Here is a 72089-nt window from a genome sequence, read left to right as displayed (position 1 = left end):
GGGCCGCTGAGAGGATACGCTCCATCGCACCGCTGTGACTAGCCTGCTAATGAATACAGAGAGGACGTCCAGACGCCCACAAAACGGCTGGGAAGACTCCTCTGGCTGCTCAGATCATTCTCTGGCTGGATGTCGGCTCAAATGAAGCGGAACATGGCTGCTAGACTGAGAGAGCAGAGAGAAATGCCACTCACCATGGGCAGTGATTGCTTTGATGTTTGAGATTCATTCAATGAACCCCAATAGATCCCTAAGGGTGAGTGAATAGATTGCCGTTTATGGTAGATCTGATAGACAGGTTTAATATGTATGAAGATTATGCTGTAAGAAAGGTAATACAACAAAACTACTTCTAATGGATGGATGGTAACATGGCCAGGTTTAATGCCAATCCAAATGAACACATTTTGTATGGTACATTTAAAGTTCCTAGGGTTTAGAAACTGGAAAGGATATTAAGACAGATAGAAAGACATTTACAGTAGTGCCTGACTTCACAAAGTAAAGCAGGTAGCATTTGAACATTGTCTCAGGCTATTGAGTCAGCCATGTTGGGTGCCTTTAGCAAAGCTTGCATGCGCACAGAAAACAAAAGCTGCTGATAATGGAATTCCTGTCAAACTGCTCCATTGGAGTTGAGTGTCTCTCAAGAGTACGTAGTGATGAGTTTAGAGCAATAATGTTGAGAGCTGAATATAATATACCAAACATCAATAAATTAATGTATACAAATTGCAAGGATCCTGTTAGATGACTTACACTTTATTCAAAAGCATGCCTGTCTGGGTCAGAGTGCAATGTCACAGCTTAATTTATTGTCCCTGCTGACATTCACGGCAAGCCATTAGAGAGCGTGCTGTGCTCATCCTTTTATTAGCAAACTAAGTAATACCAGAGTTCAAATATTAACTGTGCCATCGACACAGTAAGAGGATGGAAAGTGAAGGGTGCTGGAAGCCTATAACACAACACAACATAATTTAGTTGTCTGGTACTTTACAGCCTCCCACTACATATTTCAAAACATGCGGTTCAGTTATTCATTTTCCTCACAACGCTGTAATTCTATATTCTAATAGCACAATATAAAATTATACAAAAAAACTCAGTTGTTCATGTAACCTCCAGGCCAGTATTTAATGCTCGCACTGGTGCTGTATTTACATCCATTTTTAAAGGTCCCATATTATGCTCATTTTCAGGTTCATACTTGTATTTTGGGATTTTACTAGAACGTGTTTACATGCTTTAATGTTAAAAAAACAACTTTGTTTTCCTCAAACTGTCTGTCTGAATATACCTGTATCCACACTCTGAAACGCTCAGTTTTAGCGCCTGTCTCTTTAAGTGCCCCTTCCAACAAAGTCCAGTCTGCTTAGATTGGTCAGCGTTTCCGGGTCTTTTGCATCGTGCTCTCTGATGCTTTTGCTACAGTGAACATGTAACGTATGCAGACTGTCGCATATTTGCTGCGGAATGTATCTTTTAACCGGCTACACCCGCACACGGCGTAGGATTGTGTGAGCACAGGCATCTCTGCGGAGCATACGCACCACTACGTGCTGCTCTCGTGTCCGGTGTAGCCAGTTTCATTGATTATAGTGGAAGCGTAGTTTTGGAACGTCCGCTCTGCATACGTTACACATGCAATGTAGCCAGCCCGTAAGTCTTTGGACCGTCATTGCAGCCGGGGAACGACTGGAGTGACTGTAACGGCACTGTAGCAGCACTTTCTACCTATTGTTATGACATCACAACCGTACGGTACAAGTCCTGTCGGCTCGTTTAAAGGCCCAGTTTCTGAATACAGGCCTTGTGCATTTCTCTATGGATTGAGCTTTTTGATACTTTCACAGTATTTATAAAGCACCCCGACCTGCTTTATAATCAAAAAATAATCTCACTTCTGAAAATATGGGACTTTTAATGTTAGCACTGACCATCTTCATTCAATCTCATCTACTCAACACCAAAATGTTAATTGGACGCCTACAGTTTAGTACTAAACTAAAACCAGTTTTCACCAAAATTGAGGCTGATTTACAGAAAATCTAAAGTGCCGCAGTTAGTCAAGATTTATCAGCAGATCTCATTACGAATCCAAGTGAGACCTGAATCCCTGGGGATGAGGCCATATGTTTGCAGAGCCAGTCAGTGAAGTGACTGGGAGCCGACCACGGGGAGCCTTTTCCTGCAGGTGCTACAGGTACACTGCTGGCTGTCACAGCACAGACACACACAAACGCACAGACACACTCATGGCCAATACTTGCTTTTTATTAAATATAAAACAGTGTCATCTGGCTCTGATATGATGGATGTGACACAGATTTGTTTGATTACGAACATTGTAAAATTGTTCAAAACTGCATCAGTTGTCTATGGAAAACCCTTCACCTGTTTTTTTTCGATTCTGATCAGCAGTACACATACACTGTCTGTTTCTTATTATTTTTCTTGTTGGCATCATCCAGAGATGAAATGCTCTCTTTCAGATTTTAGTTTCCCACAAAAGACTACTTCATTCTGGAAGAAACACTGAATACTACTAATAAATACTATTCATTTTCTCATATCAATGTGGTGTAGGTCAAATACACTGAATAATATCAGTTCAAAAATATGCTAGTGAAATTCTAGTCATGTGTGAATAGCTTCTTATAGTACATACATGCTTGCTGTATGCTGCTTTTTAGCATTATATTTTTCATTTGAGTCAATTAATTACAACAATTAGAAGCTGAAACTTTGTTAATAAATACAACACATAGAAGGAGGATAGTGACACTCTGAAGTAACTTACATTTACAATGGCTGCTGCTAAGTAGGTCAAATAAGGTTGATTGACAGTTAGCCAAATTTGTCAGCTAAAAGCAAGCAGCAATTTGACATGAGTTTTTTAAAGCAATGGGAGACATATTGAAAGAGCCCAAATCATTGGTGCTCATACTGCTGCAACATTAGTCAGAAACACTGCACATTTATTTGAAGGGAACAGTCATCAAATGCCATGCACAGACCAATTGCATTGGCAAAGGCAGCAGTTACAAGTTGAAACTAAGGAACAGGGATATGACAAATATATCTGCAAAGTTTGTAATGGTCTAGAAGAATTCTTTATGTCCTTTAACAATAAGCTTTTGCTGTTTTGTCTTTAAACTTGTTATGATACTACAACCTGTAACAAGTAGAACAATCTGTGTAAATATAAGTAAAACATACATAAATGTTGATATACAGTAATTTCTTGAAATTAACTTTATTAGGAAATCAGCTTACAACAGCTTTCCAAAGCTGTTTTGGCCATCTTCTCAGATGCCTTCTGGGCTCTGAGCTGCAGTAAACAACTTACAAACAGCACAACCTACAAACTTTGAACAGTGCATACAGTAAGTACATGTGTAATATCAGCAGAGTTGGAGTCGTAAACTGACCCTGGAAGACCATAATCATTGTCCTATGAGTGATAACAGCTACTTCATTTAGTTCTACATTGACTATGATAGGGCTCATTCGCTGTGATCCTCAAACGACATTATATTATGAGGAACACGGGCATGTCTGTGGTGTGACGGCACGGGGGTGTGAAATCATGTTCCCTTTCATCGAAAGAGTTACGATCAGTCAAGTTGGGCACATAACAAATAGCAGGCTTTGCGCTTTTATCAGCAATGCCGTGACCCTCAACGCTGTGACCTCATCATTAATATGGGAAGGCCGGATGATAGATCAAAGCATGGTTCAGTGGAGCATCCCTGGGCCAGAGCTGGCCTTGAATCGTTCATCACACCATCCCTGTGGGGACTTTACGATGGTCCAGGGAGAAAGGATGCTCTCGACGCTGTCACATTTGTTTTACCGCTTTTGATAATGGCTCCCTTTTAAAAGATGATACACGCAGAAATTTCTCATTAACACATTGCTGTGATTTTAGCTGTGATGACATCCTCTCATGTTAATACAACTGGACTGTAACAGAGTAGTTTTGACAATCTGTTTCATGCTTTTGTTGGTTCAATGTGGTTTAAATAAAAAAATGAAATAGAAAACATAGACTGCTTAGTCATATAAAAATACTGAATGAGCCAATAATGAGCTAATACAGGCTGATCCTGTTGTTTATTTCACAAAGACATGTCAATAGTAGCAGAATGCTTTGCACTCTCATATTTTGTTTTCAATGTCAATTAAATTGTATTTAATTGTGGGGTGAAAAAGCTTGAGCTTGAAAGCAAACCCAGCATATTTGAGTGTGTGTGTCCAGTCACTCCTGCTATACAACAATGATAGTCAAATTTGCCACTCCTGAATCTATACAGTTTTCCTTATCTACTAACTGTAGATACAAGTGTGTGTTTGTTTGTGTGTGTGTGTGTGAGTGATAATACCACTAAGAGCAAAAACAGGCAGAGTGAGAAGGCTGATAAGGTTTAATGGCACTCATGTGTACTAAGATGATTTGACAAACATTCCCCAGAAAATGTTGCCTCTTTAGTCATGGGAATCGATCAAATCGGAAACAGGCATGGCTCCAGTCACAAGGGTGGTTATAGGTCATGCGTTGAAGCAGGAAAATCACCAAGGAAACTAACCCTCTATCTTAATCTGGTGAATTTGCCAAAATAAGTGTCCTCGTGAACCAGTTAGGGACTGAGTGGATTATTAAATCCTCCAAAACCAATAATAAACATGGCTTTTCCTGGTTATGACGGTGGGAGCAAGTGTTGTATGGCTGAGAGAATAATTAGATTTTCCTTGTATTTGAGTTAGTGTTGAATGACCTGATTTCAGTTTCAGTTTAGTTTTGCACAAAGGTTTCAGCTTTGTTTTTATGCTAAAAAAAACATTACATTTTAACCAAAGTAGCTAAAGCTGGCATTATCAATGAGTCATTCATGCTACTTTATGTTGAACCAGGAGCTGCATATTTTTATATCAGTATAGATAGTTTATAAGGTTGGATCAGTTGCCTCAGTTTCATTGATATTGAAAAGACTGATCTTAGCCCAAGGCATAAATTGATTTATCAATTGCTGAAGAGATTTAGTTTAGAATTTTTATTTTGAAAACCATAGTACACAACTGAAGAAAACATGTTTCACTATTTTCATAATATATAGTGGCATACTGTAGCTTACCTTTTCTTCATCTTAAAGACTGCATTATTATTCCGTGTTACATTTTCTGATCAAATTCAGCGGTTATAGTTAAGTGAAAATGAACTGCGAATGCATTTACCAGCTTGTCTTATCTGATTACTTTTTCTCAGAGACCAATATCACTCACATTTGGACTGAATACTGTTTAAGAGCAACAATAGTCACATGCCAAATCTTGTCACGTTATTGATCCTGAGGTTCTGAGTCTGCAGGGTCAGCTGCAACAACAATAGTTCCTCTCACAACCTTTTTAGTATCTCATTTTAGATTAGACTACCTGAGGTAAGTTTTGACACTACTCGCTACTCAGTATGACCCTTGGAAGTGAAGACCTTATCTAACTTTAGTAATTGCTGCCTTCATATGTATTATTGTTATACTGCATTATATTGATTATTACACTGACCTTTGTAACCACTACTAACCTTTTTTGCATTGTTATAAACTGTTACAGTTACAGTTTAACCACGTCATATCTGTTATTAAAATGTCTATCTATTATTTCTCTACATCTATTTATCTTTTGACTCATATATGTGCAAGTAGTTTTAGTTTAGTATTTTAAATTGAACAATCTTGCAAAGCAGCGCAGTTTAGGCAATTATAGTATTAACATCCAAATATAGTACTAACATCACACTGTAAACATACTCTGTTACAAGTAAAAGTCCTGCATTGAAAATGTTACTTAAGTAAAAGTATGTAAGTATCATCAGGAAAATGTACTTAAAGTATTAAAAGTTTTTTTTTAAATGCAGAAAAATCCTCACATTTTAGAAACTGGAAACGATCATCTCAGCTGGACTTGTAGGCCGTTATATTGTTAGGTAGTTTAATTTCTAATAAAACATTGCATTTTATTAACCACATGGGTTTTATGTGCACAAATCTTAATTTGTAAAGTACCTAATAACTAAAGCTGTCAGAATAATGTAGTGGAGTAAATCATACAATATTGCTCTCTGAAATGTAGTGGAGTAGAACTAGAAAGTAGTATGAAAAGAAAAGATTCAAGTACCTCAAATTTGTACTGAAGTACAGTACTTGAGTAAAGGTACTTTGTTATATTCCACCACTGCTCTCAACACATCACTGAATCTGTGTGATGCTTACACTGACTAAAACATTACAACCTAAGATTCCACAACATTTAAGTAGTGCACATATGGTGAATTTACAGAGCCGGGTCTCAGATTCAAGATTTATTGTCATCTATATTGCTGCCAAATGTTGTGTTATAATGCTGATAAGTAATAATAATAATAAAAAAAAAAACAATTGCCCCATGGAGCATACATGACACAAATACTTAAAACAAGTTTAGAAATCTGTTATAAAGTCACCCAACATTTTTTCTCATTGGCCTACATGACTTAATGTTTTGTTAAAGTCCAGCCAGCCATATCCCTCAGGCTGCTTTTCACCTACAATCAGAGCGAGAGTTTCTTTCAGCACAGACAGACATAGCTCAACTCCTACAGGTAGCAGCTGACATGACTATTAGTCTTTCTTCTGGTACTTGCAGGTGTCAGACTCGCCGGTGCTCACTTGTCAGAGCTGCTCTGTGTGCTGTCTGAGGTGATTCATCTTCTTGCCAGCATCATTAACTTCCTTGTGAAAGGACTGGTAGAAGGAGACTACAAGCAGAGCTCCAAAGAGTTTATGTGCCTTGTCAGGAGCTACTTTCCCTCCTCTGTAATCAGATCGAAACTTCTCCATCTGCTATGTACTTTTTTTTTGCTTTTAATTGTTATTCTTGGTCTTCTCTATCTCAGGATGAAATAAAGGGTCCTGAAAGCCCTTTCCTGAAAGCTAGAAATGCAATATTTAGTTAATTGTTTAAAATGTTTCATGAATGAATTAATCTCATCCAGACACCATTCAATAATAGAACAAATGTTGTAATTATGATTACAGAGTTAAGGAACTTGCAAAAAATACAAAGAAGACATATGGTCATGTTATTAATGCAGCCACGTTTATCATCAGTAAAAACAAATAAACGGACAATGGCATAAAAAAAACACCCTAGGCACTACTCTATTTTGTAATTTCCCCATTAAATTAATGAGTTTCTGTCTTTCACCATTAATTGCTTCATTTCAGTTGCAGCTGCAGATGTTTCTTTCTGCAATAGTATATTCACTGATTGTTTGCTTTATTTAGGCTCCTAAATGAAAGCACTTAATTAGTGATTGGAATGTAAAGACCTGTCAAATTAACCCTTTTTCCAGTACATTACATTTCTGCATTAGACCAAAATGAATTCTAACATTGGCACAACATACAGGTCACACTTGAAACAAATGATAAATCTTGGCTTGATGAAACTCAAAGATGTCATCGTGTCCTCCTGAGACTGCAGAAACTACAGCATAACAGTTCATGAAAATTATTGAACCCTGAATCTACTATGTATAATTTTTTCAAATGTTTTGTTTTTTAGAAATTCAGCGTCTCTTAAAACCTCTATTACATTTTTTTTTGAATTAACGGCAAAATGAGATGTGTTAGACCTCCGAGATTGTTTTCTTCAGGAAGAAAATCAAAGGGAGCTCACCCCCTGACCTTTTTCTACAAAATATACCTCTTGTTCAGCTGCTTGATAACAAGTTATTATCCAATATGGCAGCCTTTTGAAAGCTAGTGAAAAGTGGCAGAGAGTCTGTGCCGGGGTGTTATTAAGCTGGAGTATGGACTCTTAAGGACTGCTATAGACTGTCCTTCAACCTCAAAGCATTTTATTATGAGACCACACAGCTTCAAATTCTTTTTGGGTCTCGTCTGTTTTACAGTAGGTTATTTTAGAGGGAATATTTTACCATGCTACTTCTTAAGCTTTCTGTCTGCAAGGAGATATAGATCAGAATTCTATGAATATATTACTGTCAGATATGTTCATTTCAGTTAGCCCATTATTGCCTATGGCTTTATTTGTGTCATTAGAATTTAATAATACTTGAAAGTACATGCATTCTTTGAACTGATGCAACTGTGAATGTAACTACTGTTTGTTGCAGAACTAAATCCTGTTTTAATGAAGCTGTCACCAATGATAGCTAAAAGTACATTCTATGTAATACCATGCAGATAATACACGGTACTATGAACCTAGTGCAGATGATGATGGTAAAATTGTTGTTCCCTATCGTTAAGCACTGCAGGGGTAGAACATTCCCAAGATGATTCTCGCTCCTTGTTCAATAATGCAGCTCATAGCGAATACACGGCCATTTGTTTAGGATGATTGTTTGCTCTAAATATGTTGCAGACAATTAAGCAAACCTCCTACTTGGATTTACAGTGTTCGTTAATAGGGTTACAGAAGGGGAGCAAGAGAGAGAGAGACAGAGAGAGAGAGAGAGGAGAGTGCTAATAGGAAAAAAAACACTAAATACAGGGGGAGTTTCATCTCTTGTGTCTCCACTTGATTAGTTTAACAGCTCCTTTGATCTTTTGCTGTGATTGAAGTGTTTAAGTGGAACATGAGGGGCAATGGCACAGCCAGAGAGCAGGCGCCGAGTAATGTGCCACCAAATGCCTATGAGGCACAACACCTTAATGTCAGGGGGAAATTAAAACACTTTTCCATTACCGAGGCTGTTGAATCTTAATTCATTTGTCCACACACAATACAAAGTAGGTGACAAGGTCAGTAAATACTCATTGAATAAGATGTGAATGTTGACCTTTGAGCGCAGGTAGAAATGAGAACAATTTCAAAATACATATATGACAGGGAGTTCACATTTTTCAGTTTTGGGAGTGAATGAAGCCTTTGCACTGAGGGGCACTTTCCATCGACTAAAGCTACACTCAGCAACTTTGTAAATTCACATCTACAAATGGCAGTGAGGGTCAACTTTCAAAATCTTTAAACCTTGGATTATAGAAATCCAGGTGACGTCAGTAAACTGCAAAACATCTCACTCATGTTTACCAATCCAGGTGCTCAATGCTAAAGGAACAGCACCTATACCAGCACATCCTATATAGATTCCACCCCAACCTTTTTTAGCTTGTGACCCCTTAAACAAAAGTAATTTCTGCTCTCCACCAGGGTTGCATGATATTGACAAAATGTGATATTGCGATATTGATTATGAATATTGCGAAATCGATATTAATTAAAATATTTTAAAACATGTAAAATTACAAAGGTTATGGGAAAATGCATCAAAAGAGATTCATAACAATATACTGCACAGTGAGACTTATGTACGGCTCCGTAGTGCGGCTGGACGTGGATGAAAAATATTCAATCTTTCTGACTCCATACTCTGCCTGCACCGCCTTTTATAAAGTTGCGGGATAGCTACCTGTGAGAAATAGATGCGGGATGGGATTTGGTACCGTTTGTCTAGTTCATTCAGAAGCGTCTTGAAGTGTGGATGGGCATCATATCTTTTTGCCAAATAGTACGTTATAGCATTGGTGATTTCAGTATGCCTCTTCGAGTTCTTGTCGTACTTTGTGCCACTAGCAAAAACACTCGCTAGCGAGGCTTGTTTGGCTAGCTCTGGCGTATTAACTATTTTTGGGATAGTATCATGCACTCATTGTAAAGTGACTTGTGGTGGTTTTTAAGCTGTGAAAATAGGTTTGTTGTATTGCCTCTTGCGCGGCTTACCACCATTCGACACGTTTTGAATAGTGTATTAGTCTGTGCAACATCTGTTGGCTTAAAGCCAAAGTATTTCCAAGCTACAGAGGAGGCATTACTTTTGGCCACTAAAGTTTCCTCTTCAATCTATGTTATTTTGTCTTCTCCCTAAGCAATTCAAATTTTTTACTTTTGTGTTCTTGTACTTTTGCTCCACTGACTCACTTGCTTTCTCTCTTTAGGTCCTTTCTTTTCTTTCTCTTCTATTTCTTCACTTGCACTATCACTCTGTCGAAATATGCACACACGTTACGTGGTACGCTCCATAGGGTTTGTCATGTAGTGGACCTGTGCACTGACGTGCACTAACATGTGCAAGTTGCACGGTAACTTGCCAATGAAACATGATCATTATAGCGTTTCAAGCGGGCTCTAAATCGAACACAACTAAGCCACACAGCCAACAGATGGGATTGCATACTTATTGCGACACTTCGATTTAATATTGCGCAATGTGATATCGCGATAACGACATTGAGTCTATATATCAAGCACCCATACTTGCCACCCATATTTCAATGTTTTGTCAACCAAATAGGGATTTAGTTTTTGCTTTTGCTTCATTGAATAGACTTTAGAGGCCTAAAGAGGTCAAAATATTGGGGAGCATATTTTGATACAGTATTTTGTGTAGCATTTAAATGCTTTTTTTCCTGCTTTTGTATTGTGACAATTGACCAAAGCCCCAAAACTTGACAGGTGTAGCAACATTTGTAATTGTAAGTAATGTTTTTAACAATGGCTCCTTGATTTCAGGCAAAGGTAGACAAAAGCAGGCTATCAATTCTAGCTGGTGATCATCAATTTATTCGGCTAAGGACAACTACCGCTGGCAAATTTTATAAGCTACAGCTAGCTAGCTAATTGAGCTAATGTTTGCTCCACGAATTGGTTGAAAACAGCATTGTTCTTATGATGCAGTGGTTCCGGAAATGCTAAATTAAAAGACATCCCTTCAGGTGCAAATACTTCTACCCCATGCCCACCGCTTCAGCACATCCAATGCTTGACAGACCTGCTATGCCTAGTCAATGTTTTCTTACATCTAAGATTTATTTTGAGAGAAAGGTCCTGACTTACAGTTTGTAAACCGTTCAGTAAGAAGATATTTTAGGTGTATTTTTACATAAAATTCTTGCAAAAGAAAATTTTATGCCAGTCAAATATATCTATATTGAATTATTTTTAATTACAAAAAGTATACTGTACATACAGACTCACTCACTCAGTAATGCACGCACACACACACACACACACACACACGCACACACACACACACTTGTATTCATCCATATACAGTATATTCTAAAATACAAATAAAATGTGCTGTTGTCTGCACATGTCCACTGTACGCCATTACATATTTGTCTGCCAGTCAACCATCAGCCATCAACTCTTGGAAACCCTGACAGAGTCTGGAGCTTTAAGAGTCATAAGCTTGAGGTATCTTCGAGACACACTTCACAACACAAACAATTTGGTACCTGTAATGTTATGTCAATACCGCTGGACACAAGACAGATGTTGTTATTATTTTGTCATTTCAACATTTCGCAGCAGTTGGAGAACCTTAGAGATCCTTTTGCCCTGCACCAGAATGTCAACTAATGACCGGATAGTCGGAAAAGAGCAGCAAATTTGTTACCACTGACAGAAAGCAGTGATGGATTCAAGAGCTGGTGAACATCCACAAAACAGCAGGCTGCGGACAGTCTTAAAGGTCTGGTGACAGTCGATGCACAAGGTGTTACTGCAGATGTGAATACATGCCCAATACATTAAAATAATGGAAATAAAAATTCACTTTGAAATCATAAATTAGTTTAAACAATGTCAATAAGTAATCAAAGGCATCATAAAGAAATATATATTTTCATTTTATTTTTTTTGAAATAATGACTATTCCCCAGTACTGTTGTCACTGATTTTACTTGATGATAAATACACAGCAGCAAGTCTGTTATGCTCCTTTAGCATTTTGAATTAGAATTGTCCAGTTTGACAACCTACTTGTATTTTCACTTGTAATGTATTGGTCCTTACTGTAATATTGCATCCAGTAAAGGTAAAATCCTCTAAAATTGAGTCTTAAAGTAATGACATGGTGTCAGTCTTTGATATTCTTCTTCTTTTTTAAACTAACACATTTGACATGTCTTACAAGAGCTTGTAGAATAAATTATAATAGCTAAAGTCTGAAATGGTGTGGATGCCATGGTCGTACCTTAGAGCTTTCGTACGAAAACATTGCATGATGGATGTCACCTTACACGACAGGATATTTAATTAAGTGTAAATAAATAAAACTCAACCGATTACGTTAGATTTAATGTCCTGTGGTCATTCTGATCTACTGTGACTGAGGAGAGATTGCCATCTTTGCCTCGTATGATGTGTTTTTCCAGTGAACCACAGGAAAAGCCCTCACTGTCATTCAGAGAGGCAGACGATGAAGAAACATGTTTTATTACAGCTTAGTACACTATCTTTGTGTATCTTTGTATCTGTAAACCCCCTTAAACATTATAGATTTAGAAAACATGTTTGATTTCTTGTGTCTCAAATGGTCCACCTTTATGTGTCCTGATATAGCGTGTCACCTGTAAAATCTTGAATGTCCCCTTGACCCTATGAAGCAAAGGGTGTCCAACTCTGACTTGTGCAAATTTCTACAATAGTTCATGCTGCTGTACTGCGGCTTGTTGAGCTTGTTGTCTGCGTAAGCACAAGCTTAAATAAGGAGAGATTATCCCATGATTCTTTTTAGAACTCCAATCACTCCAATTACATTTGCTCCAAAGTGACTTTTCCCAGTCATCCGGCCAGGGATTTCTTTAGACATCAATTAGAAACGTCGCTTCTAATCTGAGCCGGCTTCCCAGACACTGGTCATTTCCCATTAGAGTCATTTTCCCCAGGATCCCGTGGAGCGATAGACATCTCCGCGGCTCAATAGAGGAGACGTGGAGGAGACCATAATTAAAGAGGTGGCATTTACTCTCAGTCAGGCCCTCTCAGAGATCTGAATCTGCAATTACCTTCCAGAAAATAGCATTGTCAGGACAGGACCCACGTTAATAATGGCCCCCATCTCTGGAGCAGAGTACAGAATGCAATCATTTCCACTGAAGCCGCACTTTGATTGTTTATCGCTTTACCCAGGGTTATCAGCCACTCTACTGTAGCAAATGTACACAGAAGGAACTAATCCTGTGGGCCACTAGCTGGGCTATTCAAGTATTTTGCTGAGTGGTAACAGAGCTCATAAAGGGTAACTTTAACACCATACTCATAAAGGTTGTAATATCATGGATAGGATTCACCAACCAGCCGCCACTAAGTCTCACTATCAATATACACATATCGTTCTCTCTCTTTCTCTCTCTCTCTCTCTCTCTCTCTCTCTCTCTCTCTCTCTCTCTCTCTCTCTCTCTCTCTCTCTCTATCTATCTATCTATCTATCTCTATCTCTCACCCACACTTTCTATTTTGTTCACATATACTGCAAGTGCACAGACTCCCCTGCGCCTCGACCAACCCGTGCCTGACTTTCCAGATACTTTATCAAGTGCATAAGGACCATTTGCACAGAAGGCAATTAAAAGCTTTAGTGGTTCCTGCAGGCAGAGGGGTAGTTTGGGGGCCCCAGTCGACACATGAGCCAGCACCTTATTGGAGAGGGCTGGCTTTGTGCAGCAAAATGGCTTCAGTAATTTATACCAAATAGACTGCAGGTAGGGTACGAGAGCCAAGAGGAACGCATCTGCATTAATCAATATGAAATTATCCTGGATGTAATTTGTGGAGGGCAGCCATGCACCTGCCTAGAAATGTGATTGGGGGAAGCCTGCAGATAAATAAATGACTAAACACTGCTGAAAATCTGGTAGCTTGAACAAGAAAATAGATCCAAAACCACATCCAATTGTCTGTCAAGTCACAAGGAAATGAGATGACAGAGAACTGGATGTAAAATCCTTTTGAAAATAATGATTTGTGAAACACACTGTGTGCTTCTGACAAAAATTTGCACAAACAATACCCTAAGCATATTTCAATAAATTAAATGTTTAAGTGTGCTTACAAATGCAAATGTAAGGAAGCTGATTGTCCAGGGTTGTGAGGAAATAAATCTGTTAGCGTGGTAAATTCTGGTGGCAGAGATAAGCGCCTCCTTAAAATGACCATATGCAAAGGTAGCGATAGTGAGGATGTCCAGCGGATTATCGCGTTTGCATATCTTTTAATCAATCCACTTTCAGCGTTGCATGTATAAAGGCCAAGATCACTGTGTCGTGATGTTAAATCAGTCTTGTGTTTATGTAGATTCTGTTTTTGCGGTCTGTGCGAAAGTGTTCATTTGTGTCAGCCTGCAGTTTTCTTTGTCCCAAACATACTTTCTACTTTCTCCTGATATTCCCCTCGACCGCAGGTTTCCAATGTCGCAAGTGTCAGTAAATAGAGGAGAAGCTGAGGGCGTTCTGGAGATGGTCTGGCCCTTCTCTGGCAGCTGGTGACCTTCCTGGTCTATATGCTCCATGGCTCTCTCCAGCATCTTTTTTCAGGTTCCAGACAGCCTGGCTCTCTTTATCACTCCCCAAGATCAGCAATTGCTCACCGACAGTCTCTCAGTAATGCATCCATGCTGGCTATCTCTTCGAGCACGGCTATGTGCTTTGCAAATACAATATACAAGGAGGGAATACAAGAGGGAGAGTGGGCTAGAGGGAGTTCATAGCATTTAAAGTAACATCCCGTAGAGGAATATTTTAAGCTTTAAAATGTTACTCAAAGCAAGGTTATTTGTTTAAATGGCATTTCACCTTCATTATATAGTTATTAGTGGAGAGTAGCAGGAAAATACAAAGTGAGAGAGATGGCTAAAAGTGAGGACGTGAGGTTAAACATGTACCCTATAGAAGGCTGGGCCACCATGATGTTCCTGTTAGTAAGATTTCTATGCACATGTATGATACACAGGTCAGCCTGATTAACAAAGTCAGGCAACGTCTTACTGGACAGCTTTTAGATTTCTTCTGTTTTCAAAAATGACATGCTGGTGTGAAAATTTAATTTTAATAGGGAGCTACCAATAAAGAATAAATAAATGATCTACTAAGCAGTAATGAGTGAGCCCTCCTATTAGAGATGATACTACAGACTATAACAAGATTCACATTTACACCCAGTAAAACAACAGGTGGTGTTCACTTATACTATTTAAGTTTGTCGATGAGTCAAAGAAGGTTTGCCAATTTATGCAGAGTGACACACTGAAAAACATTTAGAGCCCTTCCTGTGATTCATAAGCATAGTACCACATGCTTAATTGGTTGAATTCCTCTCCTGCAGCAGACAAGGAACTGTACCCCCAGGCATAGATAAAAAGACTTCTAAACTCTCTTTTGTGAAGCGAGGAGATGAAAGGGCAGAGAAGACAGGAGCTTGTCAGGAAGAAACCGGTCCCAGCAGCCAGTTAGTGTGCAAGTGTAGCAGACCAGAAGAACGACAGGTTATCATCAGCTCCCTGCTTAAGAAATGAGACGCCTCGTCATCAAGTCATCATGCTTTATTTCTCCCTCAACTCTCGCACCCAATCATCCTCACTTCTGACAGACAGACGGCATGTTGTTTTCAAATATGACACGCTGACTGTACAGCACTGCATACTCCGATTTAACATCGTCATTTTGCCATGGTTACTGTAGCTGCAAATATTTAAAGAAAGCAGTGCGGATTTTTCACATGATTTTACAAACCAACATCAAATTTGTGATCTTTTTTTTTTTAAATCAAGCATTTCTTCCAAAAAGAATTCACTATAATAAGATGTAATGTAAATGCTAAATCTAATTGTTACATCTAAATGATTTGAAATAGGCGCATATGTAATGGACAGCTCTTTGGTTGATCAACTAAGTCCTTGAAGTAGCAGCACACATGCACACATTAAATCATTTCATAATAACGTTTACTTACATTAAAATTGTTTACAATTTTTCAGGTGCTCTAAGCTCAAGCTTCCAACCTATTTGTGCTCAAATGAAACACACCATCGATGGATAATTTAGAGTAATAACATAGTACTTTGTGGTCTCATCTATAATGGGGGAACAGTATTAGACTAATTACATTTTTAAGACGGTGATGATACACACACAAGGTAACCAAGGCATTTTTATGGCCCCAAAAGTAAAATGTTCTGGACAAGTCTGTCACCTGCCTCAACCCAACTGAGCAGGTTGTTTGCTGAAGACCAGACTGAAGGTAAAAGCCTCTAATACAAACAAGCAACAGGTGAAGATTGCTGCAGTACTAACTGTCTGCTGTCTAGTCTGTTCACTCATTAACAAGCAAATGATTTGCAACAAAATGTCTATATTAAGATCATGTTCATTGGTCTTTTAAATTTTAGTCACTTATAATTAGGGGGACACAAGGGGATACAGTTACTACACTGTTCATCTGATGTGGTTGTAAATAGCCTCAAATTGAGTCTGTGATTTGGCATTTTATTATGTAATTGTCATTGTCATTGTCACTGGAGAGCCAACACAACTAAACATGTGTCATTGTCCTAATACTGAATGAAGTGCACTGTAAAAGCACATGCATAATATGAAAGAAATTATAAATGTTGTATTTGTAAGTGTGTCTGATGCTTAATGTTCGGGACTCAGGGTTGTGAGCTTAGTGTGCATTGAATTCAAAATTGCTCTTTCTTTTCATCCACATAGGTGCAACTTTTTTTTCATCAGATTGTAGGCTATATTTATAAGATTTATAGTCTTGACTGAGTTTAGCACATTTTGATTTCAAACTTCAATATTTAGATTTAATATTGGCACTTACATTTAGCATTTATATTACTTGTAATTATCTTTTGCAAGAAACACTTACTAAAAAGCACACAGATTTCACTGTAAATCTTGCAAAAAGGTAGTTCAATAGTCAAACTGCTTTTTTTGTGATTTAATTTGCTAAAGCAAAACTGAGCTGTTCTGTTCACACAATTTCAATAACCGTCCCATATAAATATGACTAACAAAATGTAATTGTATTTTGCTGTTGGAGCTACATTGAAACACAAACAAGCACACAGACGTGCAACTGGTTCAATACAAGATGAGCTTGTTAAATGCACTTAATTATTTGTTAGCTTTAATCAAGTAAAATATAAAAGTGTGTGGTTGAAATGTGTTCAACTTAAAACAAATGACTATAATAATTTTTTTTCTAACAATGTCATAGTTCATTTCATAATCACACCAGAACAAAAACTGCACTTTTTGATTAAATTTGTGTCTCATTTCCATACCAAGCGGTACTATTAATAACATGGAGCAATTTCTATCAGTGCTCCATGGGAAATGAGCTATGAAGAATAGCAATAATTGTCAATGGACATCTTGGCAACAGAGCATCTGCTTGATGCCACATAATCAGCCCTGTCAAAATCCTGAAAAGACTAGAAGATTGTTGGGAAGGAAAACATGGAAAGTACTTAATTAAGAAATGGGAAAAAAGTGTATTTTAATCTCATTACTCCTCCTGCACTCCACTCACAATTTATTCTCTGCCAACTCTGGTGTTAAACTCTGGTGTTAAACTCTGGTGTTATACTGTAACCCTTGAAATATTTGGTATGTCACAAATCTTGCAAACGAATGAATTGTCACATTTCTGAACAGGTTGAGAATCTCTCTCACGGTTGTAAATGAGCATGCAGACAGACGGTGTAATTTTACATGCTAAAAGGGGATTTGTTAGGCCTTTCACTTGTTTTATTTCTCAAAGGATAATACATAGCAGCATAGGAACGACGACTACCTGTATGACTGTCTGCTAAACAGCTCAGGTAGAATTTCTATCCAACTCACTGAAGGAGGCCACATATCTTTTCATTAGAGGGAGGGTCTGGGTCATAAGAGCTTTTCGAAGCTTTTTTTTTTACTGATTACATCTTAGGAGTCCCGGTCCAGTGACCAGGCTCAATGGAGCTGCACATTTCAAATATGGGCACTGAGAGTGATATTGTGAATTTCAGTTATGCAATGACCTTAATCAAGTTTAAACACAGACCTTCATCAATGACATGCAATAAGAAGGAATTGATTTCTCGTGTTTACTGAATAGAAGTGACCTGTCAGACACTGGAATTCTGCATTTATTTATAAACTTTACATTTTGTGTCTGAAAGGCTGGATTATAAAAAAGGTGAAACCTCAATGTCTAAACTATCAGTGTCAAGTTGTACTACACATCCAACAAAGTGTGTTACTGTGATTAGAAGAGCTGTATGCATGGTGCAGGGAAATGGATTACACTGGATCAAACTCATTATGTGTGAAGTTATTCAGAAATATGTCCATGGATTATGAACACTTCTGCTCTTGACTGGCAGCCCATGTGTAAAATTGACAGTATACTGTAAGACACAGAAGTGCTGCTTGACTTGGAGTGCCACTGCTGCTCTACTTTGTTGTGCATTAAAAAGATTCCGTGTTTCATGAAGATGATAGTAGAGACTGAGCTTCCCTGAGGCAATGTGATGTTTGCCAAATGTTTTTTTTTTTTTTAAGTGATACGTAAAAGGAAAACTGAGTGTATGAATGAACAGCAATACACATAATATCGGAACAGACTAAATAAATTCCATCAAACACTGATTGGGAATTCACAATGCAAAAACACCACACCAATGTGCACTAAAGATGTAGCTAAAATCATGACAGAACTGGCATCTCTCAAATTACCATGCTACAGTAAACCTTACAGCAACTTCTAGCAATTTATGAAACCAAATCATAATGATAATAATGCCACATGTATTTCAGTGTCATTAATACAGGGAAAAAATGAGGTGTGCATATTTCAAAACAGGTGTGTCAATTACACAAAATTCTGATGCACACTGAAATGAGGTAAAGGACACTTTGGATGTCACAGAGATTAAAAAAAAAGATCCTCTTAGTAAAAGGAAAGACTCATTTCGACTTTGCATATTTTTCATGAAATATCCCATACCATACATTCTCTGTACACCAGTGTGATTAGTTTGGCAAGGGGATTCAAGGTGATACAGTAGACAATGCTAATGACAGCCTACAGAATTATTGGTATTTCATGTCGTTGGGATTAGATTAATCATGTTTAAGGGCCATATTCAAATGAAAAAATCCATTGCTAATTGCTAAAAAGTTGCTAATGTTAAAGCTATACTTGTAGTGCATGTTGCATGTGTTTCAGGACTTATTTTGTTGTATTCTTTATAATTTCCACAGATCATATAGACAACAATAAGATTTCAAAATAATCTAAAAAAAAAAATCAAGTCGATCAATCACAGAGGGATACATTTCTCTAATGACAGTAGACTCAACAGACGAGAATGCAATGTATTCATGTTGCGTTTTGCATAATGTGTTAGTTTCATCTGTATCTCTTTAGAGGTGGTTGAAAGCAGTCTTGGAAGCTGACTGTAGATGTAGATAAGGCAACAAAAACTCCAATGTCATCACAAAATAATCATTTACTGCCTCAGAAGAAAAGATGTATTCATCTTTTATGTTTTTTTATAGGAAACTTGTTGAATAAAGATCTTTCTTTAGGACTTCTGATCAACTAAGAGCAATTTTCCATATCCGTCTACTCAACATTTGCGTATTACCATATATCTTATTGCTTAGATTTATTATTTAAATTAGATAAAATTGGAATCATTGGACTTTTCTACCATCTCCTTTGTTCAGTATTATGACTTTATTCCCAAGACACTAGAAAAAAGTATGCGACTAATGTCAGACTCAATTTTTCTCGACATCTGTATGATCGTGTTCTGATAAGGCCACTGGGGCTCGTCGTGTCACTGCAGCCTTTTTTCCCATGCTCATAAGTTCTGTCTTTATCAGTCTTTATCACAGAAGGCATTGAATACTTGTCAGAAATAATATCAGTAGCATTTTGAGACCCTGATAATTAGAACAGTATTGTAAATTGGAGGTAGGGGACTGTCACAGCCATTGTTTAAGGAGATATTCAGGCTATTCATACTTGAAGAACATATCAAATAGGGCAAAGACACAAAACAGGTATTTAGTGTCATTCATTCTGAAGCCAAACATGCACCAAGAATAGAAATGTGACAATCAAACTGATATGAAATTTAAAAAAGCTTAGTATTTAGGTCACACTGTGCTCCACACTAATTCAATTTCAGCGCTTTTAAAAGAATAGTAGATAAATGCATCTAATGATTATTTCTGAGTCTTCCTATTCTTGAATTGTTGGACTATGTTGTCTGTGGACACATTCAGTACAGCCTTTTTCCCTGCCCTTAAATTAAACAGATTTAAATCCTGATAAGAATGCCTGTATCTCTTCAACTGTGATCTTATCCCCCATCTCTTCTACTTCAAGATGGGACAGAGTATCATCATATCAAAGACATTTGATGTGGGCTGTGACATTTTGCTGCTGTGTTTATAATTTATTTGACCAAACCCAAACCCGGCTTACATAGGTGTTTTGGTGTTTGTCGTCACTGAACAGCGCACAAACTGTACCGTACTTTGTCCATGAATGTAGACTGATTGGTGCAGAGGAGCCATTTATCGCTCATTCTGCAGAACAGTGTCCATCCATCTGAAAGTAAATTAGTTATCACAGGCCTACAGGGAGCCATTATAGACTATTGTTTCAGAGAATGGCTTAACCCAAGCTGCTTTGTGTTTGCTAGACGAGAAACATCAGAAGCAGACAGAAGAGACAGTGTGAAGGCAGAGTGAGAATGAGCTGCAGTTGGCAGTTGAGGGTTTCATCTATACAAGCTACATTTTATCAAGGCTCTTTTATTTTGTTTTATTTTTGTCTGTGTCTCCTATGACGATACTATTATACACATATAGGCAGATTCAATTCAATTCAATTTTATTTATAGTATCAAATCATAACATAGGTTATCTCGAGACACTTTACAGATAGAGTAGGTCTAGACCACACTCTATAATTTACAAAACCCCAACAATTACAATAAGTCCCTCAAGAGCAAGCAGTGCGACAGTGGCGAGGAAAAACTCCCTCTTGGGAAGAAACCTCGGACAAACCCAGGCTCTTGGTAGGCGGTGTCTGACGAGCCGGTTGGGGGTGTGATGAACAGTGGCAATAGTAGTCACATTAATAATGGAACAGTGACTTCAATGGTAGTTGTAGTAGTTCATGTCATATCAGGGCGCTGCAGGGCGTTACAGGATGAACACCCTCCCCCTCCACACACACACACACACACACACACACACACACACACACACACACACACACACACACACACACACAGATTGTTTGCATTTCTTCCTATATGAGGACCCTCGTGTGACATGACATGTGAATGACTACATTTATTCAAACTCTTAGACCATGTCTATATCAACCCTTTCCAAAAAACTGTAACCTTTAACCGAAATTCTTAACCCCAAAAGCAACCCTTATTCCTAGAATATCTCTTTAAGGAAGGGACAACCTGCCAAAAAGACACCACTTTCCAAAATATCCTTAATTAAGGCTCAAAACTGAAATGCTAACAATTTTAGTAAACCCAACCTCATCATTATCATTTATATACAGAGGAGGAAAGAGGGACATGACATCCCACAAACACTAGGTCTGGCCGCTTTTTTTGTAAAAGTGTAGATGTAAGCAGTAAACTGTACTTAAACACACTAGTATTTTAAGGTCCATGTGAAACTAATGAAAACTATTTGATATGTTGGTGTCTTAAAATAGCAATGCAGTGAGGTATTGTTTGCACCTGAGTATTTTTGCCTGGTTGTGCCCACACTTGGTCCCTTTTTTGAAATAGCAATGTGCCATGTTTAATTTTATTTCGCATCTTGCCTGAATTATCTGGAGTCTCCAGGGTATGTACAGCTATCAGACAAATGTATTGGAGTACAATAACAAAAAATACCAGTAGAGCACTTGAATCTTTTTATTATTATTATTATTATTATTATTATTATTATTATTATTATTATTATTATTGTTATTATTATTATTATTTCGTTTTTATTTATTATAGTTGTTTGTTGTCTGGATAAGGGGATAACATCATGGATGTATTATAAGGATAAAATAGATGAAGCAGGATGTTATACAAATTTCGCGCATGCGCAGTATATATAATTTTCCTAGCTTGTAAGCTACCAGCCAGCTAGACAGATGTAAGCTAGCACAGATATAAATTAGACAAAGAAACCTTGTGAAGAGACTGAGTGAAAAAGAGTGTAAAGTAACGGAGGGTGAAAGGAGCGACTGTGACACAAAGCTATATGCGTTGTCCGATATATATGGAAGTATGAAATTGAAAGGTACGCCGCCACCATGTCTTTTTAAACTTTTGTGAGCAGTCAGTGCAGAGATTAGCTTTGGCTAGCTGCTAACGTTAGTTAGCCGCTGTTGTTTTCCCACCAGCAGATTGTACCAAAACGTGAAGGTTTACGTTAGCTTGGTTAGTTAGCATCCTGTCATAGGGATCAGTGCAGGCCCTTTGTTTTACACCGGGTAATGCGGGGTCTAAACATCACATTACCAGTTTAACTTGAGGTATCCTCAGCTAGTTTGTGTTGCAAAAATAAGTAACGTAGCTAACTAATTCAAGTCAGCCTGGTAATACGTGAACAGATTCATTGTTAACACGTTTTGTGCTAAGATAGCTGATCAGTGTTAGCTGCATTTGCGGTCTAACGTTAAGGCTAAAGTGAAGTTAACATTAATCTGCTAGTGAGAACATTAATGTTAGCTTAATACGTATTGCACATATCATCTACAGACTCGCGGAATCTAATTAGTCTCATTTTCAAATGATTATTCTTGGGCACACTAGCTAAAATTGTAAAGGACCACAAGTCCGGTGAAGTGACATCGTGAAGCGATCATATTGATGATGATTTGGAGATAAGTGTTGACACTTCAGCTGATGCTACGCTAACGTTAATATTGAGCTGTTGCTTTCTAGTGATGTCGATGTTATGTACCAAGTTAGTCACATCTCGACTAGCATATAGGCTAAAGTAAGCTGTGACGCTAATTAAAGACATTATAATTTAACCTGCAACTTATGCGAGCCGGCTAGATGCCTCTTCGGATAGCATCGTTTCTGTTGTGTTAAAGGCGAGGTTGTACGATTCCAGCTAATGTGTTAGCCAAACAAAGTTGCAGGTGAATCTTGAGTTTGCTAATTCAACACACTGGCTTACGGGCCGGACAGTTGTATGCTAGGCTATACGATAAAGCATAACAAATGTAGTTAACAGCCTAAGGCCTACACTACCAATGTTGGCTATCAAACTACTGTGTAAACGATAACTGTTTACTTTTCAATTTTAATTAACGCGGCATTCTTGACTGGTTTGAACGCTCTAATTTTCTAGTGGTGTCACTTGGATTCATTTATATCCCTAGGTAGATTATGTAGTTCTGGTTTACTGTGAGAACTGTCGCTTTATTACCAGATGCTTCAGGAACGTTAGCAACTAACTTTAATTACTTTTTAGATAGCTTTATTAGGTCCATTTTACATGCCTAATGTATGTTGTTGTTGTTTTTTTTTTTTTTTTCCCCCTTCCTAGAGTGGAACATGAGAATGGGGCCATGAAGGATCCTGTGATAACTTAGAAAAAATTGCATCTTTGTACATTTCAACTATTCAAAAGGTGATGCGAAGGTTTAATTTCCTTGCTAATGCTGCATGATTCAGTTGCCTTATTTACCATTAGCTAAAGATGGTTCAGTTGCTGCAGTGTGCTGCAAAAAAAGTTGTTACTCTTGTCATTGCAAGCACATGTCTGTACACTCACTATAGCTTCATGTCTGTTCCTCCATTCCATCAATGATACTTCATGTGAACCATGGGGAAGAGAGATAGTGTAACAGCAGTAGAGCCTGCTCTCTTCTCTGCTTTCATGTCCTCTTCCCATTGGGACACTTTTTTGTGATTCTTGCATCAAGCCATGTGTCTAAAGTATATATCAGAAGTAAAGATACAATTGTCTTGCATTTGTATATTTTTGCTTCTATCCTCAGTTTTTCAAAAAGTGTTAAACATTCTGGACAAAGTTTATACCTTTTTTTTTTTTTTTTTTTTTTTTTAAATAATGTTAATAATAATTGTAAATACCTTTTTACTCTGAGAGGGCCTGATCAAAGACATGGGGCTAAGAGGTTTGGATATGAACTTCACTTTGTGAGAAAGATTAAATGACAAAAGGGATGTGTCCCCTAAAAGACAAATACAATTCTGCTGTAGCAAACGTGTCCGTGTGAACATGGCAGTTTTTCAGTTTTGGTATGCTACTGGCTTAACTGTGCTGCTTAAGTGAAATTAAATTGGCACGTTTCCACATGAAAAGTGGCTGTTATATGACTAAAACAACATGTTGCATTTGCTTTAATCACCATTATCTGCACAGGCTTACCAGCCATAGCCTAGCCATCAACAGACTGCTCGGCCTGTACAGGCATTACTGAACATCACTGCTGCCAAGGTAGCAATCCATGAGTAACAAAATGAATTGGTTAGAGACTATACTCAAATTGTGAGAGCTGTGCACATGATCACGCAAGTGTAAACTAAAGAAAAAGTTTACCATGTGTCTCCTTGGTTGTCATAGTTAACTTGTGACTAACACGTTTCTCGATATGGCACAATGCATCATTTGAAAATCACATTTCAAGCTTAAGTATACATGCATGTAGTGACACGACTGTGATCAACAGCAGTCCACATTTATGCCAAGTTTATTTTTCTGTTTTAGTATGCTACCATCACAGTGTTACTTATTGTCTTTTGCCTATTTTTCTATGCTTATTAGGTATGCACTACTATGTACTATATACATTATTACCCTCCGTGTGGAATTTACTACAGGGCAAATAGCCTTCCAGTATACATGTATGTAAAGAAGAGTAGCTTATGTTGTACTATAAATTACATTGTTCCTAGATATTTGTTTTTCATGGAACATAAGACTTTGGGCCCCACTAGCTGTGGGACCTAAGGATGGTCTGTCATTTCATCTAGCTAGCTTCACTTTGAGAAAGGATTTCAGTTCCTCATTTTTTACGGCCATTCAAAAGTTTCAAATATAACCGAGTAGCCAATTGATTTGCATGGTTTATCTTCAACTCCCTTAGTCTGAGGTGTTTGGAAAGTTATTTGAAGTTCAAGGATAGGTTCACCATTTTTCAAGACTACGTTGAAACTATCCAATTGCCCATATGAACATTCAAACTTGCTGTAATTATCCCTCCTTTTTTATACTGGCCATGAAGAGACCCCTCCCTAAGTGTTTTCAATTTAAGTTCTGATGGTCAAAATATACAGACCTGGTTCTGTGTAGAACTATATTCCAATTTAGCTGAAGCTAATATGAGGAGCTGTCTGAGATTGACAAATAAAATGTGTAACTTCCAAAGTTGAAGTCTTCTTTAGTACAAAATTCCAGTTTGACAGAAGGAAGGACTGTCTGAAGGATTGTCCCCCATCCCTTACACTGAAAGTCTTGTTAGGAGGGGATCATCTAATCATTAATGGCCAGGAAAAACTGGAGGAATGATTGTAGCAAGAAACACCCATTTCAATGTTTATATGAGCACCGGACTACTTTAAGACAGACCTATCTTTTTAATACCCATTCGAGGACATGAAAATTGGCTGCAGCTATCAGTTGGTGGTTTCTTGTTGGCTCTTCTTCTTTTTCAAATCCAGACTACCCAAACGCACCCTTGTATGTAATAGGTCAACACTTTAATTTGATTGGTTGTTTTGGTTGGTTAACAATAGCTTTGCTTAAGATTTGAGGATGGGTTTTTATATGGCCACATAGTCGGGGACCTACATTTAAGTAGGCACTAGTTTTTACATAATGACAGAACATAAAATTGACTATGTAGCATGAAAAAATTTGCAATACTAATTACTGCACATACTAAAACCTGCACTAGAAAGAGTGACGTCATTTCCTTCTATTCCGTAGTTAAAAAAATTTCAAAATATGGTGTCAGTTGTCATTGAAGTACAAGTCTTACAGTGAGAATGCAGACTATTTTTGCATCACATTTGGTAGCATTTAGAATAAAATCAGAATTACTATCTTGATAAAACATTTTGTCAAGCTCATTCTGACGAGGAAATTGAAATGGGAGATGTTTCATATGTGTAAATTATGCTGTTAATTTGTGCAAAAATTAATACATTTTTTTTATTTATTTTTTAAATGATTAGTGCTTTCAGGACGAGAGTGAGTGGTACCCCGAAGCCAGTGATGTCACGGGTTCCCACCCCTCCTCCTCCTGGGGAGATGTCAAGTGGACCTGTGGCAGAGAGCTGGTGTTACACACAGGTATGGGCATAACTAAACTCATTGAATCACGTTCAATACACAAAGCTGAGAGAATTGATCATGTTTTATATAACTTAATAAAGTTTCTAATCCTATCAATCTACTGATATTTCATTCCCAGTTTTTATTTTCTACGTTGTTAATATGAATGTTAATGGGCCTTTTTGCAGCAGACAATTTGACTTGTCACAGTAGGAACTGCATTCATTTTATTATTTACACGTGATTTTCCTACTGTGACAATGTAAAAACGGGGTTTTCACAGGGTCTTAAGTCTAAAATTTCAAAATCAAAATTTTAGACCTAAAAAAGTTAGTTTACACAAGTCTTAATTTACCTACGTCCATGTAACGCTACCTCTAATTCTTATTGAAATGCTCCCGCAGGACTTTAGAATGTTTTTATTTTTTATTACATGGTTTTTGTAGTTCTTTCTTTTGCTATTCTAAATATAATTCCCTGTATTATGACTACGTATGAGACCAACATGCAACTTTCATGTTATGGCACAAGTGTCTTTCGGATTGTACCATAGACATAAAACAGATTTTATTCTTCAGCTATGGGGAAGTACAAGTTTAGCGAGACTTGGCTTGGAAAAAACTGAATTTAGGGCGTGGTTAAAGCCACTTGCTAACAACGTATTTAAAGCCTTCTGCTTCTTATGCAAGAAAGCATTGAAACTGGAAACGTTGGGTGTACTGGTGCTGGAGTGTCATGCAAAAAGGCCACAGCACTACCTCCACACTGCCTAGGCGAGACCCACACAGCAGCTCCACAACTCCCGTAAGCGAGCTCTGTGTCACTTTTGGATCAAAGCCAACACTAAGAGCGGAGGTGCTCTGGGTCCTCCACACGAGGAAATCTAGGAATGTTTCCTGAATCTCGATTTGTTTTGTTTGATGTTGTGATATACAGTAGGTCTTAAATTCCATTCATAATGGTCTTAAAAGGGTATTAAAAGTCTTCAATTTGACTTGGGAAAACTTGCACAAACCCTGCAAAATGTCTTCTGTATCTGTATAATTAAAATTACTGTGATCTAGGATGGACAGCCCCCCCAAAAGACCTATTGGACTATATGAATAGTCAAACATTGTACTCTGAAACAGTGTTTTGATTTGAGGAGGTCAAATTGTCATGCCAAGCCATATAATTCCTCAATTCTTCTTCTTCTTCTTTTTTTTTTTTTTTTTTTAAACTGTATTTCAAAAATACAATTTTGGTCTGATGGTTTTGCATATTTCTTCTTCCAAGGTTAAAGTTGTGAAGTTCTCGTACATGTGGACCATAAACAACTTTAGTTTTTGCAGAGAAGAAATGGGGGAGGTGTTGAAGAGCTCAACCTTCTCCTCTGGCCCTAATGACAAGATGAAATGGTTAGTACTAAAGCTAAACCTCTCACTGCAATTCATTTGTTTGCAGGGCTTTTGTAGGATGTGAAAATAGGTTATGAATGATTGTAGGTCTTCAGAGTTTGGAAAGTCGCATTCATGCTTTCAAATGTCATTAGCTTTTTGCATGTATCTATCTGTCCAATTTTAATCTCATCCAGTTCCATGTCCTTGTATTTCCCTGAGCACAAACATGAATGTCATTGAAAAGTCTGCATGTTTTATTTTACTGTCGGAACTCGGCACACAAGTGATACTTACACAGTCTCTCAAAGTAATAGAGAATCACCCCTGAAGGCTCGTCATAGTCTCGTGTTCTCACAAAAGTGATAAAAGCCGTTAAGACGGTCTTCGCTCTAGTTGCTGACGTGCAGTGTTATCTGTTTTCTTGCCAGGTGTCTGCGAGTCAATCCAAAGGGACTTGATGATGAAAGCAAAGATTATCTGTCATTGTATTTACTTCTTGTTAGTTGTCCAAAAAGTGAAGTTAGAGCAAAGTTCAAGTTTTCTTTGTTGAACGCTAAAAGAGAAGAGACAAAAGCGATGGGTGAGTACAAGCAATCTGAAAGTCACATCTAGTTATTATACTGTATATTTGGTGTTCCTTTTTATACCTTCACTTTATGTTTATTTCTCTAACCTGCAAACAAAAGGCAGGCAATATTAAGACTTGGCATTATTTTGTTCTTGTTACAGAAAGCCAAAGAGCATATAGATTTGTCCAGGGCAAAGACTGGGGCTTCAAAAAATTTATAAGGAGAGATTTTCTCCTTGATGAAGCCAATGGACTCTTACCAGATGACAAGCTCACACTGTTCTGTGAGGTAATTGTTACATTATTCCTTTTATCCTTCATTTTAGTAAGGGGTGCAGTCTTTTTATTTATAAATGCTGTAATTTTTGCCCAAATTGCAAATGATTCTGCAGAGGCTCACTTTCCTCACTTGTACTGACAATGAAGGAAGAATGCAACTATACAAACAACAGCAGAAATGTGTTTTTGATGGGTGAATGGGAGACAGTTTCTTGTTATTGACTTGGTGACTCATTTTGGAAGATTATATATTGGGCAGACACATTTCCCTTTTCGTCCATACTCCTCATTTGTCCATAGAGCACAGCAATCTCTCAATTCTGTATTTTTGGGTTTGGGGAACAAAACGTATCATCTGGTACACATGCTTAGTCGATGTTATCTGTACCAGACATGGTTTTTAGTTTGGAGGTAAATTATTAGAAAAGTAGTTGTAGTCTCAATGGTATAGGTTTGCTAAGGAGTCATTAATTGCATATACAATGTGGATGCCATTGATTGGAAATGCTGAAAATGATCAAAATCAGTGTTTTGTTTTTTTCTCCATTGCAATTGGCCTTTTTTGATGTTTTTCTGTTTAGCTTCCTCATTTTCCATCATTGCATACCAGTGCTGCTGTTGTGTTGTGTGGCATACAAATTTCTAAATTGTTGTATTAATTCTTTGCTAAAACTATTAACAATCACCTCACTGTTAGATTGAAGCACGTATACCCCTAGTGTAACCTTAGGTGAATCAAGGGTAGAGTCTCTTAATTCTTGTTATGACTAGTACACCTGAGTGCCATTTCACTACAAACATGCTGTTGGCATTTGCTTCAAAAGACATTAAGCTCTTAGGAAGTGAAATGCTTCCTCCATCTGAAATCATTTACAATGATGCTTGTTTTATAATTGAATTTGGTGTGTCAAGAAGAATAAATGTCTCCTAAAATGTTCTTTCAAGGGACAAGTTAAATGAAGTGTCAGTGGATTGTGATGTAAATGCATTTGGCCAAATACTGCCATGGCCAGACAGTGTGCCAGCACCAGTTACAGAGATTTAACAATTTCAGGGAAATTGCCACTTTGATAAACAAATTGCATTCAAATTAAATACAAAATGCCTTTTCTCATCGATTAGGTGTTTCAGCAAAGTTTATTTATTTTGGTTTCAAGTGGTGTTTTTGCAAGCAAGAGAACTGTAGGTTCCTCACTCTCGAAAATATGCTTTTTAAAAAGAGCAAATTAAAAACAAATTAGACTGCAATGCAGTCCAACACATTTGCTGCTGGATTTGTTGAGCTGTTTAGCCTTGATGAAACTGCTTCTGCATCTCCCTGTGATGTTTCTCATGTACAGGTAAGCGTGGTCCAGGACTCGGTTAACATTTCGGGCCAGTCCAACATGAACATGCTGAAGGTACCGGAGTGTCAGCTGTCTGATGACCTGGGGAACCTGTGGGAGTGTTCACGCTTCACAGACTGCAGCCTCTATGTGGGAGGGCAGGAGTTCAAAGCCCACAAATCCATCCTTGCAGGTAAGACCGTGCCCAGCTCCAGCACTTTAGCAAGCCGCAACCGGGAGAGAAGCCCCCCAAATGGCCCTAGCAAGACACGTCTATGCCTCTTCTTAATGGCCTCTCGTGGAGAGCTATAAGAACCTCAAAAGGCTACGGAGGGTCTGTATTCCTGGCTCTTTGTAGTGGCCTAGTTCTGCAATGGGGGCTAATCCCCACTACCCCTGCTTGGCCCTGATGACTAGGATCCAGGAGATTGAGAGGCTGGCTCTCCTCTCCAGCTTGTCTCCATTAGACATGGTGGCAGCTGCAGTGGTCAGGGGAAAATGCTGACAAAGTGGCAGCTATACGGATTAAGCTAGATTTTAAGGCTGCCATAGTTCAGAATACTGATGTTTTAAGCTTAATCCATTTAGTTTTTTGTTTTTTTATAGAAGACAACTGCACCACATGCTATTTAATCAAAGCTCATTTTATGAATATTAACTATTGATTTGGTGTGCTAACATGCTTAATAAGATGTTGATTTTAAGTGTTCAATTTTCAATTTATTTCTTCGACAGCAAGGTCACCAGTCTTTAATGCTATGTTTGAACATGAAATGGAGGAGAGTAAAAAGGTAAGAATAACCAGTTACAACGCTTCTTGTCATGGGTCATGTTACTCTTTCCTCAATTTAGGACCACTATTGCACAATCCTGCACTTCTTATCTATACTGAAATTATTGCTCAAAATGCTTTATGTTTAAAATGAACACTCGTAACTCTGTGATAATGAGTCTTCTTTCGTGAGTGTTTCAAGTTCAAATGAGTCCACCAGTAACCTCTTGTCTTCCCTCTCAGAACCGCGTTGACATCAGTGATGTAGACCCAGATGTCTTTAAGGAAATGATGGGCTTCATCTATACAGGAAAAGCCCCGAACCTGGAGAAGATGGCAGACAATTTGCTGGCAGCTGCAGATAAAGTAAGTGCCCAAGTAATTGAAAATGTTGCTAAAATCTTTGCAAACCTCTAGCTTCCACTTCTTTTTGATGGCAGAAGAAAAGGTTCTTTTCATTTATTCTTTGTTAGGCAATCATTGTTGTTCAGTTTTACGCATTGCTTCCGTTTGTAAATGCAAAAATGTTAACTTGATAAATGCTGTTTAGTTAACCTCTAGCCAACCTGAAATTATCTTGGGATACAACTCAGATTTTCACAAATAAACAGCTATCTCTCTTTAACCATTATGCTACCAGAATAATTGAGATGAGAAGTTCCAGAGTTGTGTATCCCCACAATATATTGTGTCAACTAGGGTTGTTGAAATGAATCGCTGCATCGTGATGCGGACCTAAATGATTCTGCATCGATGCAGTGACCGACCGAAATCGATTATTGCCTACTGATGTTAATATTGAGGAGATGACGCATCGTGACACATCGGGATATCGATTTGAATTGTTGACAGAATAATCGTAATGGAATCGTGAGACCAGTGAAGATTCACACCTCTAGTAATAACCACGGTAACACTTCACTTGGAAGTTTTCTACATAAGAGTGACATGACACTGTCATGAACACATGACACTCACATGACACAGTCATGACACATGAACCCTAACCATAATTTGTCATGACAAAACCGAATGACACTTATTAACAAAAGCATTGTCATAAACGTTTATAATGTTTTATGACACGTTCATGTCCCTGTCATGTCACTCTTATGTAGAAAACTTCAAGTAAAGTGTAACCATAACATCTAGTCAGTTAAACACTGAAACAGTAGTTAGATTGATATGGTCATGGACAGTTGGTATATCCAATGGTCCGCTTAGACTTGAGTGCTTGGAGCCTCTAATGAGAGAGGCCAGCACTGTATGTAAGTCAATGAAGCTAAAAGGCTAATGTGGTCTGTTGGCTGCATCTTATGTGACATCATTTTAGAATTGATAAAAAAAATTAAAAAAAAAAACCCTATAGTTTGATTCAGCCCCCATCATTATAACATGCTTGTTAAGGGTGGGGAACATTTAGTATTCAGTACAGCACAGTAAGGTTGAGTATCGAGAACCGATTCCTACTTGGAATCGTTTAAAAAAAAAAATTATGATTCCATCGGAATCGTTTCTTTATTGGAATCGTTTGGAGGATTTGGTTTCAAATCTGATCATAGGTTCCAAATTTAACATGCGCAAGTTTTGGTTTCCGTAGCGGCCAGGCACTTGTGTTGCAGCCGTGGAGCACAGTAAGCGGTGCTCTAGTGTGGCTTTATTTTAAATTGAAAAATCCCCGTCAAACTGTAACCAACCTTTTGAATCAAAATAAAACTTTCCTCTTATTTGTGAAATAAGCATGTGACCCGTTTCAACTCAGCCACTCAAAAAGAATCAGAATCGAGAATCGATAAGAACCAGAATCGAAAGGAAGAATCCAAATTGGAATCGGAATCGTTAATATCCAAAAGATGCCCAACCCTACAGCACAGTCACACTGCAACACATCAACTGTATGCTTGTGAAGGTTGTACTTCAACATCTGTGGAGACTGTCATATTAGTGATGTGGTTTCTATTCAATGTAGGCGCACATCAATAATGACATTTTTTTGTTTTGTTATAACTTTATTACATGAGAGACTACAGTACAACACCATCAAATAGCATGGACAAAATTGAGAATTTAAAGGGAGACTTGATTTGTTGTTCAGTCCTTATTTTAGATTTTCTTCCTCATTTTATTAGATTGCCATTGTGTTAAGGAATACTCCTTGGGGGACTGTGATATGAAGCATCCTATGATCTCCCAAATCCTTTCAAGAAACGACCATTTTCTTTCACCAGTTCACAGATGAGATCCCCTCTTTAAGGGTAACATCCATGTGTTATGAAGAAAGTACTGATCGAGAATTTGATGGATGAGTTTTTACCGAATAGTGAACTAGAATATTGAGCAACAACCTTACTTCCCCCTCCTTAATCATCCCAATCATTGCATACAATACGCCATGTGGTGGAATTGGGCAATTCCTGTTTTGTTTTTTTGACAATGCAATACATATTAAAGGAGCCTGCTGGTTTGACATGTGGGGTCCTGGTCATTTTTTTTTTCTCCAAGTAGAGTTTTAGTCATTAATGCTGTTGGTTTCCGATTGCAGCTGTAGCTTTTATTTATATTCAGAGTAGTTGAGCCTCAAACCATGGGGATCCACTTTGCACCCAGGGTGTAACCACTGCTTTTTGTCTCTTCCCTCCCCCCACCCTTTACCCCAGTACGCTCTGGAGCGTTTAAAGGTCATGTGTGAAGAGGCCTTGTGCAACAGCCTTTCAGTGGAGAATGTGGCCGACACCCTCATCCTAGCAGACTTGCACAGTGCCGAGCAGCTCAAAGCACAAGCCATAGATTTTATCAACAGGCAAGTATCGCAAAAAAAAAAAAAAAAACTCCAGTGATAAATTCCTGCTGCCATTTCTGTTTACCAGCCCTGAATGCTTACCTTTTTATCTCCTTGCCATAGGTGCAGTGTCCTGAGACAGCTGGGCTGTAAAGATGGAAAGAACTGGAATAGCAAGTATGTAATTAGCTGATATATGTGACACAAGATTAATAACACGCTCTTATCTCTTCCCCCAACCAGATGCATTAGAATTCATTGTTTAAGCCCAGGCAGACAGAGTGCTATTTGCCTGTTCAGTTTGAAGCCCCATATCTTTGTATCCAAGTTATTAATAGACTCTTGCCTGGATAAAACCTGGAAATGGAATATTTGTAGAATTTTAAAAAGAAACGAGGTGGTCGCCATGGGTAGTCTTTCTTTCAAATGATGAAGTGTGTTGTCATAGGACACCTTGAAATGTTAAACTTATTTCCGTCTTTGTTGTATTCAACATCTGCACATGCACAGAAAGCACTAATGGCCCTTTTCAAGTTTACAATGGAACTCACAAATCAAGTGCCCCATATTTGCTTTGTCATTACGATCTCATTTATGTTTATTGATTTTTAATGTGCACATTCTCATGTCTGAGTGTTAACTTCATTTTGCCTGTGCTTACAGTCATGCTACAGACATAATGGAGACTGCAGGCTGGAAGTCAATGATCCAATCCCATCCTCACTTGGTAGCCGAGGCCTTTCGTGCCCTGGCTTCAGCACAGTGCCCACCCTTTGGTCTTCCCAGGAAGCGTCTAAAACAGTCCTGACTGCCCGACTGTGCCCCAGGACTTTACTGGAGGTGTGAAGCATGGGTTTACAAAGAAAGGACTAGCGAGGGTACCACTCTTTATTCCACCAAAACTGAACACACTTGAATAAAGAAGAGTGGAGCTTTCTGCCCAGGGATTTGGGAAGGCTGGCACGTGGACGACTGACATCAATGGATTGGGGAAAAAATTGGTAAAATTGATGTTGCTTGCTTGCTTTGCTGCCCCAACTGAATTGTGTTCAGCCTGGGTAGCAAGTCAAGCTGTCTGCTACTTTTTTTCCCCTGTAATTTTAAAAATGGCCTTAATATATCTGCCATTGCTCTGGAGCTGCTCCAGAGTACTTTGTCTATTTTACTCTGTGCCTGCCTTGTCACAAAGACCAGGCCTCCTCCAGGTTGCACTAGTTCCCATGAATAGTCATTTTGATATGGAGTTCTATAGGAACGTAACAAAGGTTTAACTAAATGGGAAATATTATATATTTGTAATGTTTAGCCCGTTTTGTGACTAGACATTAAAAAGCATGAACACTTTCAGTGCAAGGTCAGTCCTTTACACTTTTTAAAAGATGTGTATGCCCCATATTGATGGCACCATTTCTATGTAAATGACAGTTGCACCATCTTCAGAAGACCAGTGTACAAGAAAGTCTGTTCTATTGCGTATTTGTGGGAAAAATTGTAATCTGCCATTATGAAGACCCAGTGTCTATCCTAATACACGTAAGACGGAAAAGTGTCTATTCTTTGGCCCTAATATATTAAAACATTGGAAGTATTTACTCAGTCTCCCATTTGAATGACATATTCCAGATCATGTGTCTGTGAACTGTTATAGATTCAATTTTGAGAATTTCTGTCCTTAGTATTGCCAACTTGCAAATATTATATATTCTCAATATATTGTGGTTAACTAAAAGTGGAGAGACTAATGCATGGTCATGTTATTGTCAACGAAAGTGTCCAAGTATCAATTTTGTTTTAAACAATTTTATTTTCTGCAAGTATCTGACATATTTGTGGAGAATTAAATGAATTGAGTATGTGCAAAAAGTTCCTCTAACATGCTTGGATATTTGTAGGATGCTGAGCATCACTTCTACTGGCAATGTTATTCTGTGTTGATTGGGGGGGGCGGGGGGTTGTCATGTTTATTCAGTCCGTCTTGTATGTAGTGGGGTGTGACCGACACTTCAGAGGATTTTGTAAATTAAGAGTAGCATCGTTTTTACATGATATTACTCCTCATTCAGAGTCATGTTGAGATGTTGAAACTTCTTTTGTTTGGAAGCAAAAAAGATGAAGTTGTTGTCTGCAAGAATGCCTGCATTAACCCATTAAACCATTTTCCAGCAGTCTGAAGAAGCCCAGGGTTTTTTTGTTGTTTAAACCAAAGCGATTTCAGCTTAAGAAAAGGGTGATTGTTACCAATACTGATTCTTTTTAATGGTCACGTTAATGCAAGTGTGTCAGGCTGCCGTGATTCTTTTCTTCTCTCTCTCTCTCTCTCTCTCTCTCTCTCTCCCCATTGGTTTTCTTTCAAATATAAGATTAGAAAACAGCACTGTGATAATCAAAAGAAAATGTGCTTAAACTGGATTACCATAGTAACATGTTTAATGTTGAACCTTTTACAGCACATGAAAGGTTTTATTTTTTTTTTTCCCTCTCTTGTTTTATGTGTGAATGCTTGGCACAAGCTCTAATTAAAGTGAACACGAGGCTGTTCTTTCCTGCTGGAACAGAGATGTCTTTTGCAGCAGCTTGCTGATCCTAGTCCGCCCCTCTCAGCCCGGATCCTAGGAAAAGACCAAATACCATCGATGCTTTAGGACGCCTCTTCTTTCGCTTTTTTTTCCCAGTAGCTGTTAATGCTTGGAAGAGAAGATGCCTGCAGTGGCATCATTACAATTGGAAATTTTGTTCTGTCATTTAGATTGTAGGAAATTAGATTGTTAAAGAGGTAGTGGACAGTGACACTGGGCCAGAACTTCTTCAGGATTCTCTAATATAAAGATGGGCAATTTTTGTCATGAGTCCAAATAAAGTGAGGCTGCAGTAGTGTACCGAGTCCGACACCACCATTTCCATCATAAAGAAGTGACCGATTGAGACAAAATATAGATTTTCTTAATCTATGGTATCTTAAACTCTAAGATGCTTTTAACTTCTGTGCTTTCCTCAGACTGATCTGCCTAAGTACGTAGTTTCCAGTTGTTTCTTAGAATGTATTTTGACAAACCCATTGAAGGGTCAGGAACTTGCCAAATCAAGCTGTGAAGTATATGTGATCTGTAGCTGGAGAACTAATTTAGAGTATGAGCTTCTGCAGAAAGAGTTTAACACCTTCAAATGCAACATGTCTTGTTGCTGCGAACACTCACTCACTGGGAATATATTAAGCATTTTACCCTTTATTTTTTTTCCCTTAGAGATTGTAAACTGTCAATCCAGAGAGCTACGAAAAACGCAGCAAAACCTTACATTTACCGCTGATGAAGTTTTTACCCTGTCACTTGGCTTAAGTATTATTGGCTTGAACACTACTGATACTTGTAAAAAAAATAACTTTTCCTCAAGCGGTATATGCAAATTTCCCTCTTTTAATCTTCTAGAATTGTCAGATCAGTGTGTAACATGGGCATTAGCTAACAAAGTAAGTGATTGTGTGAATGCTGGCTCAGCATTACGCTTGTATTCAACTATTTGTACTATTTATACTTTTTCAAATATTAACTTTTTTTTCCATTTTGTTTTACATTGAAAGTCAATGGAGCAATCTTAAAATCCTCTTTTAGGCTTCTTCCACTTTGAAATGCTACTCCTATAAACTTTCACCTACAGATGTCATTCATTTAAACTGTTCAACAAACCAGCCCTTGCAGTATAATTCAGCTTGTTGATATCCTTTACAGTTTTTGTGTTCTCACGGTTTAAGTTTAGTGCTTCTTTCAGGCTTTTTCTGCGTTTATAATGGGTGTGTATTGCGTGACTTAGACTTTGTGTGGAGTTTGCATGTCCTTCAAGACTTTCTTTGACATAGTATACTATAACTTCTTTATGACTTTTTTCAACATACTATACTGTGACTTTTTTGTATCACTTTATATATATATATATATATATATATATATAAAGTGATACAAAAAGTCACAGTAAAGTAAGTTGAAAAATATATATATATATATATATATATATATTTTCTTATATATACTAGAACTTTTTTTGACATACTATCATATGAATGTTTGCAACACATTATGCTAACACATAGTTAGAAGCATGATGTCTCAGGGGGTTGCACTGCTCTCACAAGATAGTTTTGCAGACTGTGACCCTTGGTTCGATCCCCAGGCAGGGATGAGCTTGCATGTTCTTCCAGACCTTTTTTCAACATGCTACACTATGACTATTTTTGACATACTATACTATGACTTTTTTATCCCTTTTTCCGACATAAATGGACTGTTTTATATACTGGACATACTATACTATGACTTTTTTCGACATACTGATGACTTTTTATCACTTTTTTCAACATACTATACTATGACTTTTTTCGTCATACCATGTAACTTTTCATGGCTTTTTTCGACATACTATACTATGACTTTTTTATCACTTTTTTCAACATACTATACTATGACTTTTTTTTAACACTTTATTCAACATACTACACTATGACTTTATTCAATGTACACTGGTTTGAAGCACAGTGTCTCAGGGGTTTGCACTGCTCCAGTAAGTAGTCCCTGCAGACCGTGACCTGTGGTTCAATCCCCAGTCTGGGATGTGTAGAGTTTGCATATTCTTCCAGACTTTCTTTGACTTACTATACTATGACTTTTTTAGGACTTTTTTTTTGCCATACTATACTATGACTTTTCATCACTTTTTCTGACATACTATACTATGACTTTTTAATAACCTTTTTTGCCATACTATACTATGACTTTTCATCACTTTTTCTGACATACTATACTATGACTTTTTTCGACATACTATACTATGACTTTTTATCACTTTTTTCGACATTTTATACTATGACTTTTTAATGGCCTTTTTTGACATACTATCCTATGACTGTTTTCGACGTGTTACGGCACCATGGTGGCTCAGGGGTTTGTACTGCTCCAGCAAGTTGTTGCTGCAGACTGTGGCCCTTGGTTTGCTCCCCAGTCTGGGCTATGTATAGTTTGCATGTCCTTTCTGTCTTACTATACTATGACTTTTTTTTTTCACTTTTTTCGACATACCATACTATGACTTTTTAATAACCTTTTTTGACATACTATCCTATGACTGTTTTCAATGTGTGTTTGTAAGTTTGGGGGCTCAGGGGTTTGCACTGCTCTAACAAGGAGTTTCTGCAGACTGTGATTCTTGGTTTGATCCCCAGACAGGGCTATGTTTGCATGTTATTCCAGACTTACTTTACTATCACTTTTTTCATCATATTATACTATGAGTTCTTTATCACTTTTTATGACATTTTTCGTCATACTATACTATGACTTTTTATCACTTTTTTCGACATGGTATACTGTGACTTTTTATCACTTTTTTCGACATGGTATACTGTGACTTTTTTCGACATATTATAGTATGACTTTTTATCACTTATTTCATTGTAGTGTGCTAGACTTTTGTATGAGCTTTTTCAACATGCTATACTATGACTTTTTTATCACTTTTTTCAACATATTATATTATGACTTTTTTATCACTTTTTTTCCATGAACTATACTATGACTTTTTTCAACATACTATACTATGACTTTTTTATCGCTTCTTTCGACATACTATACTTTTACTTTTTTGATATACTATACTATGACATTTTCCGAAATACTACACTGACTTTTTTTTATCACTTTTTTCGACATACTATACATACTATACTATGCTATACTATGACTTTTTCTACATTCTATACTTTGACTCTTTTCAACGTAGTATACAGACTATACTATACAATGACTTTTTTTATCACTTTTTTCCATGAACTATACTATGACTTTTTTCAACATACTATACTATGACTTTTTTCAACATACTATACTATGACTTTTTTATCACTTTTTTCCATGAACTATACTAGGATTTTTTTCAACATACTATACTATGACTTTTTTATCGCTTCTTTCGACATACTATACATACTATACATACTATACTATGCTATACTATGACTTTTTCTACATTCTATACTTTGACTCTTTTCAACGTAGTATACAGACTATACTATACTATGACTTTTTTTCGATATACTATACAGTGACTTTTTTATCACTTTTTTTCGACATACTACACTGACTTTTATCACTTTTTTGACTATCTATAGTATTACCTTTTCATCACTTTTTTTCCACATGCTATACTATGACTTTTTTTTATCACTTTTTTCGACTTACTATACTATCACTTTTTTCCGACATACTATGCTATGACTGTTTTCAACTTATTTTCTTTGGTGGCATGGTGGCTCAGTGTTTAGCACTGCTCCACCTATCATCAGCAAGCAGGCACTGCAGACTCTGACCCTTGTTTCAATCCCCAGTCCAGGCTGTGTAGTGTTTGCATTGTCTTCCAGACTTTCTTTGACTTCCCAAAATATGATGTTTTTTATGACATTTTTCGCCATACTATGACTTTTTTCACCATACTATACTTTGAGTTTTATGACTTTTGTAAAAAAAAATTCGACATACTATACTATGATTGTTTTATCACTTTTTTAGACTTACTATACTAACTTTTTTCAACATGATATACTGACTTTGTTCAACGTACTATACTATGATTTTTATGATTTTTTACAACATACTATACTATGACAATTTTCAACATACTATATAATTACTTTTTTATCACTTTTTTTACATACTTTACTATGAATTTATCACTTTTCTTGACATACTATACTATGACTTTTTGGGCATTTTAGGCCTTTATTTGATAGGAGAGTCATACTCTACTATGACTTTTTTGTCAGTCCAGTGCAAGCCATATGTTTGTCAGTGTCGGGGTACCTACCTGCTCTGCTGTTTTACGTAACCTGATGTATAGATTTATGTATAGGGTATCTGAGTCAGAAAATGTTATACTCTGTGTTTTTTTATTGTGATATGGATGCCCCTGTGTCTGAAATAAAGTTTATATATATATATATATATATATATATATATATATATATATATATATATATATATATATATATATATATACACTACTGGTCAAAGGTTTTAGAACACCCCAATTTTTCTAGTTTTTTATTGAAATTTTAGCAGTTCAAGTCCCATGAATAGCTTCAAATGGTACAAAGGTAAGCGGTGAACTACCTGAGGTTAAAAAAAAAGTAAGGTTACCCAAAACTGAAAAATAATGTACATTTCAGAATTTTACAAAAAGGCCTTTTTCAGGGAACAAGAAATGGGTTAACAACGTAAAGCTGTTCTGCAGCAATGGAGGTTGATCGAGCTCTGAAAGATGGTGCTACCAATTCCCACAGGTGTTCCAACATGTCTGGATTACTTACAACACCCTCTGTTTGTATAAAAGTATTGTTGGAACACACTGTGGTACCATACCCTCGTGAGCATTATTTGAACAGTATTGTACTGCAGAAAGTAGTTGGTCTTTCCTACAGAGAAATTGCGAAGAAAGTCAAGGTGTCAGTGAGTACAGTATTCTTCACCATCAAAAGGCACTTAGAAACTTGGGGAAACTCTGACAGGAAGAGGTCTGGCAGACCCAAAGCCACAACAGAATCAGAAGACAAGTTTCTGAGAGTCAACAGCTTGCGTGATAGGCGGCTCACAGGACAACAGCTTCAAGCACAGCTTAATAGTGGTCGTAATAAGTAAGTCTCAGTTTCAACTGTAAAGAGAAGACTTTGAGCTGCAGGTTTGATAGTTTGAGTTGCAGCAAGAAAGCCATTGCTAAGACGTCAGAATAAGAAAAAGAAACACTGCCAATGGACTACTGAAGACTGGAAGAAGGTGCTATGGACTGATGAATCAAAATTTGAAATCTTCGCATGATTTTTGTACGCCGTCGAGTAGGCGAAAGGATGGTTCCTCAGTGTGTGACATAAACTGTCAAACATGGAGGAGGAAGCGTGATGGTCTGGGGCTGTTTTGATGGATCCATGGTCGGTGATTTGTACAGAGTGAAAGGCACCCTGAACCAAAATGGCTACCACAGCATTTTGCAGCGCCATACAGTACCCTCTGGTATGCGCCTAGTTGGTCAGGGGTTCATCCTACAGCAAGATAATGACCCAAAACATAAGTCCAAGCTATGCCAGAACTACCTTAGGAAAAAAAAACAAGGAGTGGCCAGCACAGTCACCAGACTTAAACCCCATTGAGCTGGTTTGGGATGAACTGGACAGAAACGTGAAAGCAAAGCAACCTACAATTGCCACACATTTATGGGAACTTCTGCAACAGAGTTGGAAAGAACTTTCTGAAGAATATTTGATTTCCATTGTAGAAAGAATGCCACGAGTGTGTTCAGCTGTAATATCTGCCAAAGGGGGCTACTTTGATGAGTCAAAAATTTTGAATACAGTTTGGTTTATAAATTGATTCCATGATTTCTTTTTTTAACTTAAATTGTTCATTTGTTCTATTCTTTCATTTCAGAGTACAATAAGACATTGAACTGCATGAATTTCAATAAAAACCTGGAAAAATTGGGGTGTTCTAAAACTTTTGACCAGTAGTGTATACTTTGACTTTTTTTGACATACCATAATGTGACTTTTTTTTTCTTACACATAAACTTATAATGAGTCTGTATTTTCCATGCCTTAACTTACCTTATACATCTCTTTTTTGAATATGTTTGTTATTAATGTATTTTGTCTATCAGCTTTTTCAATGAAGTCATACAGTCCCCTTCTTTACAGGCAATATATTTCACCTCTCAGCTCTTTAGGGTGATGCTTTTTTTTTTCAATGGATATGTCTGATAATAATACAAATTATTTCTTCTTTCAGCCTTTTCAGTCAATTCATTTAAACTTCCACTTTTGACAGTATTACAGTTTAGCTTCAAGTTTTTATAGCAATATATTTCAGTTCTTAGCTTATTTAGGGATTGCAGTTCAGCTTTCAACTATTCCAACTCTGGTTTTTCAGCAGTGCTGTGCAATGCATTAAGGTTTTTCAAACAATTCGTTTCATATTTCTGCATTTTCATAACGGTTTCTCACAGTTCTTTCTTCTCTACTTATTGATACTTTCAGCTTGAAATTTTTTTTAAACCATACAATGTTCTACATCTTTTGGCATTTAAAGCCAATAATTCAGTTTAGTATTAGCTTTTCAAAAAAAAATATTCCACATATTTTTTACATTATTACAGTATTTTAATTAAATTCATACTAATTAAAACAATTCCCGCTTGTCTAACTATTCTCACTACTTCACTTTCTTCTTACACATTTAAGCCACCAATCCATTGTAGCTTTTCAATATTCACATACAGTTTCTGCAGGAAATGCATTTTATAGTTTATTATTTGAGGGTCTAATAATGTCACTACTGGAAAACATGAGAAGTGAAATGCATGTGTAACATGGGTTAGTTTTCCAAGGATATGGATGTGTGCAGCAGGAAAGCCTGGTGTGACTTGATGCCTATAAGGAGTGGGTGCCTCACCCTGATCAGATAAGAGTAATGGAAGCGATGAAAAGACCCCTTTCCCTGATGGCCACAGCAAAATGGATGTGCTCCCTGAGCTGTACCTCTGGTATCATCCACGCCTGTGGACACAGATTTATTGCCCATTAAAAAGCTACACTGAAATGTACCTCTTAAAATGCTGTGTTTATCCTGTTGAGAAGTCCTTGTAGGAATGAAACGAGACAACTGTGAGCACCGACAGACTAGAGCTGACTCAGTGTGGCAATATGCTGTGAGCCAAGTTCAAATAAGGTTTAATGCCATACAAAACGAAATTGATCTGTACAATTTCATTTTAACAACCCCATATGAAATCAAATATTCCAAAATGAACATTTGTACTTACACTTTACACACAGCAGTGCTCTTTTTTTCATATATAGAGGAAACTGTTGTAACAAGATTAAGCAAGCAGGAAATAAAAATAGGTACAATCTGCAAGGATTACAAAAATGGAAATCAAAGCAATCTATGAGCAATACATATGACATCTATCTACATGATATCGCTTAACACCAAAAATAAGTAGTAAACAGTATACTTATTGATACATATTTCTCTGGGAAAATTTGAATAAATTGACATTGTTTACTCTAAAGCTGTAAACAGGGTTAGTTTAAGAGTTACACAATAATACACAGCATTTGCACAAAGGAGTAGAACAAAAACATCAACATAGATCAACTCGGATTTAATAATTTACTTATACACCTCTCCTCGTGTGTATAATGTGACAATATCATTTACAGCTGCTGGGGAAAGACATGAGATACAGCAACAGCAATAAAGTAACATTAAATCATTAAATAATTGCCATGTGATTAATCAGTGGCACATGCCCTAGTCTAAAAAAAATCCTGGATAAACACAATCAACAAAATGTATGACAATTCAAGTGTCAAATTGATGGTTTTCAACAGAACCTTTTAAAAGTTTAAGTGATCGCTACGTTAAAGCACATTTCACCATTTACTACAAGACTGGATGTTATCCACTTTTACACAACAGTCAGTCAACTTAAGCCTGCTGTACAATTGGGGAATGTATGACATTTAAAAATGTAGGTCCCCCGTCTCATTAAAATTCCAGACGGATTTTGTACTTTTGCATTTTTTCTTCTTTTTTTTTTTGCTTTTGGTTTCTCCACTCTTGGTCTTAGGTAGATGAAATTTCCCAGGCTAATTAAAGCCTATTAAAGACAGGTAATGTCAGGACTGGTGGCAGGACCATGACAAAGTGCTGATAATTGTCTGCCAGACTCGCTAAATCCACCTGTCCTGCAATTAACGACACCCCCCCCGACACATTAATCCACTGCGGGGCCCGCTCGGCAGGCTGATGCCTCAAAGTGCATCCTGCAAACACAGATGTTGGATTTCAGACTAGTTTAGCATACACATGCCTTATGATGATTGCAGCAGAAAACCAACACATTTTAAGGAGCACACAAGGCAGCAGCCAGGTTATACATGGATGGGTACCTACATACATATGTGTTATGATTTATGATTATGCTCTCTGCTTGTTTTGGGGCTTAGATGTGTTGGATAAATTTATTTAGTCATGGACACATAAATTGCTATTCCAGTCTTTATAAGAGAAAGACAGCTAAAATATAGATTATACGGTCATATAAATTATTCAGAGCTGCTTGAGAAAATACCCATTGATCAAGCAAATCTGAAATAATAGACACTGTCCTGCCTGGGTTCTGTTAACAGGTACAAATGATGTTAGCTCAACTTCAAAGGCAATTGACAGATCATTCTGACTAATCAGTCAGCAAGGTTTCAAATGTGAAATATCAAATTGGATGCCTTGTTATTCAACAAGGCATACAATTTGATATTTCACATTGGTTATTCAACCATTCACACATCTTGGTATTGTAATTATTAACATGAATTAAAGTCTTCTCATATTTAATTCCAGAACTGTTTAAATGAGGTGAGAATGTTGTTTTTTTTGACAATGTTGGCATCAATGCAGCACTGGCACAGAAGCCAGCTATACACTTCCAACTGGGAGGCTCTTTGCCTATGGTCTAGCCTTGAAGAAAACATCTGGACAACACGCTAATTATACCAGTGGTTTTATGGAGAGCATGTGCTGTTGTGATGGGAAGGAGTCACCCAGGGTTGGTAGATATCTCTGAATCCCAAGTCAACCCCTAAAACCAAGTCCCTGGATGCCTAACTTTCTCAAGTTAGATCTGTATACACATACATTTCTTTTTAGTTTTTTTAACAATGCATCTAGAGTGTGTCCCATTATAAGTTGCACTTCCTGCAACATGTTTCATGTATTTAGGTATTTCGGGACAAGGAGCTTAGAGGTTGACGTTTACATTATTTGAGATCAGACAAAAGGATGATGCATACTAACAACAGCTAGATCATCCTGTGGAGGAGTAGGGCGTGTCACTATGGTAGTTGTAGTCAGGGCATACCTTCTGTACCAGTTTATAGTCAACACTGTAAAAGGCTATATAGATGCATATGACTTTGAAGGGTTTTGAGCACAGCCAGGACACATGGCTCTGCGTTTGCTCCTGATAGCACACCGTGGACGGGTCATAGCTGCACAGGGCAGTCTTCTTGTTGCGGTCAGTCTTCTCATACTCAATGCGACAGTTGAATGATTTGGTGTCTTTGGTCTCCAGCGTGGACTGCTGGGCGATTTCGAACTCCACTACCTTTGAGGGCGGTACCAGGCTGACCGACACGTTCCCCAGGCCCGTGGAGTTGTGGCGGAAGTAAACGCTAAAAGTGCCGTTCCCGTGGTCGACAATCTTCCCCGTGATCAGCAGGTTGAGTTTCACAGTCTTGATGTTGGAGTGGAAGTCTCCCCACCCAAACATCTTTTTGAACTTGCCAGTCTTAACGATGGGCCTGCGTTTAGTTCTGGCCTGTGCGCCCTGAACATCTGTCTGGTTAGATAACCAGTCCCAGAAGTCCTCCATGTTCTGTAAATATGTAATTTCCCTCATGTTGCTCTTGAACCCGGGGGAGCCCCTGGCAAACAAACGCAGGGGGTTGAGGATCCGTGGACTGGCCCCCGTGGGAGAAATCTTCTGTTCGTTATCGCTGTCGCCCCACTCAATGAGCTCTGTGGCTCCTCCATGCGCTTTCCTGCATGTGACCTTTAGAGAAAGCAGAGCAAAGGTAGACAGAAAAACAACATTAAGTGGCATGAAGTGACCTTTTTGTAATATAACTTTACAATACTGGTGCACAGACAATAATGCATTTAAAGTTTCTAGTTTGTTCAAAGAAAGTACAAAAAAGCACAATGTAGTTCACTTGGGCCGTGTTACCTTTCGTCGACCAGACATATAACAGAAAATCCAAGTAAATTCAACATGGATTGACTTATCTCTGGTGATTGCACTGTAAAAGTGGCACAGCAGCAGTTCAACACAAAGGATAAAGAAAACATCGCTTCAGCACTAAACAGGAGAGGAAGCAAAATCCCACAATGAGCATGGAGCCACCCACTTGCAAGTTAAGATTTACTTTAGGAAACGCTGGAGCAACTACAGCAAAGGTAGCCTTGGGAAACATTTTGTTTGGTAAACTAAGGCATTCCAACAATTATTTCAAACAGATGCTGGCACTTCAATCAAAAGGAGTGCTCAGTATTAGGGAAAGTGACATTTTATTGAACATTTCCACAGCCACTTTACTATGGTAAAAAACAATCTGCTGACCAGCAACTCTAAAGCTCACTAGTTTACATGTTACGTTTGGACAGAGCCAGTCTAGGTCTGTCTGCCTCTGCTTCCAGTCTTTATGCTATGCTAAGCGAGGCCTGGTGGTAGCTTGCATACCATGTGATCTTCTCACCTAACTCTTAGCAAGAAAACAAATGAGAGTATTTTCAAACTATTTCTTTAAACTCAAAATTAACTAAAACTCAAAAAAACAAATGTACAACACAATTAAACATTTTCAACTAGCAACGACATTATCTACTCAATGAGCCTCACTTGCCAGTTCTTTAACATCTGACATCTGAAATATATAATAACAATATATATATAAAAAAAAAAACTTTACATTCAACACTTTCTATTCAAGCCAGTGGAGTGGCTACAACACTAACTGAAGCTAACTGTGTGTGGTGGCTGAGGATGCTGGCAGGCCTGTGCAATACAGAGTGGGCATTCCTTCACAGCAACCAGCAAGAAAGAGAAAGGGGTAAGGTTGGTCAAAGGACTTTACAAAGGAATTAAGATAGAGAGGCATTAGTTAAGTAGTTGCCGTTCCAGCAGTTAAGCACACTAAAATGGCATGAATCACTGTGAAACTATTCACAGACACTAATAGCACCAAATAAATTAAGAAATATACTGAATAAGGAAATCATCTTGGATGCTGCAATAAACCTCAGCTGTGCTCATATTTGCCTAAATCTTATAATATTTTAGGATGACTTGTCAGATTACATGACAATGCAAATCCCCTGGACTTAACATGTGAGCTGGCTTCACATCAGCCGTGCTATTCTTAGATACCCCATGCATATGAACTTTAGCTTGTAATGGTTCCCAACAATAAAACAGGCTTCTCAGGCTGTAGTATGGTAAAGTAGGTGCTAATCCAGACGCAGCAATGAACTGTGATCCCTCCTTGTGCCTTAAAGCCTTTTAGCTTCAGGAGTGATTCCTGGTCCACTTCAGATAAAGCTTTAATAATTCACGGCAATAAGCTTTGCTAGTTTTATTAGTAATTAGTAGTGCCGGCTTTCCCCAGGCCCGGTTGTAGGGATCACTGAGAGAAGCAGATGTTGAAAGTACTGAGCAGCGGCTGTTTGAATTCTCACTGAGCTGCTGTGCACTACTTCCAGACTAATTATAATTTTGCTGTAAGCCTAACTGAGGCACATGTGTACAAAGCTAACAAACTAGGTCTGTCTGCTACAATTTGTTTTGCCACACTCACATTCCTATAAAGCTTTCCATTTGACATGTAAAATGGCTACGTACATCTTATGTTGTGCAACTGCGTATATATCTTATAATAGAGCTTTAGAGCTTTTCTTTTATTTTTTTTTTCTAGGTGTGAAGCCCTTCAATGCCCACCGACAATCAGCTATGACTATTTTTCTCCGCAAAAATCTATCAGCCCTCACAATGCTTAATTAAGACAGTTGCTCCCTGAAAACATGGATGAATAAAGCAAGTCATTTATTAACCGATTCCAGTGGCAGTATTCCCTCACTGATACTGTCACTTAGTAATACCTCGTGTGAGCTCAGCTTTTAATTTGATTTGACTCTTACAACATCACAACAACAGGCGATGCTGAACATAAAATCGGGAGGACTGCGGGCTCCCAACAAGAACATTTCTTCACTGCTGCGAGCAAGGAAGACACTAGTCTTCCCACCAGCCCGAGCTGTTATATCCGTTACACATTGGGTGTCATGCTGCGCAGCTTAAAAGGTGAAACCTAATTTTGTCTTTCCGTGTAAATCTCAGGTGAGCTTTGTATAGGATGATTATAATGGAAATGAGAGAGGAGTTTAAGTATGATGAGCAACTAGGGAAATTGCTGTGACAACAAGGGGATCAGCAGAGGGATATCTAATACTTATATGCCCCAAGAGAGATGAAGCACTGGGAACTTGAAAGCTTGCACTGACACATAGGCTTTGGTTTGGTTTCTTTCTCTCTGGCTGTCTCCCTGTACACACACACAGGACCAACACACACACTGTAACACCTCGTTCATTTAGGCGGAAGTGGTGTCTCTTAAAAACAGACTAAAGGAATCAGAGTTTTTGTACAACAGGACTCTGTGGAAAAAAAAGAAGCAAGGTCTGATGAAGGAGAATCTACAAAAGCCTAATTAAGATTTCTTAATCGGTGCTGCTGTGCTAGAGGCGTTTCGGGGCGACTTGAAACAAGACATTATTATGATAATAACTGCAGACTTATGGAGCTGAAAACACCAGACCTCATTTCAACAGCGCAAGGCAAAGTGACGAGTGTCAAACTTGCGGGTATCTGTCTGTGTGGTTTAGCTTCTTCCTTTTCCTGTTCGTCCTAAACAAAAACACAGAGAGGAGCATGAACCGTACACCCCCAAGCAGAGATATTACATCTATATACCACGGCAGTCAAAGGTATATATGGCTTACAAAGGAGTAGTGATACGGCAGTAAACATAAAGGTGAGGGAACTATAAATGCTGTCAATAAATTTATCCACCATGTATGATCACAAATATTTTTTTTTTGTATACTGAAACTGCTTATGGCTAAAGTTTCCAGTCAATATGTTTTTCTTACATTTATTCATTTTGCATCACATCTGACAGGGAGAGCGTTGCCGAAATTTACACTTTGTAATTTCAGGGGCAAAGGCTGCAAGTTAGAAAGTAATGTATGTCTCATAGACACCACATTTATTTTATTCTACTGTGGGAATTTTTGAGACCAATTTTTTTTTACACCTTCAGTTAAATTCAGATGCACAATCGGCTAGAAATAAATATAGTGGACTAATGAGCAGATAAAGAGATCTTGGACACAAAATCGTCCAAAGTACCAGCTGTCATAGTTATTTTTTTGGTTAGCAGATGTTTAAGGCAGGCTGAACCACATAATGTTTTCAAATTAATTTCAGATATTAGATTTATTTGCACAAAATGTTTCAAAAAATTATACATAAATAAAATTTGCAGTATCAGTGTTGCCAATATTATATCGGGCCACATACACTGATATATTTGAGAGCAGGGCCGATATTATTTGTCAATTTCAGTTTATCACAGATTTATCAGTCTCAGCCTAATGTCTGATAAGAAACAAGAACTTGCATGAGGCAAATCCAAAAATATGTTTGAAGTAATTTAAGATCAACATCAACATTACATGTTGAGCCCATTTTTTTTAATAACCAAATTTAAATATCGGAAATGATTGTTTTTTTAATGTATTTATGTTGAAAAAATTGTATTTGGTCATTATATCATGATCAGATTAATTTTTTTTTATTCTCAAATATCAATACTGGTTGACCTAAAAAACAAGTGCCTATACAATTTACAATGACTTTGCCTCATTAATACGTAAGTCAGCATAAAAGTTGGGAAAACTGAGTTTTGGATAGCATATGTGTGTGTGTGTGTGTGTGTGTGTGTGTGTGTGTGTGTGTGTGTGTGTGTGTGTGTGTGTGTGTGTGTATGTGTGTGTGTGTGTGTGTGTGTGTGTGCGTGTGTCAAAAGTGCATTCATAGCTACATAAAACTCTCTGTCTATGCACCTTGGTTGTGGGATTAACTGCAAAGTAGAAGTGCTTCCTTTAAAGTCTTTTTACATACTGCCTTGAAGAAAACCTGTTAATGTAGCATGAAATCTGACTTCAACCTATGAAGTGAAGTATATTAAATGGAATGGGTTGTATGTATCTCCTTTAAAATATTATTCTCTTCTTGTTTTCATTAACACGTTTCTATGCATTTCTACATATCTGTGTGAAACGGAGTTTATTTGCACCTTTTTAATTGTATATGTTTTTATTGTTATTTTTGTATCTCAAGGACCTTTTTGGCTAAATAAAAGCTACATAAAACGTCCACAAATGTCACTAGTATTGTATTATTTGTAAAGGCTCTGTCCTTACGCCACATGTACTGCATATGTGATGTAATGTTGTGTCAATCAATACCATCCAGAGGTATTAGTGGAACTTAAATACTGACAGAGGTCTGAGCAGCAGCGAGCCACACACTGAGTCAGGATGAATCAGCCTCGACATTCATCTGTAATGAGCATTATGGAGCTGGCTGCCTGCTTGTCCCGTGGGTAGACATATCTTTTAGAGGCCTGACATAAAGGTAATTGCCACAGTGACCAGAACTAGCCTCTAGAAAGTTATTAAGAAGCCAGTGACATCTGGCTTCTGGATCATCTGAAGAGATGGCATTAAAATGCATTTGCAGCGAGCAGCCGGCGACATTGTGCTCGGCTGTGATGGGTTCTGGGCCGCGGGGCAAGGCTACAGTGTTGTTTTGACGCCGACGATGGAATCTCTCAACCAGGCATAGTTGACAATTTGCCCCCAACTCATGATCTGAGATCTGCTTTTCTGTCTTTTTGGTTCTGTTTGGGAGCCTCTGTGTCATCCTCATTACCAAGTTCCTTGTATCAGCCAGGTTAAATAATCTGTTTTTGGGTTTTCCATAGTTGATTCTTTTCCAGCACATAAGGTTGGGCTATGGATCTGGGCAAAATTGGTTTCAGGCATCTTCCTCACAATAAACAAAATGGGCAATTAACCTGCTCATCAGTGCAAGCAGAGCTGTTCCAATGATGCACTCCACTGTTCTTCATGGATTTATCTGTGCAAATTGACCTCACTTTGGTGGTGCAATTCATTTCTCTGCTAATTTTCTGTGTCTGAAGCTTCATTAACTTGATGTGCTTCTACGTAGTAAAAATCTGGACATCCCACAGAAATTACACCGGCTTCACCACTGCCTACCGTAATACTTTCCTAGCACTGTTGCAACACAACACCTGCTTTTGTCGAGCTGCTCAGCCACTACTGCGAGACCCTGTATTGACTGCAGCTTCTTGCTTTCAAGCGTCAAACATGACATGCGGCTGCACTCACATTAAAACAATTCTCAACCTGCAATCCCCTGCCCCATGTCCTTCCCCAGCCATCTTCCTCCTGATGTTACAGGGCATATCATTTGTAATGATTCACACCCAGAGCCGGATCCAGGAGAGAAGGCCCTGGAGGCGCTTAGGCAGCCCAGAGCTCAGAGTCTACACGCTGCTGAAGAATAGATTGGTGCTCTGATCGCTGGAACAGCCTCACGCTCCAGAGCCATCACTTTTAATCAGAGGCTGTCCAGGGAAACACATGGCAGGTGCTTCAGCACTGTGGGGGATCGCAAAAGCAAATCCACACCGGGGGCACCTTACCAATCACAGAAGGCTATGGTTAGTGTGTGTGTGTGTGCATGTAGCATATCTACTCCCCTCTAGTATGATACTTTAGGCCATTACCACCTGACCTCTGTGAGAATGAGACAGACCACAGTCTTTAATATCTTAACACTACTGCTTAAGATTTTATAGATCCAATATTGAATTAGTGGTTGAATTCATCATCTAAATACTTATAATAATTTTATAATAATTTGTGGTGAATATTAAAAGCAGCCAGTAATGTATTATTACATTTGGAGCCAAAAAAGGTGAGATTTATTACATTTTTAGATGCATTTATGTGGTTGTGCGATGGTAATGCAGACCTTCAAAAGCCTTAAAACTTGTCCTGTTGACACCTCTGTACGTTTACACCAGACCAGCACATGTTGATGGTGTGAGGAGAGGGAATGGCAAGCTCAAAGTGCTGATGTTTTCATAACTAGATTTCACCTCTAACTGTTGACAGATGTGCTGGAAATGCCTAAAGAGCACGCATCACATCGTCGTCACTGAAGCAAAATATGTAGCGATTGTGCTAGCGCTATGAAGACACTCAGGTAGAGAGGGTGAGGAGGCGACAATCAGTCGTTTCGACGTCATTCACCCACACAGAAAAACATAAATGAAGCCTTAGGCTTCGTAAGGTGTGCAATGATCGAATGCTGTGTAATGCAAGCCTAAATATTAAGCGGGCAAATGGAAATATTAGCAATTGCTTGTGTAAACTAAAATTAGACAATTTTCTACTCAGACACAGTATATCTGCCAGCATCACAGCTGTTGATCTGACGCTGTCCATGCCCTCTGACCTCTGACCTTTCTTGTGGAGAAGTGAAAAGACAATTAAAGCCTTGATAGACAGCAAGAGCTCTCACTACTGCCCACTGCCTTCTTCAAGAAATTATAAATATGCAGACCACTTGTGTTCTCAATGGAGATTCTCTGTCCATGCATGCCTTTTTTTATTCTGATACAAATACAACAATTTAATTATTTTTTTTTGTACAACCCAAAAATAAAATTTTTTTTTTATACTTCAACTCAAATATAACTATGTTTAGATTGTTTTGCAAAAAATTGCTAAAGAAACTTCATGATATTCAATCGGAACATATTTATGATTAGCATAAATTACAGCACGTAACAAAACCACCCTGTGCCTAACATAAATCCTACGATGTGAGATATTAGTCATGTTTATAGTGTCACAATCTTCTCTTCTCCTCTCCTCCCAGCAGTCGACACTGACTGAAACCATGCCACAATTCACCTTTTTTTGGACACTGGTGGAATTCTATTTGTTTTGCTATTTGCATGAGTCGTCTAAGTGAATCATTCAGTATCATAGAGAGCATTTCCCTACAGGAAGCAGTACACTATACTGCACAAATCACACACAGTTACCTCTCCTGCAGTGTGGAAGCTGCCAACAAAGAATTATAAAAACGTGTTTTCAGTGTTTCCAAATAAACGTGACAAATTACAGGAAATTATACCATATTTAGCTCCTATTATAGCATTCATACCAATAGCTCTCAAATTATTACATCAACTTTGTAGCCTGTCCTTTTATATGTGCAACAAAGCAAAAAAGTCACATTCACAGCGTTCATTCACATTCAAATGTGTTAGACACAACATTTTCCATCAGTGCCGTAATGAACAGCAAGTCAGATTCAACCAGGTGTCAAATATTCTATCTTGCAGTGAAGCCAGGATATCCTTTGTGTAAACCAACCACAACTTACAGGCAACCGTACTTGAAGCAAACCAGTGGCAATATCGCACACAGCACTCCTGTTCTCGAAAATCATTGTTTTTATATTGGAGCAGTCGATAGCTGGTTCGCTGCATCTTCTAAATTAAATTTTCAAAATTTGCCCATGCTCCTAACTGTCAACTGTAACTCAAACTCATGTCATTACTGAACATTGATGAAATTATTTTGAGATTCACATTCAGCGAGGGAAGTGGGGGATTAAGTAAAAGTAACAATACGACAAAAAATATTCCACGATAAGTAATCCTTCTACATTTAAAATGTGGTTTCAAGTACGATCAGCAAAATGTACTCAAAACATCTAAAGTAAAAGTGCTTGCTGTGTAGCTGAATGGTCCATGTGGGTGTTTTATTATTCTATATTATACTATGGGTTAAAATAACTGATGTCTTAACATAAAGAGCGGAATTGTATTGTTGTACCTGGTCAAGAGAGCTAATTTTAGTGGGAAGTTTCATTTGTAGCTGTGCATATCAAATAAACTGACTTGTATTCAAGGACTTTGATTTGTAAAGGAACTAGCAGTTAGAGCTGACCGATAAATGCAGTGGGGTAAAAAGAATAAGATTTGCCCATAAAATACTCAAGTAAAGAACAAATACTTTAAAGTTGTACTTAAGCCAGGGTTCGAAATGACTTAGGACTCTTGGGGGGTCCCCTAAAATGTAATTATAAAAAATACTGAAGACTACCTTGCTACACTATATACTGCAGGCAAAATTATATTGACATATTTTGAAGGTGGGATAATGGTCTTGGGATGTTTTTCATGGTTTGGGCTAGTCCCAGTATTGTAGTGGTGTCTGGAGAAGTGGATTGGCTATAATCTAACAGGTAACCCTCTAATTCTGGAGCAACAAAGTTACAGCACCTTATATAAATCCCTGAAATGACAAAGTGGATAACTGCTATATGTCTGCTGTTAGCTGGCAGATTATTTGGCTTCATACCTATGCTTCATACACATACAGCTAGCAAGAAACGTTGACAAACGCACTCTTCTAATCATTACGTTACACTGGGTATCTAAGTTAGTTAATGCAACTTTTGATATAGGAACACCAACTCCAAATATTTTACTATAATAAGCAATTATTATGGAGATATAAACATAATCGAAGCACTTACAGGATTTTCATTAGGGATTTCACTCTTTGTGAGGCTTCGTTTTTTGCCGCGTTCAACAATAACATACGTGTCTGCGCCATAGACTGTACTGTATGCGCCGGAGGACCACAACAACAATCTGTGATGCTATTAGCTGCCCTGATTGCTGCCCAATCGCGCTAGGAAATAAATTAATTATTGTTATAAATATAAAACGTCACTAAAGACCTATAATTTTCACAATAATTTTTAATGTTAAAAATATTTGTCGGGGACCCCCCAAAATCTAAAAATAAATTCTTATAGGGGGTCCCTAATGACTTATGGGGGGTCCGGGACCCCCCCAGACCCCCCTCATTTCGAACCCTGACTTAAGCATAGTACCTGATTATATGTACTTCATTACATTCCCCAGCTGTTTGCAGCTGTTTAAAGCAAGAAATGTATTTAATAGTTGCAAAAAATCTAGGATGCAATAGATACAATTCATTATTTATTTATCGGTGACTCAGTAACTAAAAACTAAATAGTAAAAGATCAAGGAGGAAGCTTTATCAGTTTGTTAATATTTACTGTGCATCCAATGCTTTCCTTGAAAGAAAATCAATACAAATCAAATTTGTATTCTTGGTCACAGTTTACACTGTACAATAACGTGCCTCCTTTGTGAATTAGCTGCAGGGGAACATCGTCATTTCATTTTCCACCTACAACACATTGGTGGTAAGGTCTCGCGGGTGAAAGTGAGATGTTAGTGAGAACGGATCGTTGTGGGACATTTAAATGCAGTGATGATGTCAGGTGTTGAGTAAGTGTTCGCACAGATCCCACTGGAGAGAAGAAGGGAGCGAGGAGGGGCTCTGGGACGAGAGCCTCCAGGTAATCTGGATACTGGTGTTATCTCAGCACCTGCCACATGTGACAGCAGCAAAGCCCTGAACACTTCACTTTTAGGCAGGCGTTACCTTTTAACGCATCATCAGTTTCATAATCCCCTTACATGGTCAAAGCATCAACTCCTGTGCTGGCTCTTGACACCCGCACCAAACCTCCATATGTCTGATAGCAGGGATTCAGCAGGATAATACCACAAAGCATGTTGGACTCAGTGTAATTGTCATTCTCTTGACCAATTTTTAACACCTTCTACTTTGTACAACAATGGTAAACATGCTTGTAAAACTCCTCAGCTAATACTTGAGGAAGGCATGCCATGCTATTCTGACGAGAATATTTCAATTTTTTTTTTGTATTTCCACTTTCATCTCAGGAAGACATAATCTAAATGTTTCTCCCACTGAGCTTTTTGTGTGTGCGTGTGTGCGTGTGTGTGTGTGTGTGTGTGTGCTTGTTTTCTTCTCTTCAAACCCATGCTATAAATGTTTCGGGTGTTTTATTCAAAAAATGTTTCCTCTTGATTTGCTCAAACGTACGTCCACTAAATTTGACAGAGCAATTGTTTCTGTTCTCAAAGCAGATTGTGCCTCGGCTGATTTCAGAGAAACAGGTCCCTTTGAAGAAGAAACAAGAGCAGGGAAGACGTTGCTTCCTTTCTCTGTGAGTAGTTCAGAAGACAGGTACTTCACAAGAAATATACAAAGACGGAGGGTAGCTGACAGTGCTTTGTTAGGGCTGGAAATGACAGGCCTCAAAGCCCAGAGGCAGAGGAGGAAATGCAAAAGTGAGAATAATCAGAAAGGAGATTTATTGTACTTATTCTAAAGCTGGCACACCTTGCCTTTTTACAGGAAAGCAACGCAGCTTTAATTAAAGAGGTCAATCATTTTCCCAAGCTCTGACATGTAATGTGATTGCCTTCTCCAAAGTACCAAACAAGGTGGTAATTAAGAACTTTACATGTCAAAGTGTTTGAGAAGTGGCAGAAACTTTGCTTCTGTGCCGACTAGAGCCACGTGATGTGATGTGATTAGCTGATCGTGAGTCTGGCATTTCAAACGTGAATGGAGAGCTCGCAGCTGTACAGCAACAACACAACTGTTGAAATATTTGATATAATAGAAGAAAAAGTGACAGCCCGATTCCTCAGATGATATTCCATCATCTGCACGCGATTCAGACAAAACACCTACTGTATACAAACTGCATCTCCACATTTTGATTTGCTGCAGCACAGCAGTGGAAAGCGATGCAGACCGTAAAAAAGAGCCGCTAAACAGCGAGCTCGTGCTTTAGAGAGTGCTGGATGTTTCTGACCCTGCAGAGCGGTAATGACAATGCTATAAGGTAGCGGAGCCTCCAGGTCTAAGACTGCCTCGGGCCACGCATCACCCATAAAAATTCATAGCTGTGGAGCAAGATCAGGAAACTCAAAATCATATTAAGCATAATGTTTCCTGCACCAGAGCCGCCACAGTGGCTGTGACTTGCTCTAAGAGAGCTGCTCAGAACTTCACTTCATTGTAACAGTTCACATCATGAGAGAAGCTGGGTGGGGGTGGGGAGTAATCACTGCTGCTCATAATTGTTTGAGTTAAGTCTTTAATGGTCCATCCAGCAGCCAGATTATGGTTATTGTCAATGCAAAGGGCAATTGCATCACACCTATCAATCATTTGGACCATCTTTCTTTTCATTTCAGGACCTTTAACATGGATTTGTTGCCAGTACACACACAATTATGATTGATGATTGGAAAAGGAATAGGTTGCGGGGTTCAATAGAGTCAATACAACCTGTAGTGTCTGCAAGATACATTTGAGGGATTTAACGCACAGAAATGGCAACCTTTCCTTCAGAGGTCTGAGACAACATACAGGCTGAGGACTGCAAATGCCACAGACAGTATTGTTTATGAGGGATTATCTAGTCAAGCCTTCTGGCTAGAAAGATTGTAACCCCAATATGAGCAAAGATACACATCAGCACCATGTAAGCCCTAAAATGATTCCTGGAAGGCACCACATGCATACAAGGCCCCTTCACTCTGTCAATCCATGTTTAATCACTTCTTCCAAAGAAATTTCGACTTGCCTGCCTGCCATTTTCTCTCATATTTTCTCTCTCCCCACCAAATTTCTCTGGTGGGTTTTTGAAGACTTAAGTTCCACTCCTTTTTTCTCTTTTTCTTACAAGGCGAATCCTGGGAGAGGTTGATGTGAGGACCAGGCAGAGCAGGGATGTGAAGAATATAAACACAATTTTTTTTTTATTGTCCAGAGGGAAAGGAGGGGTGCAGGGGGTTGGGCGCTGGGGTCTGTAAAAGAGACGAGGACCTTATCACAGCCCAGCAGCTCTGTAATTCGCCGCCATGATAAAGTGGCAGCACGGAAAACCTTACAAGGCTGGCACAATCCAAAGACGGATTAGGTTTTTCTGACATAAGCTTCCTGAAAAACTAATCAATCAGCCCATGCAGTATTATCAGAAGCGTGAGATTAAAGAGCTGCTCCTAATCCCCCCACTGTACATTTTATTACTCTTCCCAGTGTTAGTTGCCTTTAAATATACAATAAATAAATAATAAAACCAAACCTAATTGAGCATGAGGAAGGGGAAAAGGGTTAAAGAGCCCTTAGAGAGGGAATTTATGTAGAATTTGTGTTTTGTTATGAACACAGGGATAAAACTGTTGTCCTTGCCAGAGCCCTTTCTAACTTTGAATACAGCCTCACTGTTTCGCTCCAGCACTGCGGAGAAAAAAAAATTCCTCTGGCAGATTTTTACAATAATATTAGCGGCTAAAACTGAACCAAATCGACTTCACATTCTCACTTTCTTGTTCTAATGATTTCCCACTTCCATTGATGGATGAACACATAAATACTCAAGTGACTACATGTAAATAACTGTTGAAATGCGTGCTAAATCCTTTGGGAAATGACTTGTAATCCCTTCAATCAGTGCACATCAAAGTTGCAGGGATGAACTCCAAGCATGTAGCGAATCCAGAGGACAAGACATGTTCAGCTTATACGAGTAACCAGCTAAGCTTTGTCTCTTTAATGCGCCACACCATTCTATCAGGATGCTCGCTCCAAGCCTGCTCAGTGCGACCCTGGCCGGCATTTACTGTAACAGAGGAAGTGGATGTACATTTAACGCCACCGCTGATTCTCTTGGCATGGGCCACATAGATGCTTTATCATGACATAACATTACTAAAGAGCTCTTACCCCGGCAATAAGATACAAAGGTGTAATAGACTTTGTCAACGTCTTCTCACACTTAATCCGGAGCAGTGTTGGAAAAACCCACTTTCCCTGCATGCAATCTGTAGGGCAGGACAGGCAGAGGGAGATGGGCAGAGAGCAAGGCTCTTAAGTATGTTTTTTATCTTCATCTACATTGTTCTGCTGTCATTGCACACGGGATAACTGCAGCAGATGTCATGGGGAAGAATGGATTCTCCCAGGATGGCTTTGACCCTCTTATTTGTCCCTGGGGTATGGCACAGATGCTGGGGCCGGGGTTACATTTTCACCATTTGATTCATGTTCTGTTTTTTTTTTGCATGAGTGTGTGTGAAGACACAAGAGAAAAAGTGTTTGTGTTTTGGTTTCTTGGTTTGGAGGATGCAGCCAAGTATGTGATGCTGCAACATACACTGAATCTCTATTTAAAACAATGTGAATGTATCCTTCAGTGGGGGCTCAGATGTCTGAGGTGCGTCCTGGGACGCCGGTTTAAAATCTAGCATTGCAACTTTGCCACATGTCACCCCAGTCACATCCTTACAGTCCTCATAGTAAACCATCCTAAGACGCAGGCATACTAAGGAAAAAGTTTGCAGCTGAAGAAGTTTGGTGCATTTGTCATGCTTTGAGGTAACGTCAGCCTGGTATTTAATTATTTTCTATCCTATGGAAGGTGGGGGAATATTAATAAGGGCCAATATGTCCCCAGTCAGACAGTGGTAGGTCTGCTGGGAGGGGAGACACTGAGGCATATGAAGAGAGCCTCTCCAGGGAGGCAGCCTCTCTCTCTCTCTCTCTCTCTCTCTGGAGGCAGAGCTCCCAATAGGCACAAGGCCGATAACAACAGCAGCCAGAGCAGACAGCACTTTGCCGCTGCATCTGCACAGTTCAAGGCTATCTTTAAAGAAGCCATCTTTGAGGATAGCACAGATGTGAAGAACTTCTTCAATCACATGGCATTTTCTGTTCATGTCTAATCACAGCAGGAGTCCGTAAAGCAAGGATGATCACGGTAAAGCCCATACTTTATTCAACTGCCTATAGAGGACATCAGTAGCCATTGAAATACAAATGATGGAAAATACCTTTATATTTCCCTAAAGCTTATGATCTTCCTTTGGAGAGCTTATTTCCTGCAATAACAACAGAATTAGACTACAGAAATATTCTGTCAAGAAGATTAAGGCATCAAACTCTGCTAAATACTAATAATTTCACATGTATTCACAGGGACTTGGGATTTCATCACATTGTATAAGTCATAAAGGAGGATCAGCGCAGGCTTTGAAAACATGTGTGTTCTGCAATTTTCACCTATTGTTCACAGTCGTCATATTTGAATGCGTTTTTAACTCTGCCCTCCATTTTACTACGGCAAAAGACACCTCACGGCTGAAGAGGGTTCAACACAGAGGTCAAACCTTGTTCAAGCCTGGAAGCAAAATTAATGATAAATTACAAATGATTGCTAACCACAACTATTTATGGCTGAATAAATGAATAGTTGTTTTTTGAGCCATAAGTGACAGAGGCAGAATACCAAGGCCATGATATAATAAATTAAAACTCACCACGATGGAAAGAAACTATAATCTATGCAAGCTGGGACATCAATAATATTCAGTGAACAGTAAATCTATTTTTTTTTTTAAAGTACATTAACTCCACTTCTCAATTATGAATACTACAGAACTGTTCATCATAATATAATGAGCATTATGCTCACATTGACTCGGAATGTAATGTACATGTTCTGTATTTTGTACATGCATAAACATTATTTCTAAATCTAAATGTTTCCTAAGAAAGTTAATTCAGATGCTATTAGGGAAATTAACAGCATATGGTATATAGTATACAGTATGGCTATTGACAGCAGTAGTAGTAGTAGAGTAGTAGCAGTACTCCGATAGATTTGGCTATTTATGTTTATGAAATATATTTTTTATATAGGCTGCAGACATGTAAAATATCAGCATATTTCTAGAGCTGATGAAGTATCCTTAATCTTAATAAATGTTAAAAAATCATGTTCATAAAAAAAGGATATTTGGTATTTTATTAAATAAATTCAAATAACACAAAACAAGCTTATGCCATGTAAGCCTTCATGAGAAGTTCAGCACATTTGGTGCTGATGACTGTATCAAATACAATTTGAAGCCAGGAATTTATTGAAATGTCATTTGGCATTATGTGTTGATTGATTAATCACATTGCATGAGCTATATAATGCAGATCTACAATAACTCACGCAAATCAACAATATCAACAATATGCAATATATATATATATATATATATATATATATATATATATATATATATATATATATATATTTTTTTTATTAAACTTTTACTGATAAACAAATATCTTTGGGACCAGCCCCAGCACATTAAAGCCACTTAGCCTACTGTCTCTAACTTTCTCTTAAAGCCTTCTTGTGATCACAGACATATTATTTTCTCCTTCACTCTCAGCTCACCTGGTGCAGGAGGAAAAGAAACAGGAATGTTTGCAGAGCTCTCATCTTCAATGACTTCTCGACTTATTCAAAATGAGCGGCGCTTAAATCCTCTCTGGCAGATTTGGAGAGGGACAGACGCACATGTCTTTGAAGCATTGCTGTGATCACCTGCGAGAAAAGTGGAAACATTGACGATGTGAAATCACCTACAAAAAAAAAACCTTTGTTAAATTTGGGAGGACCTCAAAGATTGTAGATTTGAATCTTATCTTTAGGAGAAAATAAAAACTTTTTACTTACCGTTTTTTTTTTTTATGTAATACCTCACTTAATTGAGTAAGGCGGTTGCAATCATCCTTGTTCAATCCACTCTCGGGTAAGAGTCCTAAAATCCTCTCAAACGTCTCCGCTTCTTGGGATGCTGAGTGAAATTTCCCTGAGCAGCTGGGACACTTGGATGTCTCTACAAACAATGTGAAACGGCTACAGGGGCTCAGTTGAAATAACAGTCCTCTAAGTTGCGAATCAAGCCAAACCGAAATAAACTGAAGACTAATCCCTATACTCCCTACACTTCCCGAGCAATGGTATCAATAGAATGACGATGCGCAGGGTAAAGTATAGCCAAGTGAGCCCGGACCCCATTGACAGGACTGCAGTCAGTCAGACAGCAGTCCGCTCGCTGTGCGCTCTCTTCAGCTCTAGCCTACTTTATTTCAGTGCGCAAAATCCTCCGCTGCGCGTCTGGAGACTCCAAGGTCGGTGCGCATCCGTGCACAGAGTCAGACCAAAGATCTACCTTTGAAATCTCACTCTCTCCGTCGAGGAGAAATAAGAGTCTTGATGTCACTGTTATCAGGTTTTGTCTGGCAACACGTCCACGTTTTTAACCCTTTAAACGTTATAATTGCAATCTCGTTTGTCTGGTAGTTTTATATTTGTTGGTGGTAAATGTTCAGTCAGATTAGAGTAACCGTAGCCACGACTAAGGTCTAAAATGCACAAAAAACTGTTATTTTAATTTACACGATAATGACTTCCAACTTGCAAAAACAATCATCTACAGGGCTGTTTGAATGATACCAGTAAAAAAAAAACACTATGGCGAGTGATCTTTATTCATTTGAGAACTGGCTGACGCGGCAGTCCTGACCACACAGCGCAGACAGCAAAAGGTCAAACGTTGTACTGATGGCTGTACAAAGGCAATACCATTTTCTACTGTGGAATTTAGGAATATGTGTGACTGTGGCACCACCATGTGGTTACAGCCAAGCACCTCACTTTACAGAGAAAACTGCAGTTGCAGTTAGTTTGCAGTGTGTAGACGAAATGGTTAGTTCCTACTTATTCAAGTTATGTCCTGCAGTTTCAATAATCTGATTCCTATAATCTGCTCTGCTGAGTGTTTGTAATCAATATAAACTTTCTCTACATTTAAGCTTTAATGGCTGTGTTGCAGTGATTAAAGACTTGTGTTAGAGGTACTGAAGCAATACTGGCAATGTATAGGTGAGACAGTGAAACACAAGCAGAGCAGTTCAGAACAAAATGTTGCTGATTGCAGCAATGAGGCAGTATCAATTCAATGTGAAGGTATCTCTTAGTATGTATCACTTTTCTACTGAATGCAACAATAGACCTCTGATTTAATGCAGTGCTTGCCATCCATTCTGTGGTAATAGTCGCTGGGTGCAATTAAAACATCACCCCATTTCAAATCTTGAATTTTAATTGCAGACTAATTGAGAGGTTTCAGTACCCAATCCATAGTAAAGTTGCCCTCTTCCTCATACATAATACATTCAGATCCATTCATGTCTCCATCCATCTCTCATGTCTATCATCTGGGAGTTTTGTTTTTAATTCTTTCGTTTCAATCCATTCATTTTTATGTCAGTATTAGTATTTCTTTGACATATTATTCAAATGGGGAAGAATGGAGTATTAGTAATTTTTGACCATATAATGTTTGGGTGTGTTTACATACATACAGAAATAAAGAGTTACAAATTAAATATTCTGGACAAACGCAGGCACTTCGTCATATGGATATGGATACTTTGTACTAAATGTAATCTAAAGTTATTCTTGGTATTATTAAAGGGACCTCTCACATGACAGTGTGTATTTTCATTGAAGGTAGAATTACATACAGGCAGACCAAAGCAGATCATTTTAGTACAATGATCTGATACTGATACCATACTGAAATACCAACAATGCCTCCTCATTAGAGACGACTCTTCCACACATTTAATCTGACATGTTTGAGTAAAAGCAGGAGGAGAAAGAAAGAGCGGGAGTGCACACTGCTTGCTGTGTACACAGTGCTTAACAGTTTCTGTTTTTTCAGTTACAGTTTTTCTGCAATGCCTAAATGCGAAAATACATCTGTAAACTGCAGTCTTCACAGTTGGCATGAATATAATATGTGCAAATACTTTTCACAGTGATTTAGGTGCAAATATCATCATTTGGAATATTCCCAACTGGCCTGAACTTTGAACACTGATATTGGACTGATATTTCTGAACTACATTTCATCTCTGAAAAGATGATGATGAGGCTGTACTTGATATGACTATGTAACTGATTCACTCTCACAATGGTTGCTTACTGGAAACCTCTAATGTGTCCCAGTTTTGTAGCTAGTTGGTGCGGTGTTTGGTGCTGAAATGAAACAGGGCCTGTACATGGTAATGCCCCCTGGATTGATGATGGTACAGTAAACCAACATAAAATATCCACTCGGTTATTGTTTTTATGGCTTTAGCACCACCACCTGGTAGAACTGTGCAATCAGTTCATAATTTATAGCAACATAAAAACTACAGTACATTAGTACAAGAGTTTCTCATAAAAGGCTCTTTTTTGTGTGTATGTCTTCAAAGCACTTAAGAAGTCAGATGTTTCTCTTGTTTGAACATTTTAATTAAAATTATACTCTGAATAAAAATACGTCTGTCATAAAATGCTCAAAATATGAACATAACTGACACAAATTTAGCAAGTAAATAGACAAAGTTCCTAAAGGAGTTTGTATTGATCTGAAATTAATTATGTTTTTTATTTGGTTGTGCAGGCAGATTAAACTAATTAACTGACAGGCATTACCTTGGCTGCAAACTGACAATTAAGCTACAGTATCTTATTATTTTCCAAAGTGGCACATTTCATCAGGTTGACAACATCGTGTCATACTTGTTTTGCGAATGTTAGAATTCCATTTAATTAAAGGTCCCATGGCATGAAGATTTCACTTTATGAGTTCATATGCGTTAATATGCGTTCCCCCAGCCTTCCTATGGTCCCCCAGTGGCTAGAAATGGCGATAGGTGTAAACCGAGCCCTGGATATCCTGCTCTGCCTTTGAGAAAATGAAAGCTCAGATGGGCCGATCTGGAATCTTCCCTTTATGACGTCATAAAGGGAAAGGTTACCTCCCCTTTCTCTGCTTTGCCTGCCCAGAGAATTTGGCCCACCCATGAGAGAGAGAGAGACATCATGCCTTGCAAACAAGCAAAGCATGCCAGTTGGTCAAGGCCACACCCCCACCCTCCACCTTGCCCCCCCTCTCTCCTCCTCAATAGCATTTAAAGCTACAGACTAAGGAAAGCTCATTGTGGGACTGGCTCTAGTGTCTGTAACTCTGCACCAAGGCTGAATTTCGGGAAAGAGACTTCAGATACAGTATTAGGTAGCGCTGGGCAATATATCGATATTATATCGATATGGTGATATGAGACTAGATATCGTCTTAGATTTTGGATATCGTAATATCGTGATATGACACAAGTGTTGTCTTTTCCTGGTTTTAAAGGCTGCATTACATTAAAGTGATGTACTTTTCTGAACTTACCAGACTGTTCTAGCTGTTCTATTATTTGCCTTTTCCCCACTTAGACATTACATCCACATTACTGATGATTATTTATCTAAAATTTAAGTGTGAAGATATTTTGTTAAAGCACCAATTGTCAACCATAGAATATCGCAGCAATATCGATATCGAGGCATTTGGTCAAGAATATCGTGATATCCGATTTTCTCCCTATCGCCCAGCCCTAGTATTAGGGGACCACTAAGGCCTATATAAAAGCATTCAAAAAGTGTCATAGGACCTTTAAAGGAGACCTATTATATACTGTTTTCAGATTCATACATTTGTGATTCTTCTAGAGCATATTCACATGCTTAAAAAACTTGAGTCTGAGACTGACTGCAACGGAGCAGCACTTTCTACCATCAAAAATCACAGATAAAAGCTTCTGAACCAAATACTACTCAATCGAATGTTTCAGTAGTAATGTGACCCAAAATTGGGGAGAAATGACCAACAATGGCAGCCAAGATTACAGCTTTCCCTGACTTAGCATGTAGCTAGTCCTATTCAAACACAGCAGTAGCTGGAAAAAGAAGAAGCTTTGTTCCACTTTTATGAGTTTTAATGATAATGTTGTTTGGAGCTTAAAGAACAATTCCGGCGCAAAACGAACCTAGGGGTTATTAACTGAGGTGTACCTACTCTGTCGCTCTCTGGGACATGTTTTCATGCTAATCGAATGAGTTTGGAGCTTTGACGAGGCTACCGCGGCCCGCTGGTTAGCTTACAATGCTAGTATTTGGGGCATGGGGACACTCAAGTTAAATCGTTATTTAATACCACTAAAAAGGCTTGAAATATCACCACACCATAACGTTAGCATAATGAGGGTCCCTAAATGTGAACCGAAACATTGGCAACATTGTAAGTGTACAGATAATTTATTAAAAAGATAGATTATAACGACAGTCGCGTTCATGTTTATTTGCGGGAGCCATCTTGGAAACCAGTCATGACGAGTCGAAAAACGAGCGCTGTGCAAATGAGTCTGAGATTCCCATACTGTCTATGGAGATTGCACGTTGCACGGCATTCGACTGGTCATGACTGGTTTCCAAGATGGCTCCCGCAAGTAAACATTAACGCAACTGTCTTTATAATGTATCTTTTTAATAAACTATCTGTACACTTACAATGTTGTCAATGCTTCAGTTCACATTTAGGGACCCTCATTATGCTAACGGGTGTGCGTAATGTGTATTTCAAGCCTTTTAGTGGTATTAAATAACGATTTAATTTGAGTGTCTCCATTCCCCAAATACTAGCATTGTAAGCTAACCAGCGGTCCGCGGTAGCCTCGTCAAAGCTCCAAACTCATTAGATTAGCATGAAAACATTTCCCAGAGAGCGACAGAGTAGGTACACATCAGTTAATAACCCCTAGGTTCGTTTTGCGCTGGAATTGTCCTTTAAAATGTTTATTAGCCTACATAGAAATTATAAATAAGTCATGTGGTAATGGCATGAAATGTTGCAACTGCCCATTCTGGTTCTCAAGAAAGTTTTTGAAATATTCCTCAATCCAAATTAACATGCTGGGTAGAAGGACCAAAGCACTCTAACCATTTCAGTGTGGCACATCCCCCACTCTGTCTTATGGTCACAAAACTACCAAGGATGGAGGACTGTACGATAGCTGCGGTTAAGCTGTTGCTTGCACTACATGTAGATTCTACAATACTACAATAGGCTTTAGGGAGTGATGCCCAATGGTGGCATCCCCTGCCATGACACCAACACAACATGAGAATGGACATGAACCTGTACATGCAAAAAGCTGGCCACTCTTCCTTCACCCTTCCAGGAATATATAAAGCATGTCTCCAAAACTAGCTAAATGACCCTAGAGAGCATGCAACAACACTCCCCTGCACCCTCCTGTAATCTGCTGCAGTGTCATCATAATAAAGTGGAGCACAGCTCAATCTAGAAAGTTGGTCATAATAAGGAGCTTGTCCAGTTTAAGACTCCCAGACACTACAGGGGCTGAAACACCTCATCCGCACAGGTGGCTTCCTAACATTTCTGTGTTAGGAAGTTCATGTGTCTGGATGCCAGTGCAACATGAAAGTAGCATATTTCATATATAATTACATATCAACCCAAACACAGCCCTGTTTCCTGTCAGAGCTGTTACTCCTGGGGTTCTTTTGTTGATACGGAACTGAGCAAAAGGGTGGGAGTGGGTGGGAGGGGCATATGAGAACTGGAGTCCAGCCATGTAGTCAGCATGCACCATTTCCACCATTTGTGAAAAAACTCAACCCACACTCACACACAATTAGCTTCTTCTGTTGACTGCTGAAACTTGCTTTTGAATAACCGAGAGTTACGGAACCAATCTGTATCGCTCCCTGATGAAGTTTTGCATTCCAGACACAATTAAGGAGCCACAAAAAGGTACCAGCATATTTCTAGTGAGTGCATGTGTGCAGGCCAGGAAGGAGCTGGCCAAGGAACACTTAGGGCCCTATCTTGCACTCAGCGCAATTGACTTTGTACACCGACGCATGTATCATTCCTATTTTGCACCCGACGCACAGCGGACTTTTCCCTCCACAGACACACGTCGGTAAATTAGGCAATGTATTTGCGCTCCAGGGGGCGGTTCAGCAAAAGAGGAGGCGTGTTCAGGCGCAAACGTTACATGGTCCTATTTTGCAGTTTCAGAAAACAATTCCGCCACTGACCAGGAAAAACCTGGTCTAAAGTCAGTGGCGCTAGTCTAAAGTCAGTAGCGCGTTATTCACATGCTATTTTAGGGAAAAATGCTTGGCCATAATGTAGCGTGTGCACAATGCGCATACACTTCTCTCATCTACAGCAGTTCCCATTTTTGAAAATCATACATAATTACAAAGAAAAATATTACTGAAAATGCACTTCAGGTGTTTGGATAGATCAGGAGGCACTTTACAATACAATCCTCAAAAAGTCGCAGCATTCTTTGTGGCTTGTTGTGTTTTACACAACATTTCCATGAATCATGGATATGTTGATGACATAAATGAGGAAATATTAGAGGACTTAAGGAGACGTGATGTTGAACTACGGTTGGATTGGACACTCAGGCGGAATCTGGTCCGGGAGTAATGCGCGATGCGCTCCTGGCGGAGCGGGTGGACGGAGATAGAGTGGGGGGAGGAGGAAGGGGCACAACAGGTGCAGGTGGTGCGTTTGGAGGCCCATGCTCCATGGCTGCAGCAATCCTCTCCAGACTTGAGGAGATGCACCCGAGAGGCTGCAGCAACATCGCCACCCGGTCAAGACGGGCATTTATTACTTTGCCGCATCCCGGACAGCTCCCGCTGGCGTGCGCCGGGCAAATCCGCCGTCATAATAGCAGTCCGCCATGGAACAAGCGCGCCTGCTCTTAAAGGGAATGTGAGATGACGCTCTGATTGGTTATTTTCACGTTACGCCCAAACCACACCTAGCTACTTCAGACCAACCCATTTTAGATTTGCATCGGGCGCAAGAGTCATTTATCCCGCCGGTATAATAGCAACAGCGGCCGAGATCCGCCCACAAAGCTACTTGCGTTTTGCGTTTCATACTTGCGTTTCAGATCAGGCAGATAAAATAGGGCCCTTAAAGCTTTAGTGCATAACTTTTTGATATTAATGAACATCCATAACATTCAAGCCAATGCTAAATGAGTTGCTACAAAGCTAATTAAGACTATCAGCTCCACACAACTCTCTCTGTATTTCTCATTATGGCTATGTTCAGAAGATTGTGCCATCCGGCGACTTTCGCGAGCAGACACTCAAGTAAAGATAATTACCTTTTCCGAAGAGTCCATCCTCTTTTTTTAATCCTCCTTGGCTACTAGCAACTGCGTGGAGGAGGGGTGGGGGTGGTGCACAATCACGGAAGGCTTTTATCATGTGGATATGCCGACAGTTTTGTTGTCATTACTTAGAATTCCTCATGGGGGAGACAGAAACTAAGCACTACAGCTGGTACAGCACAGTGGTGCTTTGAGCAAAATGTTAACATCAGAAATATGCAAACAATGATGATGCTAACCTTCTAAAGCTAAGCGGGTATAATGTGTACCATGATCACCTTAGTTTAGAGTGTTAACATGCTAACATTTTCTAATTAGCTATTAACACAAAGTGCTAGGGAGGCTCATGGGAATGTCATTAGTTTTGTATGTGATCATAAACCGAAGCATTTGTAGTGATGGTGCTCGGGGGAAATCAGGAAATAACTGACGCTAATTATCCCAGCGGGAAATATGAACGTCACGTTATCACCAAATTTCGTGCCAGATCCATCTAATAGTTTTCGAGACATTCCAGTTACAACCAAAAATGTGAACCTCATGGTGGCGCTACAGGGAAAGTCAGGGGATCACACAAGTCATTAGAATTCATTGTCTGGGGACTATAAATATTTAAAATGTAATGGCAATCCAACTTATAGTTGCTGAAATGTTTCAGTTGTGGTGGACAGACTCCAGAGTTAAGCTGTTTTTGGACTTACATTCGTCATGTGGCCAGACACACCACTCCAACTGAATATTAAGGTAACAACCTTTAACTGCTGGATGTGTTAGCTAACGAGTTTGCCATATCAAGCTGAAAAGTGAAGTGAGTCAGCCTTGTGCCCACATTTTGTTTCTGCTGCCCCAAAGGCCATTTCCCATCCGTTTCGGGGCGAAAGAAAAACAAACTTGGAAATCAATTTTCAACTTCCATTCACGTCAACTTCTCACGTCATGAATATCCAGGAAACTGCAAGAAATGTACAGGTTTAGATAGCTAAAAACACAGAGTTAAACCACAGAGATATACTGCAATGTTACAGACTACATAGAGTATTGTATAGAAGAAAAGGAGTGCCAAAACCTAAGAGACAGAAGGGGAAGAAAGGTCAAGGATTGTGCATGGTAAGTGTGCTTAACAGCTCCACCTCCCCATTATGCAAGAGCCACATTTTCCCTGCATTCCAGGTTGTCTCAGGGGTCTCAGTCTAAAACTGGGCGCTGGGTCCAGGTACAACAGCCAGGTTCAGACTGGTAATGATTGGCAATGCAAGTTCATGCAGTGGTGAAGCCTCTGGAGCCCTTTAAAAGTTGAAGCATGATTTTGAAAATATCAGTACTGCGTGAAGTGGTCGTGCTTGTGGGATTGTTGGTTTCAGAAAGTTAATTCTGACTTCAGAAAGGCTCATGGGGAGGGACTTTTAGACACTGTTCAACTATCCAACATTTACTACAGCTGACACCTTTAGACTACTGTATATCTACACTAACCAAGTTAAATCTAAACTCTAAATAACAAAAAAAACAGTTACATTCCTTATATTTCAGTCGGCAAGAAACAAAAATGTAAGAAGTGGGACAGACACAGCCTGGCTACTCCGTTCCGTTCTTTACTGCCTCTGAGCTTATGTCATCATTTTACAAAAGCTTAATTTTCCCCATCCAGCTTTGGACTAGCTTTAGATTTAGCTTTTCTGGAGACTATTTTTGAAAATACTTTTTTTCAGTGTTAAATACATCGTGCACAGAGCGGGGAAAAACTGAGAAAATAGGACGTTTTTTCAAATATAGCGCATTTTGTGTGGATGTAGTCTTAAAAATAACAGTGTCTACTATAAGAATAGGTGGCCATTCACCTAAATCTGTAAAATAATCTGTGTTTCCCTTCCAGGTAGGTAGTTTACATTGTGTAGGAGCCGTCTGTCTTCTGGTAGCTGTGCCAAGAGAAATCTCAATTCAAAATCTTACAGAGATGGAGAGCGTAGGTATATGTAAGGAGATAACATAGGCACAGGCTAATTATTGCTAACTAAAATGCTAGTTAACATTAGCAATTAAACTTAAACAGCTAATGTAAGTCGAAACTGCCTGCGAGCTTCTCCTGTATTTATCTACTATGTGACAGAAAGTTGCTTGGTTATGACACAGTCGTTAGCCTATTTTTACAAAAATGCTCACTTACCCACTTGACACTAATGAGTGAGTAACATGACTGCATGTAAAGGTTTTTGCCTTCTGATGGCCTTATGAAAGTGATGCTTGAGATGTGACAGAGAACTGCACTTATAGTTAACTGTGTATTTTTGTTAATTTTGTTGGCACACATTAACGTTCAAAGCAGATGTAAATAATGTAAGTAACTTGAATGACTGAAGTTGATGAGAATTACAGTTACATGGCACTTATGATCTGCTCATTGCAAAATGTGTAAAATTGTCTCATTTTATTCAAATACATTTTGCATAAATAGAAGGCCTCAAGTTAGTAGTGTTTTTGGCATTCTTTTTCTCTCAATAATTTGATGAGTAGATCTTGCATTTCACCAGGGCAGAGGTCAGTGATCTTGGGTTTAAAAAGGTTGGTGACCAGTGGTGTAGAAATTAAAATTAAAGCAGCAACAGCACATTCTACAATAAGGTAATTTGGTGTTGTGTGTCATGGATCCATGAGGATCAACTTACTTTACTCCTGATATTCTTCTAATAACTAAAATCTTGTTCTTCCTTAATTTTTAACGTATTCAATTTCACAATCAGTGCAACAGTTACTCTCATAAAGCGTTTCCCAAGACCATGCAAGTTGTAACCGAGGGTAAAATTCCACACATTACATTGTTGGTCTGATGTAATTCCTTCAAAGAGGAGGGTGTTGGTGTCCTATTACAACACACTACTACCAACTACGCTTTGCACGCAATCTGTGTTTTTACAATGGTTGTAGGTAAAGGTTTGCGTGCGACTGGAGCGAGTGAAAAAAAAGAGGTTGAAAAGAGCACACGCAATGGCCCGCACGCATGTGTTTTCCGGGGAGGAGGGACAGAGCAGCCTAAAGTAAACAAAGGACTTTGCACCAATCTGTAGGTAGTTCAAGCTGCAAACATGCATTGCTACCATGACTTGCAAGTCCAGTGCTGGAGAAAATAAATAAATAAGAAAAAAAAGAAAA

At 38.5% G+C, this 72089-nt stretch overlaps 2 protein-coding genes across 3 annotated transcripts; one reads left to right on the top strand and one right to left on the bottom strand.

Moving 5' to 3' along the window:
- Window positions 1-22002: 22002 nt before the first annotated feature.
- On the top strand, window positions 22003-34895 carry spopla (speckle type BTB/POZ protein like a). The gene is made up of 12 exons (XM_039818547.1): window positions 22003-22187; window positions 23448-23531; window positions 26102-26219; window positions 27477-27598; window positions 28009-28160; window positions 28310-28437; window positions 29768-29945; window positions 30488-30543; window positions 30768-30890; window positions 33182-33324; window positions 33427-33480; window positions 33967-34895. Exons 3-12 carry the CDS (start codon window positions 26142-26144, stop codon window positions 34109-34111), a joined length of 1179 nt encoding a protein of 392 aa, XP_039674481.1. The 5' UTR covers window positions 22003-22187; window positions 23448-23531; window positions 26102-26141; the 3' UTR covers window positions 34112-34895.
- Window positions 34896-42999: 8104 nt separating this feature from the next.
- On the bottom strand, window positions 43000-62350 carry nxph2a (neurexophilin 2a). Of its 2 annotated transcripts, none has more exons than XM_039818994.1 (3): window positions 61564-62350; window positions 61282-61469; window positions 43000-45948 (listed from the first exon to the last, which is right to left on the bottom strand). In XM_039818994.1, exons 2-3 carry the CDS (start codon window positions 61324-61326, stop codon window positions 45202-45204), a joined length of 792 nt encoding a protein of 263 aa, XP_039674928.1. In that variant the 5' UTR covers window positions 61327-61469; window positions 61564-62350; the 3' UTR covers window positions 43000-45201. The 2 variants fall into 2 exon arrangements, with proteins under 2 accessions (XP_039674928.1, XP_039674929.1); XM_039818995.1 differs by having other exon boundaries at window positions 61282-61431.
- Window positions 62351-72089: the final 9739 nt, after the last annotated feature.

This window comes from Perca fluviatilis, chromosome 12, assembly GCF_010015445.1.
Source record: "Perca fluviatilis chromosome 12, GENO_Pfluv_1.0, whole genome shotgun sequence".
NCBI classification, from domain to species: domain Eukaryota; kingdom Metazoa; phylum Chordata; class Actinopteri; order Perciformes; family Percidae; genus Perca; species Perca fluviatilis.
The sequence above is the reverse complement of the archived record's forward strand: the minus strand, read 5'-3'. Positions and strand labels throughout refer to the sequence as shown.

Coding starts and splice junctions, on each gene's coding strand:
- spopla (XM_039818547.1), top strand. CDS start 26,142: ATGTCACGGGTTCCCACCCCTCCTCCTCCTGGGGAGATGTCAAGTGGA. Junction 28,161..28,309: donor AGAAGAGACAAAAGCGATGG/GTGAGTACAAGC, acceptor TTCTTGTTACAG/AAAGCCAAAGAGCATATAGA. Junction 30,544..30,767: donor AAATGGAGGAGAGTAAAAAG/GTAAGAATAACC, acceptor CTTCCCTCTCAG/AACCGCGTTGACATCAGTGA.
- nxph2a (XM_039818994.1), bottom strand. CDS start 61,326: ATGAGAGCTCTGCAAACATTCCTGTTTCTTTTCCTCCTGCACCAG. Junction 45,949..61,281: donor TTCTTTTCCTCCTGCACCAG/GTGAGCTGAGAG, acceptor CTTTCTCTAAAG/GTCACATGCAGGAAAGCGCA.